The sequence below is a fragment of the Hyperolius riggenbachi genome, chromosome 3 (assembly GCF_040937935.1).
Source record: "Hyperolius riggenbachi isolate aHypRig1 chromosome 3, aHypRig1.pri, whole genome shotgun sequence".
NCBI lineage: Eukaryota > Metazoa > Chordata > Amphibia > Anura > Hyperoliidae > Hyperolius > Hyperolius riggenbachi.
The window spans coordinates 104,741,723-104,813,811 of NC_090648.1; positions in this window are offsets into that span (position 1 = coordinate 104,741,723).

Below are 72,089 nucleotides of genomic sequence, written 5' to 3' on the forward strand. Positions count from 1 at the left end.
GCACTGTGCAATATGTCGGTGCTATATAAATACTTAAAAATAATAATAATAATAATAATTAGCACATCTTATGTGTCACATTTGGCCTCAAGAGGTTTTCATTTAAAACGGATTGCGCCTTTTTATGTAGAGCTTAGCAATTTTTTAAGGTATTCTTATATTATGTGCTATGTATGAATTTTGCACCAGTATTTATACATGGTGTTGCATGGAAAAACTGGCCCATCTGCCTGCCAAGAGTGTGAGATGCCGGCCCATCTCGTGAGCCTGATAGTCGCTCTGTGCGGCATGTGTCTGCTTTTCCTGACTTTACTGAAGGAAGGCATTTTGGTGTGCGCTCCAACCCACGCTGCGCCTGACCTGGGCACCACCATAGACATAATAATATTATGGCCGTGCAGCAGTGTAATTCGGGTGGTGACATCTTTAGTTCTGCCCTGTGATCTGTACAGAATGTTTGTTACTGAGTTCTATGCACAGTGGGAGATACTGCTTGCTTGGCAGTTGGAAAAACACAGTTATTTGCCACAATGCAACAAGGTTCACAAACAGCAAACTATCAGGACATCACACTGTTGGAGGGGTTTCACCACAATGGCCTCAATTCACTAAGATTGGCCTCAATTCACTAATCTTATCTCCTGTCTTTAATAACGTTTCTAAAGTTATCACCATGGTGATGAGGCATGTTGTATTCAGGGTACATTTTACCTCAGGCAAACCTAAAGTTAACTCTTCTGTCTTTAAGTTAAGGTGAGATCTCTAAAGTTAATGCTTCAGACTGTTAACAGGATGTTAATTAACTGCGTGTGAAAATAACTACAGAGGAGGTAACATAACTACAGAGACGGTCACTTAACTACAGAGGAGGTAACTTAAGGAATGAAGAGATAAAATAACTCTCTCACTGTGTGGAGGTAAGTTTTCTCTTGCCTTATTATCTCCAGCATGATCTTAGTGAATTGAGGCCCTTATCTCCTGTCTTAAATAACGTTTCTAGAGTTATCACCACGGTGATGAGGCATGTAGTATTCAGAAAACATTTTACCTCAGGCAAACCTAAAGTTAATCTTCTGTCTTTAAGTTAACTTTTCAATCCTTAAAATAACTTCAGAATTCTGCCCTGAGTGTCCTCAGCGACGCTATCACGCAGTAAGAGACAGCCCTCCCAGACTCTCTGTTTATCATCTTGAGTGATTTTAACAAAGCCAACCTCCGCCGAGAGCTCCCACGCTTCCACCAACACATCACCTGCCCCACTAGGAACGCCAACACTCTAGATCACTGTTACACGGTCATGAGGGACGCATACTAGGCTGTCCCGTGGGCAGCTCTAGGCTCATCCGATCACTGCCTCATCCACCTAATACCCACCTATAGGAGGCGCCTGGAAACCGCAAAACCGGTCCTAAAATCCAGCAAAGTATGGTCAGATGATGCCAAACTACAACTCCAAGCTTGCTTTGACTGTACGGACTGGAAAGCCCTGGAAGTGCCTGATTTAGACGAGTGGGCGGACAACATATCCTCGTACATCAGCTTCTGTGAGGACCACTGTATACCAACGAAGACTCGCAAGCACTTCCCGAATGACAAACCGTGGCTCTCTAACAAACTACGGCACCTGAGGAGGAACAAGGAAATGGCATACAAGTCTGGCAACCAGGAAGACTATAGGAGGGCAAAAAACCTCCTAAACAGAGAACTGAGAGCCGCAAAAAAGAACTATGCAGCAAAACTAGAACAGGACCTCTCCTAGAGAGAGACTCACGTGCCGTCTGGAAGGGGCTTAAAGCCGCTACGAACTATAAACCCCCCCATCAACACACAACTCCCAGCACCGAGCTTGCAGAGACCCTCAGTGAATTCTATTGCAGATTTGAGAACCAGGCAGCACCTACTGGGCCTCCCACCACCTCCCCCGAATTGCTCCCAAGCCTACCTCCCCTGGCTGTAAATGAGGACGACATCCTGAAGCACCTGTCAAAGATCAATGCGAGGAAAGCCTCAGGGCCGGATGGAGTGTCACCAGCCTGTGTGAAAACCTGTGCACGGCAGCTAGCCCTGATTCTCTCCTCCATCTTCAACAAGTCCATCCAGGAAGGCAAAGTTCCAGCGTGCTTCAAGAGGTCCACCATCATCCCTGTCCCCAAAAAGCAGGGTGTCTCTGACCTCAACAACTTCAGGCCGGTGGCTCTCATTTCTGTCATCATGAAATCCAGCAAAGGACCGGCACCACTCCAGTATGTTATAGCTCAAATACTTTAATGATACATCAAAAGCAATGACAGACTGCTGTTTCGGCCTTCCATAGGCCTTTGTCAAGTTGCACAAGAAGATACAACCCTAAAACACATAACATCACACTTATATACACACATGCATCACCCATTGGGTGCCATGAGACCAAAACCGACCAATCCTGACCAGACAGTCAAGGCAGACCTGGTGGAAAACACCCAATGCACAAAAACCACCAATCGGGTGGACAATATTCAAAAAGTACCCACCTGTGGCGTAATAGCGGAAAAAAACGCCGCTCAGATGACCCCAGACGCGCCGCCGATGCACTCAATACCGCCAGGTACGCATCCGGCGGAGGCGGAAACGACGTCATGATCACATGACACGCCAGCGCCCAATCATCGTAGCCGACAAACGTCCAATGGGGACACTGAGCGGCTCCATCGTCATGGCAGTGGGCGGTGCGGCAACCTAGCGTAGCCATGGCTACACAAAAATGTAAACATACACACGCATAATCCGCACTATACTCACAACCCACTGTCTGCAATGAAACACTGCCACATAGACTGTCAGGTCAGAACGATCTGAAAGATAAAAACATGTAAAAACAACATTAAGTATAAGAACAATAACACACACATATTAGATACAGCAAACAGTGGAAAAAGTGCCATAAAGATATACTCAAATACAAAAAGAGAAATCAATCTCTCTATTTAAGCCTGCTCTATTCATAGCACCTAGTCTCTTGATCCACCCCGCTTCCCTGCGAAGTAGCTCCTTAACCCGATCTCCTCCCCTCCAATCTCTGGGTACCCCGTCAATTGCCATAACCTTAAATTGTGCTACACTATGCTGGCACATAGTAAAATGGTCAGATACTGCTTGTCCTGCCGTGTAATTCCTGATGGCAGATTTATGTGATGAAACACGGCTTTTAAGAGTTTGTGTAGTCATACCTACATAAATGTAGCTACAAGGACATTTGATGAGATACACTACATAAGTAGAATCACATGTGAATCTGTCACAGATATGAAAAGTAGCCCCTGAAGTGGGGTGATGGAATGTACTACCACGCATGACATTACCACACATGTGGCATGCCATGCAAGGGAACATACCATTCCTGCCCCTTGGAGCCTGTGGTCTGCGAGCAGCACGCATGCGCAACTTATCCCTGACAGTTGGAGCCCGACGAAAGGACATTAGGGGCGGATAACGAAACTCAGGTACTCTCGGTACACCGTCGCGTAAAATATACCAATGGCGACGTAAAGATCTCGCTATTAAATCGCTGCAGGTATTGTAAGTAGACACAAACGGTATACGATTCATCTGCCTGGGCCTGGACCGCCGAGGTGGCGCATCCACTTCCAGACTAGCAACTGGATATCCTCGTGAACGAAATTTGCAAGCTAGTTCCGCCTTACGCCTCTCACAGACCCCAGGCTCACTGACAATCCTGTCCACTCTCATGAACTGACTGCGGGGGATACTGTTTCTGACACGCTCAGGGTGGAAGCTATGATAATGTAATGTGGAGTTCCTATCTGTCGATTTAGTGAACAGATCAGTAGATATAACATTTCCACTCCGAATCACCCTTACATCAAGAAAAGAGACAGACTCCCTATCACAAGTTGCAGTCAATTTAATGGATGGGCACTGGCAATGGACTTGTTGGATAAAATCGTCCAAAGTCGAACGCGGCCTCCTCCAGATGCAAAATATGTCGTCAATAAATCTCCACCAGCAAACTGAGTGCTGGCGGAATAGGGGGTTGAGGTAGACAAATGTCTCCTCATACTACCCCATAAAAAGATTTGCATAGGAGGGGGCCACGTTCGAATCCATAGCAGTGCCCCGTAGTTGTCCGTAAAATTGCCCCTTGTATTCAAAGTAATTAAACTTAAGAACCACTTCCAGCAAAGCAATCAGAAATTTCAGTTGATCAACCGTACAATCAGAGTGTGTCATGAGAAACCAATCAGTAGCCTCCACACCCCCATCATGAGGGGATAAGTTGCGCATGCGTGCTGCTCGCAGACCACAGGCTCCAAGAGGCAGGAATGGTATGTTCCCTTGCATGGCATGCCACATGTGTGGTAATGTCATGCGTGGTAGTACATTCCATTACCCCACTTCAGGGGCTACTCTTCATATCCGTGACAGATTCACATGTGATTCTACTTATGTAGTGTATCTCATCAAATGTTGTTTTTACATGTTTTTATCTTTCAGATCGTTCTGACCTGACAGTCTATGTGGCAGTGTTTCATTGCAGACAGTGGGTTGTGAGTATAGTGCGGATTATGCGTGTGTATGTTTACATTTTTGCGTAGCCATGGCTACGCTAGGTTGCCGCACCGCCCACTGCCATGACGATGGAGCCGCTCAGTGTCCCCATTGGACGTTTGTCGGCTACGATGATTGGGCGCTGGCGTGTCATGTGATCATGACGTCGTTTCCGCCCTCGCCGGATGCGTACCTGGTGGTATTGAGTGCATCGGTGGCGCGTCTGGGGTCATCTGAGCGGCGTTTTTTTCCGCTATTACGCCACAGGTGGGTACTTTTTGAATATTGTCCACCCGATTGGTGGTTTTTGTGCATTGGGTGTTTTCCACCAGGTCCGCCTTGACTGTCTGGTCAGGATTGGTTGGTTTTGATCTCATGGCACCCAATGGGTGGTGCATGTGTGTATATAAGTGTGATGTTATGTGTTTTAGGGTTGTATCTTCTTGTGCAACTTGACAAAGGCCTATGGAAGGCCAAAACAGCAGTCTGTCGTTGCTTTTGATGCATCATTAAAGTATTTGAGCTATAACATACTGGAGTGGTGCCGGTCCTTTGCTGGATTTCATGATTACGACCCCCTGGTACTGGGGTGGGACCGTGGCACACATTTTTCATCCTTGAATTTCATCGGTGCTCCTGGATTTATCTTTGTACTTCTGTCATCATGAAAACTTTTGAAAGCATGGTTCTGCCCCTCCTAAAACATTCCACTGAGGCACAACTGGACCCGTTCCAGTTTGCATACAGAGCGAACAGGTCCACTGATGACGCCATAAACATCTGCCTGGAGCTCGTCAATGAACACCTTGACAAACCAAACTCCTACGCCAGGATCCTCTTACTCGACTTCAGCTCAGCGTTTAATACCATCAGCCCCCAAATACTCCAGGAGAACCTGGCTGGCCTCGGGGTCCACCCCACCCTACGCCATTGGATCACAGACTTCTTGAGCAACAGATCCCAGGTTGTCAAGCTAGACACTATCATCTAGCAACCAAGGTCCACCAATACAGGTGCCCCTCAAGGATGTGTTCTGTCCCCATTCTTATTCTCCCTATACACCAACAATTGCAGGTCCACAGAGAACTCTGTCAAAGTCATCAAATTTGCTGATGATACAACAATAGTTGGCCTCATCTCCGGAAATGACGAGCAACAATACTGCAAGCAGGTGGACAGAATCTGCCTCTGGTGCAGGGAGAATGGCCTAGTCCTTAATACCGCAAAAACAGTAGAGATGATTGTTGACTTTAGAAAACATGCTGTCACCCCACCTCCAATCCGCATCAATGGTACAGAAGTGGAAAGGGTTCCCTGCACGCGCCTTCTAGGCACTACAATCTCCAAGGACCTAACTTGGAAAACCAACACGTCCTCCACTCAGAGGAAAGCCCAGCAGAGGCTATTCTTGCTACGTCAACTGAAGAAGTTCGGGATGGCCCGGGAGCTCCTGACGAGCTTCTACACTGCCACAATTGAATCTGTCCTCTGCTTCTCCATCCTCGTCTGGTACGCCGGCTCCTCCGCCAGCGATATGCACAAACTACAGAGGGTCATAAGATCAGCAGAGAGAATCATCGGGAAATCACTCCCCTCTCTAGACCAACTCTACAACTCCAGACTTTGCTCCAGAGCTCTAAATGACCCACCTCACCCATGCTTCTGCTTCTTCCAGCGGCTCCCCTTGGGCCGGAGATTCCGGTCCATCTACACCAAGACTGCAAGACACAGGAATAGCTTCTTTCCCTCAGCTGTAAACTCTTTAAACTCTATGAAACTCTCTAACCTGCCCCATTCAAGTAGCATTCGGTAGCACATGACTGCACTGCCGCACATCGTACACTTTACATACTTGAGCTCAAACTTGTGTCAGCATTTATGGTTATGGTTAAATTGCTGTATCTGTACTGTTTCACTGTATTGTTTTTGTACTGTATTGTATTGTATATCTTATTCCACAACTAGCCCTGTACATGCCAAAACCAATTCCGGGTATGACCTAGTCGTGCTTGGCGAAATAAATGATTCTGATTCTGAATTCCAAAGTTAAAGACAGGCTGTTAATTAACTGCGTGTGAAAATAACTACAGAGGAGGGAACTTAACTACAGAGACGGTAACGTAACTACAGAGGAGGCAACTTAAGTAATGAAGAGATAAGATAACTCTCTCACTGTGTGGAGGTAAGTTTACTCTTGCCTTATTATCTCCAGCATGATCTTAGTGAATTGAGGCCAATATCAGCTACTGATTAGGATGAAATGTGGGAGCCATTATCCATGTGAAAGAGGACTTAAATTAACTGTAATTTACCATAGTGGTAGAATACATTTACAGTATACAGACCTGACAGAACTATAGTCATAGTCCAAGGTCCCCACCAGAAGCTTTGGCCAGTTGGTGAGGGAGCCAGTCAACCTAGGCATATTCAATAAGATGCAAATAATTCTGAGTTTATGCAGAACTATGCAAAATATATATGCAAATGTCTGCAGTTTGAAAAAAATTCCCAATCAAATTCCACCATGGCAGGATTCAATTGGTCCATTTTCAAGCTGCATACATTTGCATACAAGATTTGCATAACCCTGCAGCAACTCAGAATTATATAGACCGTCTCTAATTGCTACGGAACCAAATATATAACACACATGAATAGGCATACTTTAAAAAGGTCAGTGTTCAGGATCACACAGGTCTCATGATCCTTATTTATATTAAAAATGCTTTATTGTCAGTGTACTGCTCACCCAGTTCATGCTGACTGTAACATTGTATACTTAGCCTTAACCACCATTCTGTGAGCTATAACTTGTAGAAGTAATTAGGGTTTTTTAAAAGTCGAAGTGTTCCAAAGGTAATTGGGTGGCATTCAGTGGTAGGCACTGGGCTGGAACTAACCGTTATTGCTAATTGCAGGGTATCAGGTCACTGTGACAGATTGGGTCTGTCTGCGGGAATTTATTAATACTGACTGCATTTATCACAGTGACCTGATGCCATCTGTCAATCTGCGTGTGCTAGAGAGCCCCCAGCAGTGACTGGGTTAACAAGTTTACCACCACTGAAATAATAACAGGGCCTGCAGTGCTGCTCAATGAGGGAGAGGCATGCCTGAGATTCCACTGTCTGCAGTTCAGGTCATTAATTGTGCTAAAATGAATGGCTGGCAGGTCAGCTGTGAATACACTCACTTCCTCCACTAGTGCAAGTGAAATATGGATGAAAGGTGCCTGGGACACAGGCTCTGAACTACTGTGACATCTCAGCACCAAATAAATAGGTATTCCTTGTGGTGCCTTCTACACGCTGCATATATATCAGTTTAACAACCTTTAGGTCAAGCCGTGATGAAAATACAATGGAAGCTACCATTACTGACATTTTTTTATTTTGTTGGCTGTCAGGCTTACGCCAAGGGTCTGCTGACCCAGAACAAGCGTTCAGGTCAGCGTCAGACATTGGCTGCACGCCAGGACTGGACAGTAAAGACCAGCTTAAAATTCAGCTTTAGGGCTGGTTCAGACGGATGTTTGGAGGCGTCGCGTTCGTTGACGTCGCGGTGGTGATGCGTTCGAGCTTTCAGCAGCGTTTGCATTGCGTTCGGATGCGGTCGCGTTTTTTCTTCCCTCAGGGGGACATTATCCGTCGCGGTTAACCGCCCCTGGAAGCAACATGTAGCTTCCAGGGGCTCCTTGAACGCCAGGGAAAATCGGGACCCGAACGCCGCGTTCGTGCAAACGCACGTAAAAGCTTGGTACAAACGCTCCCATTCACTTGAATGGGAGCGTTTAACGCCAAGCCCCGAACGCTGGCAGTAAACGCTCTGCCGTCTGAACCAGCCCTTAATGTGTTGGATTTTTTTTCTACAGGAACCAAATTAGCAAGACTGAACCCATAACGTCCAACTTGCTCTTTTTTGGAGGCAGTCCGTCTTTGGGAACAATAAGCCTGATGCAAAAAACTGTGGTAATATTACTATACACAGACACTGGATGACAATATTACCCTTACTTTTGGCAACATGTACAGCGGGTTACCAGGGCCAGATTTACCACACACCGAATAATTGTAAACTTTAACAGTCGTTACTGGTCTTTTCGGCCAATGTTTATCGCATGTGTGTGGGCACCCATAGGCCTCCTTTACATCATAAGCGCTTCCGTGTGCATTTGGAAGCACGTATGATGTGCGACACGCAAGAATTGCCGAAGGGCATAGACAGACCTTCTGCCATACACATCACCAGTACAATGCGCTATGATGCGCTTGCGTACTGCTGCCTGCCTTCTGCCCACAAGCACAGAACTGACCCATTCACTGTAGTGAATGGGATCAGCAGCGCAGCGGGTAGCGGCGCCGATGGCGTGTGATCGTACACGTTGCATTCCGATCGCATGGCCATCTGCGCTAGCTAGATGTGAACGAGGTCTCAGAGTAATTTATTTGACATCAGCCAATCACAGCGCTTCTAAAAAAGACAAAAACAAGTTCTGCCACTGCGTACCTACACAGACAGGGCCGGATTTCTGGAAAGGTTACAAAGGTTACAAAGGCCTGGGCCTTGGGCGGCTGCACGCCAAGGGGCACCTGAACATGAAGGAGGGGTTACTACATATTATTATTATTTTATATAGAGCCAACATCTTCCGTGGTTGAAAGAGGAGGGTGAGAATGGGAAGCAACACATAAAAAAGGAAACTGATGCTCAAGGGAGCTGTTCATGAAAGCGAGGGGCTGCAGTACATGGATGATACACATGGAAGAGGGAGCTGCACATGGAATGGGAGGGGCTGCTGTACATGGATGATACACATGGAAGAGGGGGCTGCACATGGAATGGGAGGGGCTGCTGTACATGGATGATACACATGGAAGAGGGGGCTGCACATGGAACGGGAGAGGCTGCAGTACACGGAGGATACACATGGAAGAGGGGACTGCACATGAAATGGGAGGAGCAATATGCACAAGAAGGAGGGGTCACAACATAGGCCAAGGGGCACACAAAGTATAAATCAAGCCTTGTACACAGATCTAGGAAAACATTTGTGCCTCGTTTGCATTAGCCAGTTTATGAAAACTAGCAAATATAGTCATGTCAGCCGTTTACGACATACATTCCCCTGAGTTTCTGTAGCTAATGAAGACAAAGCGCAAGATGGATACATTTTGGGCAGATTGATGTGTATTTGGCCAAGTTATTTGTGCTGTGTGTATCCCCAGATTCCCATCCAGGAATGTTGCCATCCATGGTAGAGAGAGAACAGGCCTGCCAAATCAAGGTATGAATCTTGTCACTCGGCAGTCTGCTGAGCAGCAGGCTTGGCGTGTCTTTGGCTGCCTCAAGGCAAACAAATTTAGCCTCTGTCACCCCTGCTGAGTAGCTAATTCAAAGCCAAGAGATTATGTATATAGGTGTGAATGTCTTTTGATCTTTTGTTGTGTTGTTTTGCACTGTTTATAGCAATTTGGGTGATTGTGCCTCCTGCAATCTGCATCTCCCACTGAATACAGGAGAATGGATGGGTGAAGCAAGAGGAATAGAGACAGATTGGGACCCCACAAGCCTTCTCTGATGCTGCTTGTTCTGCAAACAGATCTTCAGCCCAATCTATCAACACAGGGTTCCATTCTAGTGCCCAGATCCCTCCGAGGAGCATGCCTGTCAATTTAGCACTGAACATTTAGGCATGTGTTCCAAATTTTAGCTACATGGATCACTTTTGTGTAAAGCTGAATACTGACCTAATGACGCAGGAAGATGGATCACATCGACAACGGGTGTTCCCTCTTCATGCAGGCGGGTACACGGGATGTCAAGTGAAGGCACAGCAGGAGCGCGAACAATAGATCAAATGCTCAGGGAACTTTGGGTGGGAGTCATCAGGGAATTTAAAGATCCTATCCTCCATGATTATTATTATTTTCTTATATGGCGCCAACATATTCCACAGCGCTTTACAAAGCACAATAAGACGACAAGGAGAACATAGGTACAACCAAAAATGTACAGCAGAGTCTCAAGCAACACAAATATTGCAACAAAAACAGTAAACATTAGGAGGATGACCCTGCCCTTGCGAGCTTACAATCTAAAGGGTAGTGGGGGACACACTAAGTAAGGGGTGGGGGGAGAGGATGGATGAAGCAGTGAGCCTTTGCCTCTGATGACCTGTGCATGAATGCCCAGTGCATCTCCCACTCCCATGCAAGACTGCAGGAGTTCTCAAGAGCTGTTCTCACTCTCTGGAATTCCATTTCTCTATCCATCAGGCTCACTTCAACACCTTCAAACAAGACCTCAAAACACACCTCTTCAAGATCGCCTACCCCCCTCCCACCCACTGCATCAATGCAATAACCCGCCTCTGGCAGGGTCCTCCCCTTAGTGTGTCCAACTTGGTCACACACCCCCTTCATTGGGTATTCTTCCTGCAGACTGATTTGGACTTGATCTATGTGGCCTCTAAGAATTAAACTCTGTTGCATGATTTTGTATCTTGTACCTTGTCTGTCTCCCTATTCATCTATTGGTCAACCCTGCATAATATGTTGATGTGTAATACATACAATAAATAATAATAGTAATGATGTGTAACCCTAACCTCCCACTTTTAAGTGATGGCTAACCCTAGCCCGCTACCTTCAGATGATGCTAACTGTAACCTTCCACTTTCAAATGATATCTAACTCTAATCCCTCACCTTCAAAACATAACCAATTCATATAGACATTTCTTAATAATTTGTAAGACTAACCTCCACTTCCTCTTCTGCCACAATCCTAACGGGGTTCACTGATGTCTACCACTAACCTTCCAATGCTCAAAATTCACTGAAATTTGGTGTACAACAGAGATTCACAGAGAGATGTTCTCTATAGATTCACTGAGATTTGGGAGACTGTGAGTGACATTTATCAAGAGTGTCTGAGACAAAATATTGGTAGGTTTGTAGAAATCCATGCAGAACTGTTTTAGACATCTTAAGAAATCACTAAGTAGTACAGTTTCCTTCTATTTGCTGTTGCTGAGGTAACCAATACATCTGCTGTATTGCATCAATGCCCAGCACTGGAAGGGTTAAAAATAGCTTCACAGGACACCTGGCAGCAGTGGGGAGGAGCCCTTCACAAATCACACCTAGCCTGCACTGCTGCACAATCTGAAGAACTGCTATTAAGCACTTTTTAATCTGCAGCAGTTTAGGAATGGACTTGCACTTTTCTTAACTGTAGTGCAGTTCTAGAAATTCACACTGAACTGTCACTATTGAGTAGGATTTGAAAAGTTTCTTATTATCATGAAAAACAGTTCCCCTGCTGGTTGGAACAGTTTAAGAAGGAAAAATTGTCAGTAATGCTTTGATAAATCTGGCCCTGAGAGTACATCTGAGAGTCTGTACAGAAATCCACTGAGATTTGGTGCTCCAGGGAGAGATGTGGTACTAAGCAAAGAGCAAGCAGCTTTGTTCTTCACTCCTTAGTATGCCGCTCAATCATTTGCTGCTTGTCATCTCTCCTTCCTTCAGTTATGTAGAAGCACAAGCTCCTTGGCCACAGTGCTTGTTACCAAACTTCTAGAAGCAGGTGGTTTCTGCAATCAGCCGCTGAGCGCCGAAGCTGGACGCCGCCGCGCCGCTATAGCAGTAATGCTACAATGCGGAGTGCGTATAGGTAATTAAGGGTTCCGGCAATTGCCAGACCCCAAATTACTTGTCCCTCCGAGTTGCAGCAACTTGGAGGGGAATAGTATTTAATGCCGTTGGGAATTTGAGCAGCAGCAGGTTGAGCCGTCATTCGACTCACCCTGTGCCCAGCTCACCGGCGGCGTACCTATATGTATGCAAAATTGTTGCCTTAATGATCAATTAAGAACATTAGAGCACCAGAAATGTTGCATGTGCACAATGGACTTGCATGCACTTGGTTGCAGGCTATGGAGTGCTGTATAGATTGAATAAAGATCAAATCACTTCTATTTGTGCCATAAGAAGCATGTTTAGGGGCAAAAAAATCATTAAAATATTTCTAGAAAACAAAGGGTTACTCGTGACACCCGGACATTCACCTACTATCGGCGCACTCTTTTATGTGTTGGCTTTATGCTTGTTTAATTAGAGCCTGCCAGATGTCTGAGGTCCAAAGGGACCCATGACCCAGATTCTGTAATTAGTAAACACTTTGTACACAGTTTTTTGATCCTCTAACGAGTTCCTTGTCCTTGGTGTTTGTAAGATGATTACCTGGGTGTCACAAAGCCGAAATAAAACACCCCGGGACTGCTCCCAGTGCATTCTGGGACCTGTAGTCGAATAATTTCTGTGGCTCATTCCGTTGGAGAAAAAAACTGCCATCATGTCATCATAAGTTAAGCAAGATTCAGCCAGAGGGACCACTTTGGTCACAGTTTGGCTCTGGCAAGCCAGTGGTCACTGGGCCTGTACTGGATTGATTTCAGTCCAAAACCTGCTATTTGCAAGGGGGTGGTTTCCGTGGTTCCCATCTGACTTAGCAAGACAAGTTTTGCTTGCAGCTCAGGAAGTGACATCACCAATCACGTGGTATCCACAGGGCATGCATAACACATGGGAAATTACTGATTCGGATATGTATCCTGTTTCCACAAAATTAAGACATCCCCTGAAATTAAGCCCTAGCAGGAATTTCGAGCATGCTCAAAATATAAGTCCTACCGTGAAAGTAAGCCCTAGCGGCAGTAAGGGGAAAAAGTATGGCAACTTGTGTTATTACTGGGGACACCAGGAGGACATGGGACAAAGCGGAGGACATGGATGACATAGGGGGACACGTGACACAGGGGATAGAGGAGGACACGGGGACAGAGGGGGACACCAGGAAGACACTAAAGGTACAAGGGGGCACAGGGGCACAGAAGAGGTGGATCCAGCAGAGGAAGAGGCGACACAGTGGGGAAGGCAGGAGGAGGACACACAGCACAGGAACTTGTGTATTCATAGAAATATAAGACATCCCCTAAACATATTTTGGTGCAAAAAATTAATATAAGCCACTGTATTATTTTCGGGGGAAACACAGGTTAGTTGCATGGTGGCTGGATGGTGTAATGGTTAAGGGCTCTGCCTCTGACATGGGAGACCAGGGTTCGAATCTTGGCTCTGCCTGTTCAGTAAGCCAGCACCTATTCAGCAGGAGACCTTAGGCAAGTCTCCCTAAAACACTGCTACTGCCTACAGAGTGCGTCCTTGTGGCTTCAGCTCTGGCACTTTGAGTCCGCCAGGAGAAAAGCACAATATAAGACTTTGTCTTTGAAAGAGGAAATTAAAACCTGCCTGGCGTTCTGATTGCCGCGGGAACGTTTTTTTGCACATTTTTTTTATCATGTAGCTAGCCTAGTGCTAGCTACATGATTCCCCCCCTCCCTGCGGCGTCCCTCCCTGCCCTCCGATCGCCGCCGGCGCAATCACCCGTCCGGAAATCCCGTTCTGAATGGGATTTCCTGGAGGGCTTCCCCCATCGCCATGGCGGCGATTGTCGTGGCGTCATCGACGTCGTGACGTCACAGGGAGACCCGATCCACCCCTCAGCGTTGCCTGGCACTGATTGGCCAGGCAGCGCACGGGGTCTCGGCTGGGGGGGCCCTGTATTGCGGTGGGTAGCGGCAGATCGGCGGCAATCGGCGGAGATCGGGTTTGCTTACTGCGTGTTTAAAAAAAAATTATTCAAATCGGCCCAGTGGGGCCTGTGCTCCTCCGGCGTCTCTGGACGAGCCTAGCTCATCCAGAACGCTAGGGAGGTTAAAAAAGAGCTTTGAACACACTGCACCTACAGCTTTATAATTAGAAACATTTTGATAAGTGAGTTTCTGCGTCAAATTCAGGCTACCTTAATCTTGCAAAATACAAATGCATGCGATTTTCTTTGTTTTTGTGATTCTTCTGGGATCTTATGCAGTGGTAATTTCGGCATGCAACACAATCCTTGTCTCTGAAGAATGGTATGGGGGGCGGGTGGGGAGGCTTCAGCTTGCAAGTAGATAAATGTAGCTATCCTTAAAAAAAAAAAATCCAGATTTCATATTAAAATGTAATGTCCGTTATTATGCAAGGCATGCTCATGTTTAGTGTGGATTCCCTTTAAAAATGTAGTTTGTATTGTCCTATGACTGAATGCTGTTCTCTGCCAGATCTAAGAGAGGGGTTGGAGGCACCCCAAAAAGTTAAAATGATTTGAAACTGCTAAAAAGGCAAAGGTACTGAAAGGTTTACGTTTCCTGATAGACCATCAGCCATATTTATTGAGCTGAAAAAAAGTTTATTGGACATAGAAAAATTGACAACGCATTTCGTGGGCTTTACCTGTTTCGTCATGTCAATGTCAGCAACAATGTGCCAAAAGTGACTGAGGAACAGGTACAAGTGACTACTACTAGATCTGCCACATCTAGCCTTATGATCTATTTGTAAGGTCACATTATCTGTTGATACCGATCGACATTCTCCTATGAGTCAATAGAGATGCTGTACTTACAATGACTGATGAAGGATGCAGAACGAGTGATGAACTCTGACAGAATTAGCCATTTTATTTTGCTGAGTCCTACACTGGGTGCATTTTTTCTTTGGCTTATGGTCTTAGATTATAGGGTAATAATAATAATATGTCCATTGAAATGCCAAATTGTTTTTGCAATCTTTCCTAAACATCCCCTACCTAGGGGGATGGGGGGTGGGGATATGGGGTACTTCTCCAATAGTAATGCCTCAGTCACTATCACAACTCCACCAACAATGTGGGGCTGTGCTGAACCATCGCGGGTGATCGGGGGCCGCTGTCAGCGCTGTCCCGCCCATGACACCAAGCGACACATTTGTGTCAGGCAGCATGGAAGCAGGAGCGGCAACAACTATACTAGTGGAGGCAACTATACTACCTATAGTGGGGGCAACTATACTAGCTACTTATACTGGCTACCTATACTGGCTACCTATACTGGGGGTAACTATACTGGCTACTATACGGAGGGGAAACTATACTGGCTACCTATACTGGGGGTAACTATACCTGGCTACCTACACTGGGGGTAACTATACTGGCTACCTATACTGGGGGTAACTATACTGGCTACCTATACTGGGGGTAACTATACCTGGCTACCTACACTGGGGGTAACTATACTGGCTACCTATACTGGGGGTAACTATACCTGGCTACCTACACTGGGGTAACTATACCGGCTACCTATACTGGCTACTTATACTGGCTACCTATACTGGCTACCTATACTGGGGGTAACTATACTGGCTACCTATACTGGGGGGTAACTATACCTGGCTACCTACACTGGGGGTAACTATACTGGCTACCTATACTGTGGGTAACTATACTAGCTACTTATACTGGCTACCTATACTGGCTACCTATACTGGAGGTAACTATACTGGCTACCTATACTGGGGGTAACCATACTGGCTACTTATACTAGCTACCTATACTGGCTACCTATACTGGGGGTAACTATACCGGCTACCTATACTGGGGGTAACTATACTGGCTACTTATACTGGGGGTAACTATACTGGGTACCTATACTGGGGGTAACTATACTGGCTACCTATACTGGGGGTAACTATACTGGCTACTTATACTGGGGGTAACTATACTGGCTACCTATACTGGGGGTAACTATACTGGCTACCTATACTGGGGGTAACTATACTGGGTACCTATACTGGGGTTAACTATACTGGCTACCTATACTGGGGGTAACTATACTTGCTACTATACGGGGGTAACTATACCTGGCTACCTACACTGGGGGTAACTATACTGGCTACCTATACTGGGGGTAACTATACTGGCTACCTATACTGGGGGTAACTATACTGGCTACCTATACTGAGGGTAACTATACTGGCTACCTATACTGAGGGTAACTATACTGGCAACCTATACTGGGGGTAACTATTCCTGTGAGACGGTCAGAAGCCGCTTTCATTGGCTCCTGACCCTGCCTATCAATGTAAGCCAATGGGAGTTGCTTACATTGATAGACAAAGCCAGGAGCCAATAAAATCGGCTTCTGACCTGCTCACAGGGCTCTGCCGTCATAGAGACGGCAGAGCAAGTGAGCTGCAGCGGGGAGACAGCGGCGAGATCAAAGCAGACGAAAATGCGCGGCGTCGGTTGATTGAAATCTACGCCCTGGCAGCCCGGTAGCCACCAAAACAGTAGTACAGATGAACACCGCTCACCACCCCACCTGATTAGCCAGGAGCAGGATCAGGGGCAGCCAAGCCCTATAAACACTGTGAACCAGAGCCGGCCTTTGGGGGTGGCAAGTGGGGCAATCGCCCCAGGCCCCACGCCTGAGGAGGCCCCGCACCCTCTGCAGTGCTGGGGAGAGCGGGCATAGTTGTTAAAACTCACGTGTCTTCACGGATGCTCACAGCCACCATCTATTTCCTCTCCAAGCATCTGTGTATTGGTAACAACGCCCCCTGGGATGACGTGACCGCATGTCACCACAGGAGGGCACTGTTACCAATACACAGATGCTGGGAGAGGAACTAGATGGTAGCTGTGAGCATCCGTGAAGACACGTGAGTTTTAACAACTATGCCCGCTCTCCCCAGCACTGCAGCCACATTATCTAACCTGTACTGCGGGGCACTTACCTATCTAATCTATACTGCAGGGCTTCTACCTATATAATCTATACTGCGGGGCACCTACCTATCTAACCTATACTGCAGGCTGGCACCTATCTAATCTACACTGCGGGGCACCTACCTATCTAACCTATACTGCAGGCTGGCACCTATCTAATCTATACTGCAGGCTGGCACCTATCTAACCTATACTGCGGGCTGGCACCTATCTAATCTATACTGCAGGCACCTATCTAACCTATACTGCAGGCAGGGCCGGCCTTTGACCTGAGCGACCTGTGCGATCGCTCAGGGCGCTGGCTTCCAGGGGGCGCTCCTGCCGCATGGAAGCTCCGCCCCCTGGTGCCGTGATAGGCGCAAGCATGATGCCCGTGCAGACAGCCACCGTGATGGAGGGGGAGCCGCGGGGAGGGCAGCCCGACCTCTCCCTCCCTTCCTCTCCGGGCACTCTCCCTGCTCCCCCTCCGATGTACACTGCAGCAGAGCAGAGCCAGACAGAACAACTCACCTCCCTGGTTCCGATCGCCGGCGCCTCTCACTTCCCGCTGGTCGCCTCTTCTACATTAGTTACTGATACACACTAAACTTCCTGTTAAGCAGGAAGTTTAGTGTGCATCAGTAACTAATGTAGAAGAGGCGACCAGCGGGAAGTGAGAGGCGCCGGCGATCGGAACCAGCGAGGGAGGTGAGTTGTTCTTCTCTGGCTCTGCTGCAGTGTACATCTGAGGGGGGAGCACGGAGGGCGGCCCGGAGAGGAAGGGAGGGAGAGGTCGGGCTGCCCTCCCCGCGGCTCCCCCTCCAGTATGAGGGGGCACCTACCTACCTACTCTATACTGGGGGCACCTACCTACCTACCTACTCTATACTGGGGGCACCTACCTATCTACCTACTCTATACTGGGGGCACCTACCTATTTAACCAATACTGGGGGGGGGGGGCAGCTACCTATCTAATCTATACTGGGGGCACCTACCTATCTAACCTATACTGGGGGGGCAGCTACCTATGTAATCTATACTGGGGTCACCTACCTATCTAACCTATACTGGGGGGCAGCTACCTATCTAACCTATACTGGGGGGCAGCTACCTATTTAATCTATACTGGGGGCACCTACCTATCTAACCTATACTGGGGGGGGGGGCAGCTACCTATCTAATCTATACTGGGGGCAGCTACCTATCTAACCTATACTGGGGGCAGCTACCTATCTAACCTATACCCGGGGCAGCTACCTATCTAACCTATACTGGGGTCACCTACCTATCTAACCTATACTGGGGGGCAGCTACCTATCTAATCTATACTGGGGGGCAGCTACCTATCTAATCTATACTGGGGGGCAGCTACCTATCTAATCTATACTGGGGGCAGCTACCTATCTAACCTATACTGGGGGCAGCTACCTAACCAACCTATACTGGGGGCAGCTACCTATCTAATTTATACTGCGGGCCACCTACCTATCTAATTTATACTGCGGGCCACCTACCTATCTAATCTATACTGTGGGCCACCTACCTATCTAATCTATACTGCGGGCCACCTACCTATCTAATTTATACTGGGGGCAGCAACCTATCTAATCTATACTGGAGGCAGTTACCTATCTAATCTATACTGGTGGCAGCTACCTATCTAACCTATATTGCAGGTACCTACCTATCTAACCTATACACTGGGGGCAGCTACCTATCTAACCTGTACTGTGGGCACCTACCTATCTAACCTATAGCTGGGACAAATGCCTATCTAGCCTATACTGGGGAAAGTATACTGGCTACCTATACTGGGGACACCTACCTGGCTAACCTATACTGGGAGGGATCTACAGCTGGCTACTTTTACTGGGTCACCTATGCCTGGCTACCTATACTGGGGGGGGACTTATAGCTATATGTCAGGATGGACGGATACGCCCCCCCCCCCTTAGTGTATGTGTGTGGTGCGCTGAAACACGAAGAGGATGAATTGGGGGGGGCACCAAAACCTGGTTACGCTCAGGGCGCTGTGAAACCTAAGGCCGGCCCTGACTGCAGGCACCTATCTAACCTATACTGCAGGCTGGCACCTATCTAATCTATACTGCAGGCACCTATCTAATCTATACTGCAGGCGCCTATCTAATCTATACTGCAGGCACCTATCTAACCTATACTGCAGGCTGGCACCTATCTAATCTATACTGCAGGCACCTATCTAATCTATACTGCAGGCTGGCACCTATCTAATCTATACTGCAGGCTGGCACCTATCTAACCTATACTGCGGGCTGGCACCTATCTAATCTATACTGCGGGGCACCTACCTAATCTATACTGCAGGCACCTATCTAACCTATACTGCAGGCTGGCACCTATCTAATCTATACTGCAGGCACCTATCTAATCTATACTGCAGGCTGGCACCTATCTAATCTATACTGCAGGGCACCTACCTAACCTATACTGCAGGCACCTATCTAACCTATACTGCAGGCTGGCACCTATCTAATCTATACTGCAGGCACCTATCTAATCTATACTGCAGGCTGGCACCTATCTAATCTATACTGCAGGGAACCTACCTAATCTATACTGCAGGCACCTATCTAATCTATACTGCAGGCTGGCACCTATCTAACCTATACTGCAGGGACCTATCTAACATATACTGCAGGCTGGCACCTATCTAACCTATACTGCAGGCACCTATCTAACCTATACTGCAGGCTGGCACCTATCTAATCTATACTGCAGGCACCTATCTAATCTATACTGCAGGCTGGCACCTATCTAACCTATACTGCAGGGACCTATCTAATCTATACTGCAGGCTGGCACCTATCTAACCTATACTGCAGGCACCTATCTAACCTATACTGCAGGCTGGCACCCATCTAATCTATACTGCGGGCACCCATCTAATCTATTCTGCAGGCACCTATCTAATCTATACTGCAGCCACCTTCCTATCTAATCTATACTGCAGCCACCTTCCTGTCTAATCTATACTGCAGGCTGGCACCTATCTAATCTATACTGCATGCTGGCACCTATCTAATCTATACTGCAGGCTGGCACCTATCTATTCTATACTGCAGGCTGGCACCTATCTAATCTATACTGCAGGCTGGCACCTATCTAATCTCTACTGCAGGGCACCACCCTACCTAATCAATACTGCAGGCTGGCACCTATCTAATATATACTGTGGGGTAGTGATGCTCAAATACCCCTTTTTAAAATTCGAGTTTGGTCGAATTCGAATAGTAAATTATTCGAGGTCAGTCGAATATTCGAGTCGAATAATTTTTACTATTCGATTCGACCTCGGACTTCGAGCTCACTATTCGAGTCGGTATTCGAGCTCACTATTCGAGCTGACTATTCGAATTGGCCTTAAATAGCTTCCAACACTTGTTTTGAGGGTGAATGATGCAAGAAACATCTTTTTTTCCAAGTAACAACAGCAAGTGATTATGTGGGGATGTTCCTTTAAAAAAAAATGTGGAAAGAGAAGTTGTGTCCTTAATTTTGTTCAGTAGTGTTACTGTATATACTTGTTCTTCTTCTTCTTTATCTTTCTTCTTCTTCTTCTAGATCTTCTTCTTCTATATCTTCTTCTTCTTCTTCTTCTTCTTCATCTACTTCTTCTTCTTCTTCATCATCTTCTTCTTCTTCTTCTTCATCATCTTCTTCTTCTTCTTCTTCATCATCTTCTTCTTCTTCTTCTTCATCATCTTCTTCTTCTTCTTCATCATCTTCTTCTTCTTCTTCATCATCTTCTTCTTCTTCTTCTTCATCATCTTCTTCTTCATCTTCTTCATCTTCTTCTTCATCTTCATCTTCATCTTCTTCTTCTTCTTCATCTTCATCTTCTTCATCTTCTTCTTCTTCATCTTCTTCTTCTTCTTCATCTTCTTCTTCTTCTTCTTCATCTTCTTCTTCTTCTTCTTCTTCATCTTCTTCTTCTTCATCTTCTTCTTCTTCATCTTCTTCATCTTCTTCATCATCTTCTTCTTCTTCATCTTCTTCTTCTTCATCTTCTTCATCTTCTTCTTCTTTTTCATCTTCTTCTTCATCATCTTCTTCATCTTCTTCTTCATCTTCTTCATCTTCTTCTTCTTTTTCATCTTCTTCTTCATCATCTTCTTCATCTTCTTCTTCATCTTCTTCTTCTTCATCTTCTTCATCTTCTTCTTCTTTATCTTCTTCTTCTTTTTCATCTTCTTCTTCATCATCTTCACGTATTTCTCTTTTCAATTTTTTTTTAAAGAAATGCAGCTATTTTTGAGCGTAACAAATAGCTGGTGGGCGCACGCATGTTGGAAGCGCCATTGTATGTGCTCCCTGGCAGTGGAAACACAAAGACAGCAGGAGGTAAATTCAGCAGCAGGAGGAGGAGGATGAGTGTGTGGCAGCAGGCAGTCAATGAGGCAGGCAGCTCGCCGTGACATAATAGCCCTGGTACCTAGCGGTGATACCAGGGCTGTAAATAAACACAACAGGAGGTCCCAGACAGCGGTCGTGCAGCCCACATTGTGTCCAATACACAACTGGGACAACACAGTTTTCAACCCGGGCACCTCAGAAAAATTAAACCTTTTTTTTTTTTTTAATGGTTTGTTTGGTTTTGGTTTTGCAACCAATATAGCTATTGTTTGACGTAATAGCTGGTGGCAGAGTGGCAGCAGAAGGTAATTCTGTGTACCCTGGCAGTGGGAAACACAGACAGACAGCAACAGCAGCAGGAGGAATGGAGGAGTAATGTGAGCAGCTATTGTTTGACGTAATAGCTGGTGGCAGAGTGGCAGCAGAAGGTAAATCATCTGTGTAGTGTACCCTGGCAGTGGGAAACACAGACAGACAGCAGCAGCAGCAGCAGGAGGAGGTGTGGAGGAGCAGTGTGAGTGTGGCAGCAGGTAGGCAGCGTGACATAATAGCCCTGGTACCTAGCGGTGATACCAGGTCTGTAAATAAACACAACAGGAGGTCCCAGACAGGGGTCGTGCAGCCCACATTGTGTCCAATACACAACTGGGACAACACAGTTTTCAACCCGGGCACCTCAGAAAAATTAAACCTTTTTTTTTTTTTTTAATGGTTTGTTTGGTTTTGGTTTTGCAACCAATATAGCTATTGTTTGACGTAATAGCTGGTGGCAGAGTGGCAGCAGAAGGTAATTCTGTGTACCCTGGCAGTGGGAAACACAGACAGACAGCAACAGCAGCAGGAGGAATGGAGGAGTAATGTGAGCAGCTATTGTTTGACGTAATAGCTGGTGGCAGAGTGGCAGCAGAAGGTAAATCATCTGTGTAGTGTACCCTGGCAGTGGGAAACACAGACAGACAGCAGCAGCAGCAGCAGGAGGAGGTGTGGAGGAGCAGTGTGAGTGTGGCAGCAGGTAGGCAGCGTGACATAATAGCCCTGGTACCTAGCGGTGATACCAGGGCTGTAAATAAACACAACAGGAGGTCCCAGACAGCGGTCGTGCAGCCCACATTGTGTCCAATACACAACTGGGACAACACAGTTTTCAACCCGGGCACCTCAGAAAAATTAAACCTTTTTTTTTTTTTAATGGTTTGTTTGGTTTTGCAACCAATATAGCTATTGTTTGACGTAATAGCTGGTGGCAGAGTGGCAGCAGAAGGTAATTCTGTGTACCCTGGCAGTGGGAAACACAGACAGACAGCAACAGCAGCAGGAGGAATGGAGGAGTAATGTGAGCAGCTATTGTTTGACGTAATAGCTGGTGGCAGAGTGGCAGCAGAAGGTAAATCATCTGTGTAGTGTACCCTGGCAGTGGGAAACACAGACAGACAGCAGCAGCAGCAGCAGGAGGAGGTATGGAGGAGCAGTGTGAGTGTGGCAGCAGGTAGGCAGCGTGACATAATAGCCCTGGTACCTAGCGGTGATACCAGGGCTGTAAATAAACACAACAGGAGGTCCCAGACAGCGGTCGTGCAGCCCACATTGTGTCCAATACACAACTGGGACAACACAGTTTTCAACCCGGGCACCTCAGAAAAATTAAACCTTTTTTTTTTTTTAATGGTTTGTTTGGTTTTGGTTTTGCAACCAATATAGCTATTGTTTGACGTAATAGCTGGTGGCAGAGTGGCAGCAGAAGAAGGTAATTCTGTGTACCCTGGCAGTGGGAAACACAGACAGACAGCAGCAGCAGGAGGAGGAATGGAGGAGTAGGCGAGCAGCTATTGTTTGACGTAATAGCTGGTGGCAGAGTGGCAGCAGAAGGTAAATCATCTGTGTAGTGTACCCTGGCAGTGGGAAACACAGACAGACAGCAGCAGCAGCAGCAGGAGGAGGTATGGAGGAGCAGTGTGAGTGTGGCAGCAGGTAGGCAGCGTGACATAATAGCCCTGGTACCTAGCGGTGATACCAGGGCTGTAAATAAACACAACAGGAGGTCCCAGACAGCGGTCGTGCAGCCCACATTGTGTCCAATACACAACTGGGACAACACAGTTTTCAACCCGGGCACCTCAGAAAAATTAAACCTTTTTTTTTTTTTAATGGTTTTTTGGTTTTTGGTTTTACAACCAATATAGCTATTGTTTGACGTAATAGCTGGTGGCAGAGTGGCAGCAGAAGAAGGTAATTCTGTGTACCCTGGCAGTGGGAAACACAGACAGACAGCAGAAGGGCAGTACACAGCAGCCCACTGTAGGTGTAAAATGTGTGGCTGCAGGCGACGTAATAGTCAAAGTGAACCAGGCTGGCTTAGTGAGCAGGAGCCAGGAGGTGGTAAAGGGTGGTAAGGCACATTAACGATGGTTCCGGCAGCCAGTTCATGTCCCCCTCTCGCCGACAACAGGGGCCAGGAACTCGCCTTCCACCCACGCCTGGTTCATCTTGAGAAACGTCAGTCTGTCCACAGACTTGTGAGACAGACGTGAGCGTTTCTCGGTGACCACGCCACCAGCTGCACTGAAGCAGCGCTCGGACAGCACGCTGGAAGGGGGGCAGGACAGCACTTCCAGGGCGTACTGCGCCAGCTCGCTCCAGATCTCCATGCGCTTGACCCAATACTCCATGGGATCAACAGGGGCATCGCTGTCAAGCCCGCTGTACGACCCCATGTAGTCAGCCACCATGCGGGTCAGGCGCTGGCTGTGACCGGAGGAGGATGCTGCTGCATGCATCTCCTCTCTAGTCACTGCTGCCGGAGCCTCTACAGTCCTGTAGAGCTCGTGGCTGAGAGACAGCAGGTCTGTGGGGCGCTTGCTGCTGCTGGATGCAGGCACCTGCTGCTGCCTCTGTGCTGGCTGCTGGACAGTGGGGGTGGAAGGCTGGGGGAAGGCTTCCTCCAAGCGCTCAACAAGGGCCTGCTGCAAGCTCCTTATTTGTTGCGCTGGGTCTCCTCCTGCAGGCGGCAGGAACTGGCTCAACTTCCCCTTGAGGCGTGGGTCCAACATCATGCTGATCCAGATGTCCTCCCTCTGCTTCATCTGGATCACCCTGGGGTCCCTGCGCAGGCACGTCAGCATGTGCGCTGCCATTGGGAAGAGGCGGGCCACGTCTGCTGGCACATCGACGTCAGTGCTGTCCTCATCCTCCTCCTCTGCCGCCTCATCCTCTCTCCACCCCCGCACCAACTCAGCTGCGCTGTGCTGATCCCCCTCATCAGCAGCCAGGTCAGGGACCTCCACCAAGTCCTCCTCCTCCTCCCCCTCAGAGGTGGACTGCGCAGCTGGTTGCCGCTCCTGCTGGTCCAAGGCTGCCGCTCCCTGTTCCAGCAAAGCATCGAGGGCCCTGTTCAGCAGAGAAACCAGGGGCACCCACTCGCAGACCATAGCATGGTCCCTGCTCACCATGTTTGTGGCCTGCAGGAAGGGAGCCAGCACAAAGCACACCTGCTGCATGTGCCTCCAGTCATCATCGGGGACGATGGACGGGATGTTGCTGGTCTTGTCCCTTCTCTGAGCTGCGGAAACAGTGGCCAGGGCAAGGTACTGTTTGACAGCGTGCCTCTGTTCAACCAGACGCTCCAACATCGCCAGGGTGAAGTTCCAGCGAGTCGGAACGTCAAGGATCAGCCGATGGCGTGGCAGATCCAGCTCCTTTTGCACGTCTTCCAGGCTCGCACAGGCTGCAGCCGAGCGCCGGAAGTGACGCACAACATTCCTTGCCGTTTCCAGCAGTTCGCCCATCCCCTGGTAGGTGCGCAGGAACTTCTGCACCACCAGGTTCAGCACGTGGGCAAGACAGGGGATGTGGGTCAGGTTTCCCCTGTCTATTGCGGCAACCAGATTGGCCCCATTGTCGGCCACCACCTCTCCGACTCTGAGGCCTCTGGGGGTCAGCCAAATCCTCTCCTGCTCCTGGAGTTTGGCCAACACATGGGTTGCCGTCAGCTTGGTCTTCCCAAGGCTGACCAAGTGCAGCAGCGCTTGGCAGTGGCGGGCCTTCACGCTGCTGCTGAGGCGGGGGGTTTGGCCAGGTGTGCCGGAGGATGGCAGAGGATCGGAGGAACCTGCTGCAGTTCCCCTGACCCTGCGGGGTGGCACCACCCACTGTGTTGCTGCTGCTGCTGTGCCCGCTGCTGCTCTCCCATCCTCACCCCCTTCCACCAAGCTGACCCAGTGGACAGTGAAGGACAGGTAGCGGCCTGTCCCGAAGCGGCTGCTCCAGGAGTCCATGGTGACGTGGACCCTTTCACCAACCGCGTGCTCCAGCCCTCGCTCCACATTGGCCATCACAAAGCGGTGCAGTGCAGGAATGGCCTTGCGGGAGAAAAAGTGTCTGCTGGGGAGCTGCCAGTCTGGGGCTGCGCAAGCAAGCAGCGCACGAATGTCGCTCCCCTCCTGCACGAGCGTGTACGGCAGGAGTTGGGAGCACATGGCCCGTGCCAGCAAGCCGTTCAGCTGCCGCACGCGACGGCTGCTGGGAGGCAGAGCCCTAACCACCCCCTGGAAGGACTCGCTCAAAAGGCTCTGGCGTGGCCTTTTGCTGGCACGGGAATCAGCAGACACAGCGGAGGAGGCCACTGAGGACTGGCTGCCAGAACAGGCCTCAGTGTCGGCGGCAGGAGTTGCAGAGGGGGGAGGAGCAGTGCGTTTCCGCACTCCTGCTGGTGCTGCTGGAGGAGCAGGAGGGCGGGTGGCTGCTGTTGCTGCTGCTGCTGAAGGCTGTGCAGTGATGGGTGTGGTGCCACTGCCAGCACCAGATGCCTTCAGCCTCTGGAACTCCTGATGCTGGTGGAAATGTTTCGCAGCAAGGTGGTTGATGAGCGAGCTGGTGCAGAACTTTAAGGGGTCTGCACCTCTGCTCAACTTCCGCTGACAGTGGTTGCAAGTGGCGTACTTGCTGTACACTGTGGGCATGGTGAAAAAGCGCCAGATTGGAGACAGAAACATCCCCCTACGGCATGGAAGCGCTGCTGCCTGTCTCCCTGTGGTGGTTGGAGGTGGGGCTTGGGGGGCTTGGGTGCGGCTGGTGGTGGTACTGGCAGATGCTGCTGCTGCTGCTGCTGAGCCTGAGACACCAGCAGGCTGTGGGACCTGCCTACTGCTGCTGCCAATGCTTGCAATGATGCGCCTCCTTGCAAGGCCCACAAGAGCATCCTCCTCCTCCTCCTCAGAGCTGCTGAGGACGACATCCCCTGGAGGTGGTGGCACCCAGTCTCTGTCTGTCACCGGGTCATCAACATCCTCCCCCTCCTGAAACATGTCCTGCTGGGATGAGGACACCCCAAACTCCTCTCCTGATGCATGGATGGGCTGCTTGACTGTCGCCACAGTCTTGCTGTCCAATCCCTCATCCCCCAAAGTGCCCATCAGCATCTCCTCCTCAAGATCGCCAACAACAGCAGACAATTTACTCATGATGCCTGGGGTCAAAAGACTGCTGAATGACAGGTCGGCGAGTGACGGTGAACTGGCCTCCTCCCCAGACCCTGCTGGGCGGCTGCTGCGAACAGGGGTGGTGGTGGTGGTGGTGAGGGTGGAGGCCTCAGATGCAGAGCTGATGGCGGGCTGCTCATCCTCCGTCATGAGTTGCACCACAGTGTCTGCATGCTTTTCCTCAATGGGACGTTTCCGACCCGGCTGGAGGAAAATGGGAGCAGGTGCTACACGCTGCTGCTGCTGTGTCTCTGCAGCGTGAGTTGCAGATGCTCCTGCTGGGCGGCGCCCAAGGCGTCCACAGCCAGTGGCTATGGGAGGAATGTTAGCCACTGACGCTGCTGCTGCTGCTGCGGAACTGTGCATGGTGGCGCGCCCGCGGCCGCGGCTTGCCACAATGCTGCTCCCTCTCCTCCTGATTCCCTTGCTGCCCTTCCCCTTGCCCAAACCGCGCTGGCTGCCACTTCCAGACATCTTCAATGTTTTGGGCGTATAGACAAAAGTTTTTTAAAAGGGCGGGTGAAAAGTGGTGTACTTTAATGGAGTGGGTTGGTTGGTGAGGTGACTGAGTGAGTGTCCCCTAGTACAGTAAGTAAGTAGTAACAGTCAGGAAGTACAACTAGCAGTTACAATAATCAGTAGTAATCACAAGTAAATTTAGTGTGTGCACACTCAGACAGTGAGTGCACGCACGCAGGAGCTAGTAGCCTATGAACACAGTGACTGAGTGTCCTAGACTCCTAGTACAGTAAGAGTAAGTAGTAACAGTAAGTAGAACTAACTAATTACAATAATCAATCAGCGATCAGAAGGAAATGGAGTGTGGGTGTGTGTACACTCAGACAGTGAGTGCACGCACGCAGGAGCTAGTAGCCTATGAACACAGTGACTGAGTGTCCTAGACTCCTAGTACAGTAAGAGTAAGTAGTAACAGTAAGTAGAACTAACTAATTACAATAATCAATCAGCGATCAGAAGGAAATGGAGTGTGGGTGTGTGTACACTCAGACAGTGAGTGCACGCACGCAGGAGCTAGTAGCCTATGAACACAGTGACTGAGTGTCCTAGACTCCTAGTACAGTAAGAGTAAGTAGTAACAGTAAGTAGAACTAACTAATTACAATAATCAATCAGCGATCAGAAGGAAATGGAGTGTGGGTGTGTGTACACTCAGACAGTGAGTGCACGCACGCAGGAGCTAGAAGCCTATGAACACAGTGACTGAGTGTCCTAGACTCCTAGTACAGTAAGAGTAAGTAGTAACAGTAAGTAGAACTAACTAATTACAATAATCAATCAGCGATCAGAAGGAAATAGAGTGTGGGTGGTGTGTGTACACTCAGACAGTGAGTGACCGCACGCAGGAGCTAGTAGCCTATGGACAGTGACTGAGTGTCCTAGACTCCTAGTACAGTAAGAGTAAGTAGTAACAGTAAGTAGAACTAACTAATTACAATAATCAATCAGCGATCAGAAGGAAATGGAGTGTGGGTGTGTGTACACTCAGACAGTGAGTGCACGCACGCAGGAGCTAGTAGCCTATGAACACAGTGACTGAGTGTCCTAGACTCCTAGTACAGTAAGAGTAAGTAGTAACAGTAAGTAGAACTAACTAATTACAATAATCAATCAGCGATCAGAAGGAAATGGAGTGTGGGTGTGTGTACACTCAGACAGTGAGTGCACGCACGCAGGAGCTAGAAGCCTATGAACACAGTGAATGAGTGTCCTAGACTCCTAGTACAGTAAGAGTAAGTAGTAACAGTAAGTAGAACTAACTAATTACAATAATCAATCAGCGATCAGAAGGAAATGGAGTGTGGGTGTGTGTACACTCAGACAGTGAGTGCACGCACGCAGGAGCTAGTAGCCTATGAACACAGTGACTGAGTGTCCTAGACTCCTAGTACAGTAAGAGTAAGTAGTAACAGTAAGTAGAACTAACTAATTACAATAATCAATCAGCGATCAGAAGGAAATGGAGTGTGGGTGTGTGTACACTCAGACAGTGAGTGCACGCACGCAGGAGCTAGAAGCCTATGAACACAGTGACTGAGTGTCCTAGACTCCTAGTACAGTAAGAGTAAGTAGTAACAGTAAGTAGAACTAACTAATTACAATAATCAATCAGCGATCAGAAGGAAATAGAGTGTGGGTGGTGTGTGTACACTCAGACAGTGAGTGACCGCACGCAGGAGCTAGTAGCCTATGGACAGTGACTGAGTGTCCTAGACTCCTAGTACAGTAAGAGTAAGTAGTAACAGTAAGTAGAACTAACTAATTACAATAATCAATCAGCGATCAGAAGGAAATAGAGTGTGGGTGGTGTGTGTACACTCAGACAGTGAGTGACCGCACGCAGGAGCTAGTAGCCTATGGACAGTGACTGAGTGTCCTAGACTCCTAGTACAGTAAGAGTAAGTAGTAACAGTAAGTACAACTAACTAATTACGATAATCAATCAGCGATCAGAAGGAAATGGAGTGTGGGTGTGTGTACACTCAGACAGTGAGTGCACGCACGCAGGAGCTAGTAGCCTATGAACACAGTGACTGAGTGTCCTAGACTCCTAGTACAGTAAGAGTAAGTAGTAACAGTAAGTAGAACTAACTAATTACGATAATCTATCAGCGATCAGAAGGAAATAGAGTGTGTGTTGTGTGTGTACACTCAGACAGTGAGTGCAGTGCGCACACGCAGGAGCTAGTAGCCTATATGAACAGTGACAGTGAGTGTCCCTACGGGTACAGTAAGAGTAAGTAGTAAGTAAGTACAACTAACTAACAATAATCTATCAGTAATCAGAAGGAATTAGAGTGTGTGTACACACAGACAGTGAGTGAGTGCACACACGCAGGAGCTAGCTAGTAGCCTATAAACAGTGACAGTCAGTGAGTGTCCTACTCCTAGTACAGTATAACTACAATACTATTAGTAAAGGACAGCAGAAATACTGGTATAGATGAGAGAAATAAACAGAGGACAGCTGCCCACAGAGGCAAGGCCCCCCTGAGGCCTAAACCTGTAAGCTTGCAGCAGCTGCCTGTCTCTAATGTAACACACAAGCTACTAACTAAAATACAATGTCTATCTAACTAACAACAATATAGGTGTATATGGCAGGTGTAGGTGAGCAAAAACGCTAGGTAAATGATCACAATAGAGCACTTGCTAAGCCAAAGCACAAAGGAGCAACTCTCTCTCTGTACAAGTCTCAGGCAAGCATGGAGAAACGGAACATGGCGGCCGCTATTTATAGGGTAGGGGCTGGCCAGGGTCCCCCTCTGTGATTGGCTGCCGTCAGAGGGCCTGGGAGCCCTCTTATTGGCTCTAAGGACATCAATCTGGGCTATGACGCTATTCGAGCTCGGTACCGAGCTCGAATAGCGCCGGGTTGCTCGAATAGCTCGAATAGTGAATGGGCTATTCGAGTGTACTCGGATAGCCCATTCGAATAGCTCCAGCTATTCGGAGCTCGAATACCGAGCTCGAATAGCTGAAAAAGAGCTCGAATATTCTAGCTACTCGAATATTCGAGCTCTGCTGAGCACCACTGCTGTGGGGTACCTACCTAACTAATCTATACTGCAGGCACCTTCCTATCTAATCTGTACTGCAGGGCACCTACCTACCTATCTAATCTGTATTACAGGGCACCTACCTGTCTAATCTAAACTGCAGTGCACCTATCTAATCTATACTGCAGTGCACCTATCTAATCTATACTGCAGGCACCTATCTAATCTATACTGCAGGCACCTATCTAATATATACTGCGGGGCACCTATCTAATATATACTGCGGGGCACCTACCTGACTAATCTATACTGCAGGCACCTATCTAATCTATACTGCAGGGTACCTACCTACCTATCTAATCTGTACTGCAGGGCACCTACCTGTCTAATCTATACTGCAGGCACCTATCTAATCTGTACTGCAGGGCACCACCCTATCTAATCTATACTGGAGGCACCTACCTATCTAACCTATACAGTGTGTGCTTCCACAACGTGTATCCACAGCATATATCTCTAGGCTCCGCATATGACACTCGCCCCAGGCCCCGCGTACTCTAAGGCCACCTCTGCTGTGAACAAAAGAGAGAGATCGGCTTCTTCTGGCATAATAAAAGTCCGATCTTTATTGAAGAATTGATGTGCTGGACATACAAATCAGCTATCCAAAGCCATCAAAACCGGGCGTAGATTTCAATCATTAAGGTCCTAAAGTAGTTAAACTTATGCTCTAAAATATTCGGTTTACAGTTCACAACTGAAGGGAACCAGTTGATCATCTAGGCGGATTCCACACATGTCCAGATATCCAGAAATCTGCCTGCTCTGGGTCTGATGTCAGATCGATGTGCTCATCTCTTTATGCTGTTGTTCCCATCGCATTCCACTGAATGTACTGCAGGTTTGAGTTTATAGGCGTTTTTCACAATGTCAGGCCTGAATTCCCTCTCCGCTAGTTTTCAGCAGATCGCAAAACTTTCACTGCTTATGTCAGCAATCACGTAGATGATGGCAGTGGAAAATTGGAGGCTGCATTTACAATGACTGCCTAAATCTAAAACGACAGAAACACTTAAAAGTGTGGAGCACTACGCTGCAGAAAGATGTAATATGACTGAATTCAGAAAATACTACTGCTATGTTGAGTCTTTTCAAACCTCCGATTTTAGGTTTGCGAGCCTTGAATGCGAACTTCTGCAAAAGTTTGCGAACCTGCGAACTTCGCGAACCGCAATAGACTTCAATGGGCAGGCGAACTTTCAAAACTACACTAATTCTGGCCACTAAAGTGATGGAAAAGATGTTTCAAGGGGTCTAACACTTATAGGGGGGCATGGCGGAGTGGGATACACGCCAAAAGTCCCGGGTAAAAATCCGGATTTGACGCACAGCAGGGTTTAAGGGCAGAAATCACATTGCATTGCTAAATTTTAGGCCTAAAGTGCTTTAAAACATCTTGCATGTGTATACATCAATCAGGTAGTATAATTAGTGTACTGCTTCACACTGACAGACTAAACTCACTGTGTAATGCACCGCAAACAGCTGTTTGTGTAGTGACAGCCGTGCTGGACTGGTGCGCACCATGGCCAGAGTGCAGGCGATGACGGTTTTCAAGCCCATATGGTTGGGCTGAGGTAGCTCAATGACAGAACAACAGTGACTGAGTGTCCACCTGACCGAATTTAGTCTGTCCACAATGAAGCAACGACCTTATTATCTTGGGGCAGGTGTGCCCCCCAACACACTCATATAGCCGGTCATTGCTTCATTGTGATACGCAAGCCCCTTCACCGCGGCAAGGTAATGATCACGAAGGGTTATTGACACATGTACATGCCTTTTGTTTTGTTGTTGCAGCCACAGTGCAGCCAGAAAAATTAGGCAGGCATGTACACGCACCAGAAAAATTATTATAGCGGCCGCTGCTAGCAAATTCAGGAATCCACCTGGAGTACTGGACCCTGTTGGTGGTGGCGGAGAAGGCAGTCAAGTGGCCTGCAGGAAGGGATGCTGTGTGGGGACCGACTTAGTCTTGGGGCAGGCAGTCACACTCACACGGTGTGCAGACAGAGATGTTGTGCGAGGGGACTGTCTTCGGGCAGGGCTGACCGTGCTTTGCAGACCAGGCATCCGTGGTCAGATGGACCCTTGGCTCAACGCTGTGTGCCGGAGATGACACCACTTGCCTTTCAACATCACGGTAGAATTTGTGTATCGCCTTTTTTAAGAAATAATTGCGTGATGGTATCTTACACTGCGGTGTGTGGCTTTGCTTTTGTGTGCTGCTTTTCATCAGGTGGTCATCCCATTGAAGTTTGTGCTTTGTAATCATGTGCCTTCGTACGGTAGTTGTCCCTACACAGGTCTTGGTCTTTCCACGGCACAATTTTCTTTGGCAGAGAGTACAGATGGCATTGCTCTCATCTGAGGCAGACACACAAAAAAATTTCCACACCGCTGAGCCCTGGGATGATGGCACTTTGGTGATGGCTGCCGACGGATTGTTAAGTGGGGTGCCAGAATCAGAGCAAGAAGAGAAAGATATGTCACGCTTCCGTGCGGAAGCTGAGGAAGATGAGGTGTTCTGTGTTAAATAGTCAACTACTTCCTGACAATATTGGGGGTTGATGGCACGTGCCTTCTTCTGAACACTGTACTTTGGTCGAGGCAGGGCCGCACAAAATCACGACAGCACGACCTCGAACAGACCTGCCGGGTGGCCTGCCTCTGCCTCTTGTTTTGTCCATATTTGGGGGGATGAAGTGAAAGGTATGCACTGACTTGACTAATACGATGTGCGGTTACACAGGTGCGGTGTAAAGGTTACAGTGACTGCTGGTACAACAATGTGCGGTTACACAGGTGCAGTGAAAGGTATGCACAGACTGGTATTACACAATACAATGTGCAGCTGTCACACACACAGGTCCAGTGAAAATGAATGCACTGACTGCTGGTATATAATACAATGTGCGGTCAGTCACAGGTGCAGTTACAGGTATGCACGGACTGGTATTACACAACACAATGTGCAGCTGTCACACACACAGGTGCAGTAAAAGGTATGCAGTGACTGCTGGTATATAATACAATGTGCGGTCAATCACAGGTGCAGTTACAGGTATGCACAGACTGGTATTACACAATACAATGTGCAGCTGTCACACACACAGGTCCAGTGCCAGGGAAAGGTATACTCTGAATGTGCTGGGCCTGGCACAGTATAGCAATTAGCAAGGGCCAGCTGCGACACACAGAGCTGTATAATGCAGTGTCAGTGGCACACATACAAAAAAACACTTCACAAGAACATTAGCTCTGAAAAGAGCTCTTTTTGTGGTGCTTTTCAACAACAAATATCAGCTAGGAGCAAGCTACAAGAGCCTAACTAAGCTTTCCCTATCTCTGCAGCAGGTTCCTCTCCCTTCTCTCACTAACAGCAGCAGACAGAGTGAGATCATGGCCAACGCTGCTGCCTTATATAAGGGGGGGGGGCTCCAGAAGGAAGTGCAGCCTGATTGGCTGCCATGTGTCTGTGACTGTGATGTAGAGGGTCAAAGTTTAGCCCAATGATGTAGTATAGGGGGCGGGTCGAACTCGCATAAAGTTTGCGTTTGATCGCGAACCAGCGATGTTCGTGCAAATAAGTTCACGTGCGAACCGTTTGGGACAACTCTGCTATACAGAATACTGGGTCATTGGTAACAGAAAGCAACTGCACCCTGGTACAAAAACGTGGGTTTCCCAATGTTAAAGTAAGGTAGAGCAGAGTAACCAAGCAGCTCAGGATGACCCAAACTACTAGTAATGTATAGGGGGATGAAAGGAACCAAAAAGCCCTCCTACTAAAAAAGCAAAGCTTGGTGTAATTGCCTTCTTAAAACAGAAGGAAATTTGCAATAATTCAGTTATAAGTGAACATTTGTGGTTACCCACAATGCCCTACTGAATATGCAAATTATCCCTTTTCGCCCTTGTTAAAGGGAAGGTTCACGCAGGAGCTGTAAAAAATAGAAATCAAAATCCACTTACCTGGGGCTTCCTCCAGCCCGTGGCAGGCAGGAGGAGAAGTTCTGCGCCTGCGCAGTACAGCCCGGAGGACGTCGGATGACGTCAGCGCGCACAAGTGACACGCAACTTGGAGCGCAGGAGCAGCCCGACCTGGCAGCCGGCCTGGCCAGGTCGGGATCACCACCGGAGACCACCGGGAGCCTGCGGTGCGGCGGCGAGGGCACCTCCTGCCTGCCACGGGCTGGAGGAAGCCCCAGGTAAGTGGATTTTGATTTCTATTTTTTACAGCTCCTGCGTGAACCTTCCCTTTAAGCCAAGCAAGCATCCAGAACCACTGGTATATAGCAAGCCTATAGCTTTAAGTTTTACACAGCCATATCAAACCCACATGTAGACAGCCTGTTTCAGACTTTTGGTCCTCATCAGTACATGGCAGGTGAGAGGGATATGGAGGCTGCCATATTTATTTCCTTTTAAGCAATACCATGAGGTAAATACATTACCCACGCGGTTTGAAAACCGCTTGGGTAATGTATTTCAATGGGCTGGTGCACACCAGAGTGGTTTGTTTTTTCCACAAACGCAAACTCGGGGGCTGCAGCATTTTTTAGATTTCTGAGGTGTTTCTGCCTCAATTTTTAAGTATAGGAAAGTGGAAAACCACTCTGAAAAACGCTAGATCAGAGCGGTTTTCCAGGCGTTTTTGTTACAGAAGCTGTTTAGTAACAGCTTTTACTGTAACAATATTTGTAATCTGCTACACAAAAACGCTCCAAAAAATGCTAGGCATGTTTAGAAAATGTCTCTAAACATGCCTAGAATCGCTCTGAAATCTGCTTCAAAAATCTCTAGCGCTTTGTGGATCTGCTAGAGGTTTTTAGTGTGCACTGGGCTATACTTTCAGCTATAGACCATGAGGGCTTGTTCACACCTGGGGCGTTTTCTCTCTTTTTTAAAGGGAACCTAAACTATGTGTCAGGAACCGGCCCGTGGCATGCCTGCGTATACGGTTCCCGACTGCGGGTTTGACCAGATCAAGCGGGGGACAGCCTTATTCAAGCTACAAACAAGGCTGTGACCCCTAAAAAGCTTCTTACTGCCACCACTAGCGGTTGCTAGACACGTCAACTCAGGTGTCGAGTGCTCAACACGCAATCTGCGTTTTCGTATTCGGGTCAGCTTTGCGCTTAGGCCGAATACGGGGAACGCCACGCACCCACACACACAGTACAGTTGTACAGTAACACAGCACAATCAGGCACTGACTTGTAATGCAAGTTACACTGTCGTGCAGCAAAACCACTAACAGTAGTTCCGAACGATACTGTTAGCCACTCCCACTCTGCTGTCGAGCGCAGAAGTGCCCCATACACACAATGCAATTACAATTTCATATGGTAGTGTTGCTCAAGCATACAATTAGGCATGGACTTATACACAGCTACACTGCAGTCTCCTCTAGGCAATGAGTGTTAGTTTAGTACAGCAGAAGTCAAGCTTATTAAATAATAATTTAATATTCCAGGAAAAAAGTGGAACAATGCAGAACAGAATATATACAAAAGATTACAAAAAACAAAATAAAAAAAAGTTACAAAATTAAGAGTTACAAAGATACACACGAGACAAGTTGCAAAAATAAAAATGGGATAAACGTAAAGTGAACTTTTACCATCGCACATGTCCAACCGTGGAGAGACGCGGATATACCGATTTCCTCGGGATCATCTCTAGCGATGAGCTACTCTCGGGAGAAGATACCTGTGACTGTTCTGGACCACCTTAAATAGTCTGAAGTGTCCCCTGGGGCATTTAATGTCCAGCCCCTAGGAACTAATGCAATTTCCCCGTTTGTGACATCACCGAACGCTTGTCATAATCTTCCTGTGATGTGCGAACTTCAAAGGGTTCCTGTTTCAGCTTTTTGAAGGTTGCCGATTTCACAGGTAAGATTGTATCCTGAGAACAACAAGTATCCTGTTTACACTTACAGATTTCAAAGCAATTCCACTTCCAGCCCACTATTCAGACTAAGAGGTAGCCGAACGCCAGTGTGGGCTTCAACCTGGTCGGGTAAATGTCTAAGTAAGTATTTCCTTCCTAGTGGCTAGGTAGACAGTTCCTAATTACTGTCCAGGTTCCTTTGCCTATTGAAGGTGACTGGTCTATTCAATGAAGACAATGGCAGTTCCCTTGATCTCTGCCCTGAATGACTGTTTTAATCTACATACCGACCTTATCCAGGTGACGCCTTCCAAAAGCCAGACTGGCTGACATACCTACACCTCTGACAAAATATATAGCAGACAGAAAAATGACAAAATATGTCCCTGTCTTACCCTTAACCTCATAACTAGCTGCTATATTCCTGACACTATGTATTTTTCCTTTTAAAATATTACCAGTTGCCTGACTCTCCTGCTGATCCTGTGTCTGTAATACTTTTAGCCACAGCCCCTGAACAAGCATGCAGATCAGGTGCTCTGACTGAAGTCAGACTGGATTAGCTGCATGCTTGTTTCGGGTGTGTGATTTGCCACTACTGCGGCTAAAGAGATCAGCAGGACTGCCAGGCAACTGGTATTGTTTAAAAGGAAACATCCAGATCCCTCTCAGTTAAGGTTCCCTTTAAGAGCCGGCAGTGGCGTAGCAATAGGGGATTCAGAGGTAGCGACCACATCGGGGCTCTTGGGCTAGAGGAGCCCTGAGAGGCCCACCCCTCAAACACAGTATTAGCTCTTTATTGGTCCTGTGCTGATAATATTCACTTCTATGGTTTATTTGATGCAGTGCGCGCGATGCGCCCATTAAACCCTATGGGCGCTGCGCGCGGAATTACGCGATTGAGCGCGTAAAACTTTGCGCGCGGGACTTTGCGCGCGATAAAGAGCACAAATCGGTGCTAACTCAGCGGTGCAAAGCTTATCACGCCTAAAGTCTTTTAGGCGTGATAACTGAGTTATCACTGCTTTGTGAATCAGGCCCAATATCTACGCTGCCTAAAAATGAAAATGAGCCACGTGAGCCCAAAATACCCCCTGGTGCCGCCATATACAAATTAACATTGCGGCCTATGTGGCGCCCATTTTTCCAAAGCGACACCCACGCCCAAATTACCTACTTCGCCTTTAGTATGCTGTAAATTGGCTATACTAGTACTCTTTTTATTTGTTTTATTCACTAAGTATTACTATTTTACTGTAACAAAATGTTAAAAAACCTTCTGCATCATATCTAAAAAGGAGGAAGTTCTTCCTTCACCCAAGAAACAAGGGGAAGGTGGGCAGGGAGCCCTGTCATTGATTGGACAGTGTCAATGGTGGGTTTGTACTTTTTCTGCCCCAAGGCAAGCCTTGCCCTTGCTCCCTATACATATCCCCCCCCCCCCCATGGAGCCACCGCTGGTTCGATGTGCAGCCCCTCTTAGGTGGGTAACATCCATGTACATCAGCCACTTCAAACATAGCTTGAGCTGCATCTCTCCTTTTCCATATGTTGTTCCTCATATGCAGCCTTCCTTTTCTGTGTGCAAACTTCTCTACTATATTCAGCTTCCTTAGGCAGCAGCTGCCCAAGATCTGGGCCTTTGTGGCCTTTCCAGATATCCGGCCTGAGCAGGGTGTCTTGTTATTGGTTGGGCAGAAATGGGAGGGAAAGCATTCGGGCTAAATTCCACCTTTTTAGATGGAGGGGAAGGTTGCATTACAGAAAAATTGTAACATCTTATGGGGATAAAACAGGCATTTTAACCACTTCAGGACCATGCATATTAAAATCTACATCCTGTCTTTGAAAGCTAGTTTGGAACAAATTGGGCTTGATTCACTAACCGGCGCTAAGTGTTAGTGCCGGAGTGAAAAGCCACTTAGTGCCTTATAAGTAGCTTTGCGCGCACTAACAGCCGCGCAAAGCTACATCGCGCACAGCACCGTGCATAGCGCATGCAGTGCGGTGCGCCGATAATAGTGCACGGTGCGATGATAACGTCGCACCCACTATTCTGTAAATGGTGTGCCGAATACGGCGCATCGGGTGCGCCCGAAGTGGCGCATTAATGTGCTGTTTCGAGCGCACCCAATGCGCCCTTTTCGCCGCACCATTTCCAGCATAGCGGATGCAACATTATCATCGCACCGCGCACTATTATCGGCTCACCGCACTGCGCGTGCTGTGCGTGATGTGTGGGCGCAAACCACCTATCGCCCTGGTTTGCGCCCACAAAGTGTTAAGGCTCAACGCCAGTTAGTGAATCAGGCTCATTGTAGATTTTTACTACATCATTCTTGTGTACTTTGACAGCTGGCACCTTTTGGAATGAATGAGGAACAATTTGATTGGCTCCTGATCACCTGATCACTAGGCTTGCATAATGATCTCTTTTTTTGTTTTAAAATCCTATTTTCCACCTTTATTTAGTACCCCTGCAGTGTACCTAAGAATAACTAATCTAAATAATTTTGACATCTCTGCATACAAAACATATGGATCAATCCATTTCTAAAGTTTTACTGCTGCAATTAGAGATATTTCAATTTTTTTTTATTTTTTAAGCATATTATCTCTTAAAAACACAAGCAAATTCCAGATTTACTATAAATTATATAAAAAGAAAGCCCTATTTGTCCTAAAAAAAACTAAATATGTGTGGGTAAAGTAAGAATTGCCCAAGATCTATCAACTTAAAGGGAAGGTCCAAGGAATTTAAAAATAAAAAATCCACTTACCTGGGGCTTCTTCCAGCCCCTGGCATCCGTCCTGTGCCCACGCCGCAGCTCCAGTGGCTCTTGGTCCCCTCCGGTGGAGAAGCCGACCTCGCCGGTTTGGCTTCCGCGTCAGCTTCCCCTGCGCTCCAGCGTGTGGTTCACTGATCGCGCTGACGTCATCTGGACTGTACAGAGCAGGCGCAGTACTTCTGCCCCTGCTCTGTACAGTCCAGATGACGTCAGCGCGGCTCTGAGAGCTGCTCGCACAAGCGCAGTAGGAATCCTGCGCCAGAGAGGACCCAGGACCACCAGCGGTTAGTGGAGCTGGGGTGAGGGGCTGGAGGAAGCCCCAGGTAAGTGGATTTTTTATTTTTAAACTGCTCGGATGTGTCCTTTAAGCAAAGGCATAGCAGAATTGTGAAAATTGGCTTGGTCTTCTGGAAATACAACTATGAAAGGAGTTGGGGGACATGCTTAGTTTTGCAGTTTGAGAACCACTTCAGGTACTCTTCAAGACCACAATGGCTTTTAGCAGGGGCGTAGAAATAGGGGTTGCAGAGGTTGCGACCGCATCAAGGCCCTTGGGCCAGCGGGGCACCAAAGGGCCCTGCCTCAACTACAATATTAGCTCTCTATTGGTCCTGTGCTCATAATATTGACTTCTATAGATACTTTGAATAGTGGTAATCATTAACAAACTGTTCCCCATCCCCTTTTTGTACCTCTGACACTGTAGTTGCCATTGGCAGGTTTTGGTGCGCCGTCTCAATTGTTATGTATAGAGTGCTTGGGGGCCCCATTGTAAAACTTGCATCGGGGCCCACAGCTCCTTAGCTACACCACTGGCTTTTAGAGTTGCAGTTTTGTTAAGGTTTGGCGCAGTACCGCAATTGTCTTGGTGTGAAATTCCCATATACTATAATGGGACAGTTCACCCTGGCATTCCTACTTAGTGTTTCCCTGGCTGTGCATTTAAAAAGCAACCCCTGTGGCTTTTTTTGTCACTTTTGGTTTACAGTGGGAGTCTGCAGGAACATCTGCCAAACCCTAAGAAAAATATCCTTGGCTGTGGAAAAAACACTCCACATCTATTACTGGCTTTCTGATAGTGTTCAACAAGCTGTGGCAAATGCTAGGAAAATCCAATAAAAACACTCGTTTCAATGCCAAGAAAATGCTGCTTAATATTTTACTGACATTTAAAATGAAAGCCAGTACGAAGAAAAGAGGGATCTGTTTTGTTCCCACTGCAGTTTCAAAATTTTAGACATTCCCAAGTGTTCTTTGTGATACAACTTTGCCTGTGAAGCAGAGAGGTCATCGGTCAAGCTGCCTACGTATTATCTGTGTGGCTTCATCTAATCCAATCAGTGCTCATCTATCCCACCATCAGGATTTGCAGTAGTGTTGGTCAAGACAAATATTAGCTTCTCGTGTGTGGTTCGTTCATCCCGATCCAAATGGTGCAAAGTGGAAGTAACAGAGAGAACGGCACTAGATAGATGATGATCAGGCGCTTGAGGGAGCAAAGCGAGTGGCTGTGCTTCCAGATTACGAGAACATTGGTACAACTACAATGGAACTTGAAAGATCCAGGCACCAGAGCACTTTAAGTTGCAAGAACACCTTTTTATCCTCAGCAAGACATAAAACACATTGTGGTGCATTCGGCCTGACAGCCGTTTCATGCCCTATACCCACTTCATTAGAGGCTACAAGTGCCGAAATCTGATGTCAAGTAGAGCAAGGGGGTGACCAATATTTTCTAATTAGTTTTCAGTCAGATAGTGATAGATGAGCTCATGTGGGTTTGGCATGGTAGAATCAGCATGGGCCTAAAGCATGGGGAGAGGGATTGCTAAAATATCCTCATGTTTCAGCTATTGCTTGAGTGTAATTGATCCCTACTTGGTGAGTAATCTTAACCTCTCCCAAACATGAACCCCTTTCTGATGACTAACCCTTGCCTCCCATTAATGATTAACCCCTTTCTGATGCCCATCCTAGCCTCCCACCCAGCATTAACCCCTTTCTGATGCCCATCCTAGCCTCCCACCCAGCATTAATCCCTTTCTGATGCCCATCCTAGACTTCCATCCAACATTAATCCCCTTCTGATGCCCAACTCTAGTCTCACACTCAACAATAACCCCTTCTTGATTCCCCCACCCAGCATTAGCCTATTCCTGATGCTCAACTCTAGCCTCCCACCCAGCATTAACCCCTTCTTTCTGCTAAACTCTAGCCTCCAACCCAGTATTAACCCCTTCTTTCTGCTAAACTCTAGCCTCCAACCCAGCATTAACCCCTTCTTTCTGCTAAACTCTAGCCTCCAACCCAGCATTAACCCCTTCTTTCTGCTAAACTCTAGCCTCCCACCCAGCATTAACCCCTTCTTTATGCTCAACTCTAGCCTCCCACCCAGCATTAGCCTATTCCTGATGCTCAACTCTAGCCTCCCACCCAGCATTAACCCCTTCTTTATGCTCAACTCTAGCCTCCCACCCAGCATTAACCCCTTCTTTATGCTCAACTCTAGCCTCCCACCCAGCATTAGCCTATTCCTGATGCTCAACTCTAGCCTCCCACCCAGCATTAACCCCTTCTTTATGCTCAACTCTAGCCTCCCACCCAGCATTAACCCCTTATTTATGCTCAACTCTAGCCTTCAACCCAGCATTAACCCCTTCTTTATGCTCAACTCTAGCCTCCCACCCAGCATTAACCCCTTCTTTCTGCTAAACTCTAGCCTCCAACCCAGCATTAACCCCTTCTTTCTGCTAAACTCTAGCCTCCCACCCAGCATTAACCCCTTCTTTCTGCTAAACTCTAGCCTCCAACCCAGCATTAACCCCTTCTTTCTGCTAAACTCTAGCCTCCCACCCAGCATTAACCCCTTCTTTATGCTCAACTCTAGCCTCCCACCCAGCATTAGCCTATTCCTGATGCTCAACTCTAGCCTCCCACCCAGCATTAACCCCTTCTTTATGCTCAACTCTAGCCTCCCACCCAGCATTAACCCCTTCTTTATGCTCAACTCTAGCCTCCCACCCAGCATTAGCCTATTCCTGATGCTCAACTCTAGCCTCCCACCCAGCATTAACCCCTTCTTTATGCTCAACTCTAGCCTCCCACCCAGCATTAACCCCTTATTTATGCTCAACTCTAGCCTTCAACCCAGCATTAACCCCTTCTTTATGCTCAACTCTAGCCTCCAACCCAGAATTAATCCCTTCTTTATGCTCAACTCTAGCCTCCCACCCAGCATTAACCCTTTCTTTATGCTCAACTCTAGCCTCCAACCCAGCATTAACCCCTTCTTTATGCTCAACTCTAGCCTCCCACCCAGCATTAACCCCTTCTTTATGCTCAACTCTAGCCTCCCACCCAGCATTAACCCCTTCTTTATGCTCAACTCTAGCCTCCCACCCAGCATTAACCCCTTCTTTATGCTCAACTCTAGCCTCCAACCCAGCATTAAACCCTTTTTTATGCTCAACTCTAGCCTCCCACCCAGCATTAACCCCTTCTTTATGCTCAACTCTAGCCTCCAACCCAGCATTAACCCCTTCTTTATGCTCAACTCTAGCCTCCCACCCAGCATTAACCCCTTCTTTATGCTCAACTCTAGCCTCCCACCCAGCATTAACCCCTTCTTTATGCTCAACTCTAGCCTCCCACCCAGCATTAACCCCTTCTTTATGCTCAACTCTAGCCTCCAACCCAGCATTAAACCCTTTTTTATGCTCAACTCTAGCCTCCCACCCAGCATTAACCCCTTCTTAATGCTCAACTCTAGCCTCCCACCCAGCATTAACCCCTTCTTTATGCTCAACTCTAGCCTCCCACCCAGCATTAACCCCTTCTTTATGCTCATCTCTAGCCTCCGACCCAGCATTAACCCCTTCCTGGACCTAACCATACCCTTTCCTCCCTAATTTTTACTGTGCCATAGCAATAACCATAGCAGTTGCAGGTACAGGGATTGGGGAGAGGCAGAGAAGCAGCGGGTCCTCAATGTGTTCACCGCCATTTTCAGTTGCCTGAACACAGTGAATTTATGCTATTGCTCATGTGTGTTCAGGTCTATATTCTGTGTTTTGCGCATCCCATACAATGTGGGAGAGGGGGAGGTGAGGTATGTACAGCAGATGTGAGCCGGGGGTCAGTGCAGCAGCACAACCCATCTGACAAGCCTGCTGATTTAGGGGTGAGGACACAGACTGTAACAGCATGAACACAGCCCAGACAAGCACATGGAAACGGGAAGCAGCTCTCACTCACAGACATGTGCTAGGAATCAGCGATCATAAATCTCATATCACCCCCAACTACAAGGTGCAACTTTGTGCTGCCTCCCTGTAGGATCTATCTGAGGACTGAGGGCCATGTGACACGTATTAACACATTCACTGCCAGTAACCGACTTACATTCATGCAAGGAAAAAAAATGAAATACATACAGGGAGAGTTGTCCGCAACTCACTAACGGACAACAATTCATCAGTATGGACAGTGGCATAGCAATAGTTGGTGCAGAGGTTGAGACCGCATTGGGGCCTTTGGGCTATAGGGGCCCCATGATTGTAGCTGAGCCCCGAGCCACTAGCACAGTGATGGCTAACCTTGGCACTCCAGCTGTGACAACACTACAAATCCCATCATGCCTCTGCCTCCGAGTTATGCTTAGAGCTGTCAGAGTATTGCAATGCCTCATGGGACTTGTAGTTCCATCACAGCTGGAGTGCCAAGGTTAGCCATCACTGCACTGGCACAACCAGTACACTCACACAAGTGTCTGCAGTGAGATCAGTGCACATCAATGACAAGACAAGACACAGAACATTTATACAATATTGCACTTTTCTCCTGGTGGACTCAAAGCGCCAGAGCCACTAGGTAGCGCTCTATAGGCCGTAGCAGTGTAGTGCAGGACCCTTTTCCACTGGCTGTGATCCTCTTCAGAAAGCGGATCACAGCCATTTTGCCAATCGCAAGAGCAAATCACGGTGCTTATTTTCCATTAGTGCGCGCCATGTTTTCTCGGAACACAGTAGTCGGTTTCTTCTTGTCGCGATAGTGCTTGGTTCCCGACGGTTATGCGGTGCAATCAAAGCGAGTGGAAAAGACAGCTTGCTTGTAGTACGCGCTTGTAGTGTAAAAGGGCCTTTAGAGAGTTTTGCCCAAGGTCTCCTCACTAAATAGCTGCAGGCTTATTGAACAGGAAGAGTCAATATTCAAACCCAGGGCCCATATGCAATTCACTTTTTTTTCTCTTGAGTTTTCTCCTAGGTGATATTTTCACACCCAGGCTTCCTCCAGTCCACTTCAGGCCGATGGCTCCCTAGCCATCCTCCCGGGCCGCCTTGATCCTCCGATACCCGACCCAGTAAGTCTTGTAGTCGCAATGTTAAGTGCATGTGCGCCGCGCTGCCCGGCTGTGTGAGTGCCGCTCACCGCGCTCCCATCGGCTTCAGTGTTCTGCGCCTGTGCAGTACTACTCTGCACCAGTGCAGAGCTCCTGTGTGCTCCTGCAGACTGAGCATGAGCTAACCCAGACTAGTAGATTTAATGGGCCAGCTAGCGGGAGGACGGTGGGGGAGCCATCGGCCTGAAGGAGGCCTCAGGTATGTATAGGTGTACACTTTAAAGAGACACTGAAGCAAAAAAAGAATTATGATATAATGAATTGGTTGTGTGGTACAGATAATTACTAGAACATTAATAGCAAAGAAAATAGTCTCATATTTTTATTTTCCGTTATATAGGGGTTTTTTTTTAATAACATTGCATCATTCTCTAATATTTGCAGTTTACACACTACTCAGCATTCAAAATGTTTTTACAGAGCAGGCCAGTGAACCTTTGAACTGTCCTCTGGAGAGAAAACAAAATTACAATGACAGTTGAGATAACAAACTTCAGAAGACAGAGCTCTCTGTGACTTTGAAAGTCATGGAGCTCAATGGCTCTTTTGCATAGATAACAACTAGAGTTTCTTAACTCTATCTGTACTGGAAACAGTATTAGACTTATGTCTCTGCTCCTAATGTTTTATTTCTTAGCTGTACTACACATACAAATCATTATATCATAATTTTTTTTTTCGCTTCAGTGTCTCTTTGAGTTTGACTATGTTTGCCGCATGCTTGTTTCAGGGTGTAATTAAGTAATTATTGATACATGAAAGACCAGCAGGATGCCAGAAACTGGTATTGTTTAAAGGGGAACTGAAGTAAGAGGTATACAGAGGCTGCCATATTTATTTCCTTTTAATCAATACCAGTTCCCTGGCAGCCCTGCTGGTCTATTACTCTGCAGTAGTATCTGAATAACACCAGAAACAAGCATGCAGCTAGTCTTGTCAGATCTGACTTCAAAGTCTGAACCACCTGATCTGCTGCATGCTTGTTCAGGGGCTATGGCTAATAGTATTAGAGGCAGAGGATCAGCAGGGCTGCCAGGCAACTGGTATTGCTTAAAAGAAAATAAACATGGCAGCCTCCATATACCTCTCTCTTAAGTTCCCCTTTAAAAGGAAATAAATATAGCAGCCTCCATATCCCTCTCACTTTAGTTGTCCTTTAAAGGGAACCTAAACTGAGAGGGATTTGAAGGTTTCCTTTTAAACAATACCAGTTGCCTGACAGTCCTGCTGATCTATTTGGCTGTTGTAGTCACTGAATCACACACCTCAAACAAGCATGCAGCTATTCCAGTCTGACTTCAGTCAGAGCAGCTGATCTGCATGCTTGTTCAGGGGCTGTGGCTAAAAGTATTAGAGACACATGATCAGCAGAAGAGTCAAGCAACTGGTATTATTTTAAAAAGGAAAAATCCATATCCTTCTCGGTTTAGGTTCCCTTTAAGCCAAGTTTACACATATTACACTTTCCGATTCAATCAACTTGATGAAATCAGGAAATCAGTTGGTCCCAACGTATCTAACTGATCAGTTTATCAATGGGGCATGCTTTTAGAATCTTCAGCATGAAGAGGAGGGGGTAGGGGCAGGGGGTTGATGACTGTATAGCATTGCTCTGCAGCGACAGGTACAGCACTAGTACAGGCGGTTCTATACTTAAGGTGGCCACACGCCATACAATTTTTTAAATATCTGTTCAATTCAAGAATTGCAATAAATTTTTCTGACTGATTGTAACATATTAAAAATATGACTAATGTACCACACACATATGTTCAATTTTTCCAGAATTATGATAAAAATGATTGGAAACTCTGAGAACATTGCTGTGTGTATATTAATAAATTGACAATCTAACACACCATACAATCGTTAGAAAAATTGAAGAAAAATTTCCAGCATTCCGGATCGATAAAAATCGGAAAAAAACAGGAAATCCGATCGGATTTTTCAGTTGAATGAAAAAAAAAAGCTTTTGTTTTTTTTCAGGAGATCCTATCATATTTATCGCATTGCCATAAAATCGGATCATTTTATTGTATCGGGTGTGGCCACCTTTACAAAGAGGTCGGGTTTCGGAATGGGCTCGATGACACATTGACCAGATCTCTGTGTCCAGGTATCCTAAGAAGTAATTCAATCGTGTCCCTGGGGTTCAGTTAGCGCTCACCTGATTAAGGTAGCTAGAGCCGGTGCTCTTTCCCAGCAGGTCCACCACTCCTGCAAACTGTAGACTCCAATAATTTGAGAAAGGCACTCCACTGGCTTCAAACTTCTATTTGTTTATTGAGCAAAAGACACATACATGTTACGGGTCACCTGACCCTTCCTCAAGTGTACCACCCACACAATCCACTTCCCCTTATATAGGACCGCCCTAAACAGGAAGTCCCACCCTAGTGCAACCATTTTCATTACAACATATACAATAAATTCTTATTTCCTATACAGGGCACTACTATACCTAAAGCTTTTTTTTTTTTTAAATTGAGCAAGAAATGCGATCAGATTTCCCATTTTTATTAATTAAAAGTTGATCTGGAAAATATGTGTAAACAGGGCCTTCTCTAGACTTTTCGCTGCCTGAGGCAAACTTGTGAGGATGCACCCTCCCGATTTGGAATGATCGCACAGCACTCGACAATTTACTCTGCTTTATTTAATGTTCTAAGGCAGCAAGGGAACATATGCAACAACTTGAGACATAACATGCTGCAGATCAACACAATAACACACTGGCTGGCTGTGAGTCTGTGACAAACAAACTGTTCACCCTCAGCCAGTCAGCCGTCCTCCATTCCTACTTTCCTCCTCAGTCAGGACAGCAGTGTCACCTCCTCCCTTCTGCTGTGCAAGTCAAATGAAACACTGCTGCTCTCCTGCCTCCCCCTCCTCACTCACTGCCAGACTCCTCACACAGCAAAACAAGCTGCTTTTCCCAAATGTTGACCTCTTCACCTCCTCCGATCCTTAGATGCAGGATTGAGTCATAACTAGCAGGATCCCTAAATGGAATATAGTGGTTATTGAATATGTGCTTAGACAGGTGGCATGCTGGTGTGGTAGACAGCATTCTCACTTTGCAGTACTAGGGTTCCTAGTTCAATTCTGTGCCAGGACACTATCTGCAGTGTTGGACTGGGAGGTGGGAAAGCTGAGGAAATCCACTTGCTGGCCAAGCAGCAGTAATCATATGTGGCTGCTCGCAGTGAAGACTGACTGCAGGTTTCTATTGGGAGTGATAACACAGGGAATCAGGGATCCCGCTGCTTGGCCAGCAGGTGGATTTCTTCAGTTTTTCCACCTCTCAGCCTGACACTGGTTCTATCTGCATGGAGTATGTATATAATGTTCTCCCTTTGTTTCTGGTCTGTTTCTGTTTTCTCCTAGGCACTCAGCTTTCCTTACTGCTCCCAAAAGCATACTGCTAAGTTAATTGGCTCCCCCTACAGTAGTGATTAGATTGCAAGCTCCTCTGAGGGACAGCCAGTGACATGTCTACAGACAGTGTAAAGTGCTGTAAATGAGGTCAATGCTATATAAAAACACAGTAGTAATAATCTTGCTGTATTTAAAGTCTGAGTGTACAATTTGTTGTGTGGAGCACATTATAACCCTGGTTTTGGTGACAACAGCACATTTGCACCAGATTCTTGCTTTTTTTAAAGTGAACCCGAAGCAAGTAAAATTATTTCAAATAAACAACATGATGTACCTTCAAATTAATATTACATACTTACCTCACCATCAGTTCCTCTCCGAAGCTCACCATTTTCTTCTAACAGAAATTTCTTATTGTCCTGACTAGTCGGACTTGTCTCTCGGGCAGATGAAAGCCTAAAGCTAAATACCCATGGCCAAATAGATTGGGGATCTCCGCAACCTCCCCGATCCATTGATACGCAATATCGAAGAAAGATCGTTGGTCGAGAAAAATCCTGCAAAAAATCATGACATGGATATGGAATTTTAGGGCCCTTTTTCACTACATCAGTTGCTGTGAGTTATAACTGAAAGGACAATGATGTTCAAAGTAATGTCCCTGTTTCCCTATGGCTCAAAGATATTACTGGTTAATGGAGTGAAAACCCGGAAGCTGTTACAGGGTTATTGCCATTTGTAAAATGGAGGTCAGAGAATACAAATGATCACAGTGGATAAACAGGACATGTGAGAGGAGAAAGAGATTGATGAGCAGGCTATGTATGTTTGGTTTGACTTTTATTTTTCAGTTCAGGTATGCTTTAAGAATCTCTCTCTCTCTCTCTCTCTCTCTCTCTCTCTCTCCCCCTCTCCCTCTCCCTCTCTCTCTCTCTCTCTCTCTCTCCCTCCCTCTCCCTCTCTCTCTCTCTCTCTCTCTCTCTCTCTCTCCCTTTCTCTCTCTCTCTGTCTGTCCGTCTGTATTTTCACTGCAGCTCACATAAATGAGGATTTGTAGAGAGTATAACTCATTTAGTACAATAAATGCATAACACGGGTTCTGATCTTCCAGGGTCACGATGGTTGGGATGTTGGATTCTTATCGCCTGGAGCTAAAGACAGACTCCCTCCAGACATTCTTTGAACAGTTCTACGCTGGGTACTCGGAGAGTTAAAATGCATCCCTCTTCGGTAATGCAGAGGGCCACATAATGAGTATTCTCCATTCACCGTCCAAGTACACCGCACAGAAACCTGCTCGCGCCTTTGACTAATTAGAGTGTCAGTTCTTCAGTGCAGTTATTTGTTCCTCTAATACATAAACAGATGTGGTTATAACACATACAATTTAGGCGCACACTCCTGCTCATAAATGCTCGGTTTTGGCCCAGCTCTATGCCAGAGTTCCCTGATTTTTTTCCACAGCTATTTATATTGCTGTCACAGAGTAAATTCTCGGTGGAATGGGCTCCATCTGCCTGGAATACAATGGGCCGCTGGGGACCGTGATACCGGGAATCTAGAGTATGTGCGACAGGAGCCAAGGTGACAGGAAGGGTGGGGAGGGGGGACACCACGAAAACCAAAACAAGAACAAGGACTTAAGCCATCAAATATCTGCCATGTTTATTCAGCGCTAATAATAATAATGATAATAGACATGTCCCTTTCCTTCTTACGGTTACCGTATGCAAAGGGGTTAACTAGGCACACTGGCGTTACGTCTATCGAGGTGGCGGGAGAACGCTGAGAGAATAGACTGGCAAGTCCTCTGCGTTGCTACTGGTGGGGCTGGGACATTGGATCTCATTACAGCCAGAGCACTGGTGAGGATTCTTTCAGTGACCAGTACTGACGATATGAATGAATAGTTGAAAGGGCATAAGTCTAATAAAGGGGCATGGACATTTGGGCGCCCAGTAATGTCCATAGTAAAATATCAGTATTAAATACCAATATTTTACTAGAAATGTTTTACTTTTAAATAGGGATATTTTAATATGGCCAAACCTAACCCTACTCTCACACAGAACACTCCCGCCGGTGCCTAACCCTTAACCACCCCCACCCCTCGCACAAACTATCTACCTAACGCCTAACCCTTAACAACAACCCAAACACACACTACCTGTCTAACCCGCCCCCTCCCCCCCCAACTCCCGCACACCAGCTACCTAAGGGCACATTTCCACTAGCAGTGCTGTGCGATGATCGCATAGCATTGCATCCACGGCTAGTAGAAATGGGCCCTTAACCTACGCCCCGCCCCTCCCCCCCCCCACACACACACACTATAGGCGACTAAAAATATCAGCATTTGGGCACCCATGTGGTGCCCGATGTATAATGTGTGCTGTGCCAGCGCCAGCTATTTACCGGGTGCCAGAATACCAATATTTTATATTGGTTCCTATGGTGGCGCCCAATTAGTCCACTTGCCGCATGCACCCTTTTTTACTGCTTCGGTTAAAGGACAAATGTAGTGAGAGGTATACAGAGGCTGCCATATTTATATCCTTTTAAGCAATACCAGTTGCCTGCCAGCCCTGCTGGTCTATTTGGCTGCAGTAGTAGTTATATAACACCAGAAACCAGCATGCAGCTAATCTTGTCAGATCTGACCACAATGTCAGAAACACCTGATCTGCTGCATGCTTGTTCCGGGTCTATGGCTAAAAGTATTAGAGGCAGAGGATCAGCAGGATAGCCAGGCAACTGATGTTGCTTAAAAGGAAATAAATATGCCAGCCTCCATATCACTCTCATTACAGTCGTCCTTTAAAAGGAACCTGAGGTGTGAGACCTATGGAAGCTGCCATATTTATTCCTTTTTAAAGTGTACCCGAGGTGACTTAAAAATGCCTCTGTTTGCCCTGCTTGCCACTCTTCATGCCCCCTGTGCCCCATTAGCCCCTCTCCCCTCGAATTTGCCAGCATGCAGATTTCGACAAACTAACGGGGAAGGGACGTTCTTTCTTATGCAGGATAGGAACTCCTGCATGATGCCCCTTCCCCGCCTATCAGAGCCTTCTAACAGGATCTCCTCTGCTTGCTCCCCGCTAGTGTTGGTCGAACATGCAGATATTCGGGTTCGGTTCGGCCGAACATGGTCCAGATATTCGGCATATTCCTGCCGAATCCCGAACATAATGAAAGTCAAAAACCACAAAAAATGAGGGAAACTTCTGCAAAATGGCTTGGAAATAGTGTGTGTATCGGGCGGGGGGAGGGGGGGTGGAAATGAGATTCTGAAAAGCTGTCGTAGTACCAATGGGACCGGCAACGCTAACCCCGCAGCACACAGGATGGAAGAGGAGGTACAGGAGGAGAAGGCCACGCTTTGAGACACAACCCAGGCCTGGCCTGAGGACAAGATGCATGCGTAAAGCAATGCATTTTGTCACCATGCAGTGATAAATGTAATAGAAATGAGATATTCCTGAAAATGGCACACTAACCTAGCAGAGATGTTCATGGTGCTTGGTCGGGGGGTGTTGCAAAGTCGTTTCCAATCCACGATTTAGCAATAAATTGTGTTTATTTTAGAGCCACAAGTGATCCCACCTGCCACTGAAATTACTGTTTTTGGTTCAACACTAAGACAAAATTAATTGCAATAAAGTGTGTTCATTTGGAGACAACTGATCCCACCTGCCACTGAAAGTACTGTCTTTTGGTGCAACACTGCTGCTGGCAGTGGTGAGTCAGAGGCCCTGTGGGTGCTGTTAGCGGTGAGGATAGGGCCCTGTGGCTGGCCTGGCTGGCAGTGGTGAGGCAGGGGCTCTGTGGGTGGCTGTGTGCTGCTGTGAGCGGTGAGGCAGAGGCTCTGTCCTTTGTGGCTGCAGCAGTGCTGTGTGAGGCAGAGGCCCTGTGGGTGCTACTGTCAGCGGTGAGGCTGGGGGCCAGGGACCTGTGGCTGGCCTGGCTGGAAGTGCGCTACACTGAAGCTCCCTCCTACCTACCCAAAGCTAAACCCCAAAGCAAATGGCGTTGATAACGCGCGTTCAGGTATTTATAGTCCTGAACCACGTGACCCGCTCGGCCAATCACAGCGAGAGCCGCGCATTCGGGTGACCGCTCGGCCAAGTTCGGTGCATGCTAGGCCAAGTTCGGTGCACGCTCGGCCAATCACAGTAGGGGGAGGAGTTCGAGCAGCGTGGCCGAGTATCGTCACGAACACCATGCGGTGTTCAGCTGTGTTTGACTCGAACCCGAACGGCCCATTATTCGGAGAATAACGAATAGTGTCGAGCACTGTTCGATCAACACTACTCCCCGCCTCTCCCCCACCCCCTCCATGTCAATCAGTGTTGTGCTCTCAGAGGAGAGCACTGACGCTGCTTCTTTAGCGTCGTGACCCCAAAGGTCACAAAACTGAAAGTAATTGATTGCAGCAGCTAGGAGCGGCGGGGAGAGGAGGTAATGGACGCTACCTGATATTTTTGACACTCGGCTTGGGTTCTCTTTAAAGGGAAGGTCCAAGCAAAAAAAAAAAATGAGTTTCACTTACCTGGGGCTTCTACCAGCCCCATGCAGCCATCCTGTGCCCTCGTAGTCACTCACTGCTGCTCCAGTCCCCCGCTGGCAGCTTTCTGACCTCGGAGGTCAGGGCCGAATTGCGTACATTTTTACACATTCCCGCTAGTGCAGAAACATTAACACATACATTTTTACGCGTTAGTGGTGCAACGCGTAAATTTTTGTTCCTGCACTAGCTGGAATGCGTAAAAATGTATGCAATGTGGCCCTGACCTCTGAGGTCAGAAAGCTGCCAGCGGGGGACTGGAGCAGCAGTGAGTGACCTCGAGGGCACAGGATGGCTACATGGGGCTGGTAGAAGCCCCAGGAAAGTGAAACTCATTTTTTTTTTTGCTTGGACCTTCCCTTTAAATAATACCAGGTGCCTGGCAGTCCTGCTGATATTTCTGGTCAGTAAGGTCTAAATCACACAACTGAAACAAGTATGCAGCTTATCTTGTCAGATTTGTCAGAATCTTCTGATCTGCATGCTTGTTCAGGGTCTATAGGCTCGTTTCCACTATTGCGGTGCAGAATCACCTGGATTCCACCGCTGATGAAATCGCATGCGGATGCGATTCCCCATGCGTTTTTCCCGCGAATTCGCATGCGATTTCGCATAGGTGAGGGTATATGCGATTTTAACCATGTCACTGTGAATTTACATTGGTACCTATGCAAATTCGCATGCGAATTCGCGGCAAAAAAAGCATGGGGAAAACGCATGCGATTTCCCTATTAAATACAGTGCATGCGATTCGCATGCATTCCACTCGCAGGCGAATTCTGCGGCTCTTTTGTGCGTTTTTTCACCGCTGAAAAAAACGCACCTCAACAACACTACAGTGGAAACAAGCCCATCCACTTGCATTACATGTGCGAATCCGCATGCGTTGGACGCATGCGGATTCGCGATAGTGGAAATGAGCCCTATGGCTTAAAGTATTAGAGGCAGTGGATAAACAGGACTGCCAGGCAATGTGCATTATTTAAAATAAAATTAAAAAAAAACATGTCTGCCTCCATATTCCTCTCACTTCGGGTTCCCTTTAAGTTGCCCACAACAACCAGAACGTACAGTACTGGAAGAAAAGGACATAGACAAACGGGAGCCCAAATAGTGCAGTATGTCACAAGTATTGAGTATCAAAAGTACTTCTGAAAAAAGGGTACTCACAAAGGTGGGTTGCGCTAGGGGCAACCGACCACTTCAGGCAGGTGGAGTGTATTACACCTGACTCCACTCAGGTCTGCCAGTGGTCCTGGACTCGGTCGCTCTCTTAGCAAAAAACTTTGCGCACCCAAAACAGGTGCACAAGGCCCCCTCCTGAATAGGTGGGGGGAGTAGGGTACAGCAAAGAAAAAGAGGCGCCCAATATATATAAAACACTTTAAAATCAATAAAATAAAGAAGGTTGAGGTGGCTTACCTCATAGACGACAAATTCACTTAATTAAGGAAGTTTAATGGATAATTAAGCACAGGCAACACGTTTCGTGGGACTATGCCCACCTCCTCAGGCCAATCAAAAATGCCAGAGCCGTCTATATGCCAGACTTGGAGCGCCAGCGTGCTGCCCTGAAGCTGCGCGGCCCATCCTGTCTCTTCGTTCACTGTCCCCCCGGTGGCTTCACATGCGTCGCATAATGACGCAATCAGGAAAAGCCCCTTAGTGGCGGCACCTCCTGATGTGTCATTATGCGATGCATGATAAGCCGCCAGGAGGACAGTAAACCAAGAGAGAGGACGGGCCGCGCAGCTTCCGGGCAGCATGCTGGGACCTTCTACCGCCGTGTAACAGGTGAGATGTCCCCTATCTGCCTTCTGCTGCACCTACTCTGCTTATAGAATGGGGCAAAGGTGGCTGTCCCGACTTAAGGACGGATTCAGGTTAAGAACGAACCGACAGTCCCTATCTTGTTCATTAACTGAGGACTACCTGTATACCGATATTTTATTATGATAACTTACACTACTCACATTTAAAAAATGAATAAATATTAACGATAATTTTATTAACGAAAACGGGTACCCACTTTTCTTTGCACCCTATTTCAAGCAGCCAGAAGCAACAGAGAAGCTGCAGCCAGAGTTCTAACATAAAAGACAGGTGCATGGGAGAACAGCAGGCCACTGAACTCTACTTGTAGCACATGTTTTCATTCTTGATTAGCCTTTAGTTGGCTTTCAAGCAGGTCCACCCTCACCTGAGCTACACACCAACCGGCACACATTTCCAATCAGCTATAATAAACTCAGCATCACCACGTTATACGGTACCATCCCAGTAATCTGCAATCCATCACCGGACATTAGACACAATCCCGGCATTGTATGATCAGGTCCTGGCGTTCTACAATCAGGGGATCACCGGACATTAGGAATAATCCCAGCACTGTACACGCCTGTCCTGGTAAATTGGATCCTTGACCCAGGTGAACACCGAGCCTCACACATCCTCCAGATAAATGTGGGGAAGGGGTCTGGAGATGCCAAGACACAGGAAATGAGTGAGGGGCTCTGTCAGCACCATCAGCTGCTATATTCATTGTTCTTGGCAAATTTGGACAGAGCCCGGAACACCTGGGTTGGCAAGTATCCCGGCATTGACTAATGGAGCGGGGATAGGAGGTCTCATCTGTCTTGTGCGGGGTTTCCTAAACCTCGCCTCGGAACATGTGTTTTCACTTTTCCCCTTTCTCTGCAGGAAATGGCAGGACAGTGGAGATGTGGAATAAATGAGTTCCCCTCTTCAGGGTCAGGTCCTCCGAGACTCCTCCAAAAATAACTGTCTTGTGAGAGCTTGTTAATAAGCTTCTCTTCTGCACAGTGTCTTCAGAGACCTGGAGATGTGACATGGAGAGGAGCAGCAGCTACATCCCTAACTCACAGCGAGACAGGAGGAGAGTGCTGCTGATAGTTCACTGGAGAGCAGGGCTACCGCATCTATTTACATACCAACACAGGACAGGAGCAATAGCGACACACACTCCCAGCATTCCACCGCCAGTTCCAGGGAGGCTGACTTATTAGCCAAGAGAAGGCATGAACGCTGCATAGCTGTGGTCAGCACACCTATACACTGAGACCACTGAACCAATGGACAAAACCGTTTTAGCATTTTTTTGCTTTAAATGGAGCCTGAAGCAAGAAACATATGGAGGATGCCATATTTATTTCCTTTTAAACAATACCAGTTCCCTGGCAGCTCTGCTGATCTATTTGACTGAAGTAGTATTTGAATCACACCAGAAACAAGCATGCAGCTAATCTTGTCAGATTTGACAATAATGTCAGAAACACCTGATCTGCTGCATGCTTGTTCAGGGTCTATGGCTAAAAGTACTAGAGGCAGAGGATCAGGAGCATAACCTAGCAACTTATTGCTGAAAAGGAAATAAATATGGCAGCCTCCATACCAGTGGCGTAACTATAACCCCTGTCGCCACTGCAGTGGCTGGGGTGCCCAGGAGCTAGGGGGGCCCAAAGGCAGTCCTGGGGGCAGTCCTGTATGTAATGCCATTATGCAGAATGCGCCTAATCATACATTACCTGCTTCCAGCAGTCGTGTCTCCTCCACTTCCTGGTTAGCTGGCAAGTGCTGTGCAGCCAGCCAATCACCATGTGGCTTCAGTCCCTGCATGGTGATTGGCTGATTGCTCGGCACTTGCTAACTAATAGAGATGGGAAGTTCGGATCTTTTCAATGATCCGGATGATTCGAATCGGATCATTGAAAAGATCCGGATCTTTGATCCGAATCTCGGATCATTTCACTACCGAAGCATTCGGGGTGAGATGACTAGCAGGACAGGTCTTTCCCTGCTGTGGATAGGAGAAGGGGAGGGGGGTGGATACACAGAGAGAAGGGGAGAAGATGGACAGAGGGCAGGGAGTGGACAGAGAAGGGAGGAGGGACGAGCAGAGAGCAGAAATGTTTGTGCACACAATACCCACATGCAGCAATCATATGCTTTACATGTATTTATTTCACCTATATGCTCATCTGTGTACTTTCCATGCAAACGTCACACAGTGAAGGAAAGCATTCCCAGAAGATAAGTGCAGCTGTTTAGTGCCGAGTGGAGGAGGATCATTTTGCGCTGCAATCACAGTGCCTGGCTGCAAAGTTACTGAGCTGAGCTGAGCCAAAAGCTTCAAATGTGTTCACTGTGCACAACTAGGAACAGACAGCCTATAATGAGAAGCACGTTTCAGCCAGTATGTGTGCTCTACACATATCTGGCAGTGGCACCCATGTCCCCTCTCTCTTATCTACCTGCTGTCCCTGCAAGGCTGCCTCCCATCCAACAGAGCGATCCATCTCTGCTTCCAGGACCCCGCTGCCCGCTGAGAGGGGGCGTGTCGCTCATGGCCCCGCCCCTTTTGCGATCCGAATCGTTCATTTTGATGATTCGGATGATCGACTCATTAAATAGATTCGGATCAAAGATCCGAATCGTTCATGATCCGGACAACACTACTAACTAACCAGGAAGTAAAGGAGAGCAGGTAATGTATATAAGAATTCCTTATATACATTCTGCATAATGACATTAGGTTCAAGACCCTTTCTTTTTCAACAATACATTTTTATTGAAGGAAAACAAGCTTGCAATGCACAAATAGCGAACACTGTACAAACATACAAGAAGCCAGTATGCTCCAATACAATTATAAGTTGCATAGCACAGTATACACCATCAAATACAAATGGTATCAATAAATTACATAAAACATTAAAGAAAAAAGAGAAAAGAAAGGAGAAAAGAAAAAAAAGCAAGCAATGGAAAACTTCATCAGAATCAGAATCGTTTTATTTCACCAAGCATGACTGGGTCATGCCCGGAATTGGGTTTGGCACAATACAGAGCGGTACATAGACAGAAAGGCAGGGAATAGAAGAAAAAACATAAGAATATGACAGTAATACAAAAAAGAGTCATATGTACATACACAATATACATTCAGCATCAAATCAAATATACGAATGTGCATTATTTTCCAGTCTGCTACTATGCAGGTGGTAGTAGGGCACTGATAGAGGGTGGGAGAATGCTAAGAGAGTTTAGGAGGCTAACGGCCATAGGGAAGAAAGAGTTCTTGTGTCTGGTGGTCTTGGTGGGGATGGCCCGGAGTCTTCGGTCCAATGGAAGTGGGGTGAAAAAGCAGTGGCCCGACACGCAGTCTTGTATTATGCAGGAGGTCAAGTGGAGGCAGAGGTCTCCCAATGATCCTCTCCGCCAACCTGATGGTCCTCTGTAGTTTGTGCCTGTCGCTGGCGGTGGCTCATGCGTACCAGACCAAGATGGCGGAGCAGAGGATCGATTCAATGGTGGCAGAGTAGAAACATGTTACAATCTCCTGCTCCATGCCGAACTTCCGCAGTTGATGGAGGAATAAGAGTCTCTGCTGGGCTTTCCGCTGGGTTGACGTGATGTTGGCACTACAACTGAGATCGCTGGAGTTGGTAGTACCCAGAAGACGAGCGCAGGGCACTCTGGCCACCTCGGTGCCATCAATGTAGATAGTAGGTGGGCTGGGAGCAGACTTCCTAAAGTCAATTATTAGCTTGATGGTTTTTGCCGTGTTGAGCACCAGTCTGTTATCCTAATCTCTCCACCTGCTGCTGATAATCCTGGATGTTATCCTTGGTGACGAGGCCGACAATGGTGGTGTCATCAGCAAATTTTATGACTTTGACATAGTCAACCGTGGATCTACAGTTATTTGTGTAGAGGGAGAACAGCAGCGGGGACAGGACGCAGCCCTGGGGTGCCCCTGTGTCACACCCAAATTTCAGTTACATGACATTCAATAAGTAACCATTTGGTAATACAAAGTCCAATCACTATATAAGAGAAACAAGGAATAAAATATCAGTAGCACAAAACCCAACTCCTTCTCATCCTCCCAGTATCTCCTCTATCAAAAATAGAAACCCTGACTGACCATAGACAAGCAGTAGAATGTTGTAACGTGTTAGCCATGAGTAAAAGCAAGAAGTTTTGAATCAGGATGATACCATTTATTGGCTAACTTAGAGATGGATAAACAGTGAGCTTTCGACTTATAAAAAGCTTTCGTCGGACTGCCATAGACAAGAAAGACCCCCCAGTCCTAACCTCCTGCCAAAGGAAGAGACAGCGAGATATAAACAGTAACCTGTCTGAGGTGGACAGTGGACCATATGACCCATGGGTCCCAAACATTAGAAAATGTATCAGGCTTTTCCTTAGCGAAGGACAGCATTTCAAGTCTCATGGATTTTAGATATTAATGAAGCTCTGGGTGGAGGGAGAGATTTCCATAAAAGTTTATCATTTTAGAAGTTAGTGGTTTATTAAATGTTTATAATAAAAAATGTGTTGTTATTATTGTTATTGCTGTTTTTGCAATTAAATACATTGCTGAGCTTCGTAATCCAGACTTTCAGCACTGTTTACATTTCTGGAGGCACACTTTGTATAGCAGATAAAGCCAGGCCTGTCTGGTTCACTCTGCTATGAAAAGTGTTGATGGACAGCACTCTTGTTATATAGCGTGGATGTGCCTCGGTCCAAGAGTCAGGCAGCACTTCCTGGCTCAATAATCCATAGTAAAAGTGTAGAGACCGGCACCATCAAAGTAGTAATGTTGCTCTTTTATTGAATAAAAAGACACATTTGACATGTCAGACTCAGAATACACAACGTTTCGGAGGTATTACCTCCTTTCTCAAGTAGATGTCAGTGTCTATCATAGCGTAACAAATAACAGCTTTATATAGCAAAACAGCATAGAGAATTAACCAATTACATTGCATAGCGCCTTTTGCGACCAATCCCCTGTCGGCAACAAAAGGCGGACTTGATGGGGGAACTAGACTGGTAATATGCAAATATGGGCTGACGTGGAAAAACCCCGGAATGCACCGCGAGACGCCGGGACAGGTGCCAGCAGTGCAGCTCTCAATGTATAAACGTCGACCAATCAACCGTGCATCTCAGATGACATCACTCTGGTAACGCCCCTAGATAGCGGCGGACCAGATGGGAGACTGTAACGGTGTAGAGAGCGGCGAAACCCCACCCCCTTAGGTCAAGACGTCAGTGTACCACATGGGCGGAATGTAAACACGCCGCCCACGTGGTCACAACACCGGCACTGTGCCGCAAGGCCCGCCCCAATGCCACCGTGCACATCAGAATACAAGTAAAGTACATAACAAAAAAAGTAATTAGCGATATTTCAACCGCACCAAAACACGAACTGCGACATAACATAACAAATCAAATCATATGAGGGGTTGCATGTCATACTCTCTATTCATACCGCGGGGCTCAAGTGTATCAAGTCTTTTAATCCACACTGCATCTCCCTATATAGTAACCTTTTGATCCTATTTGTTATGTTATGTTGCATTTTTGTTATATCACGTTTTTGTTTGCTCCAAAAAACGCTAGGCATGAGTAGAAAATCGCTCTGCACATGCCTAGAATCGCTTAGAAAAAAGACGCTTAAAAAAACGCGTTTTTTGGTGTGCCTTTGACTGACAAGAGCAGAGAGCCAATAGAAACAGCCCCTGTCTCCTGCAAGAACTGCTGATCGGATGCTGATAGGATGCGACAGCTTCTGGGAAGGAACACGCTTTTCTACCCCCATACCCCCTCCCCCCCCCCCCCCCCCCCCCCCGGCAGCGGAGGAGAGAGAATGGAACAAAAGAGGTTTCCCCTGCAGCCCTTCAGACATTTAACCCTTTAGGTTCCTGTTTGACGATGCTGAGGAGCAAGTGGGGAAATCACCTAAGCATGGCATGTTTAATGTTTCTTGAAGTTCATCTAAGCTGTGGCAATAAAATAAAAAGTTAAGGAAGACTAATAGATGGGAGTGGTTAAAATCTGGCATATCTTACCTTAGGAAGTAGTTATGGATAACTCTATACTTGCATTAAAAGAGGGCTTGGATGCTTTTCTTGCACGGAAGGGCATCCACGGCTATAATTACTAGGTAATTCCTGGGAGAGTTGATGACTTATCCGACTGCCACATGGAGTCGGGAATTCATTTTTCCCTTTAAAGGCTAATTGACCCAGGCCTAGCGAGGTTTTCTTTCGCCTTCCCCTGGATCAACTGGGATATGTGCAGGTTCAGGATGGTGCTCTTTCTGGTTGAACTTGATGTATGGTGTTTTTTCTGGCTAAACTTGATGTACGGATGTCTTTTTTTCAACCAAAACTATGTAACTATATTTAATAAATGATTTTCATGCAATTTTTAACCTGACTGCACCTGTCTGAAAAAGAAAATGTTTACAAAGAACATTTTGTGAATGCAAAACATAATAAATGCTGAACATATGTAAACCCTACACAATCCCTTTGAGCATAAGTTGAGGTTAGACAGGACAGTGAAATGATGAGCTTTGTAAATTATGTATTTGTCCATGGCTAGAGTCGGTTGAAACCACTGCGAGATCAGCTGATCTCCTAGGCAACCAGACAACTTGAACTGCACACAGACCTATTGCATGAGGCCTAAAGGGACCTATACACCATACAATATTCTTAATAGATAAAAACATTATATCTAATAAAAACCGGTGACACCATAAAGGTGCCAATTAATGGTTCAAATTTTAGCATACAATTGTATTTCCAATAATATTATTTAGATTGAAAAATAAAAAGATTGTATTTAATCAATCCACAGCATTAAAAACAACAACTTGCAATTGTATTTAAACCAGTTACAATCTTAGTTATAAAAAAATCCACCACGGCAATCAAACAATCGATAATGCAGTCATTCAGGATCAATCAGGCCCTTCTCTATTTTGTACAATACCATCTGAATAATCTAATTGAAAGTATAATCATTCATGAAAAATTGTACAGTTAATGGTGCCCATTAAGGTGCTCTTAAAGGAAACCTAAGACGACGCATACTTACCGTTTTATACATACCTAGGGCTTCCCCCAGCCCCATAGGCACGAATCGCTCCCACACCGCTGTCCTCAGCCTTCTCTGTTGCCAGTACCTGGTCCCATAACTTCCTCCAGTGCCGGCCAGTCTGCGCAAGAGGAAGGGCGCTCGTTACGTATCTCTCCAGCGGCCGTTGGAGAAATACGTAAAGAATGTACTTCCTCTTGCGCAAACTGGCAGCGACTGGCCAAACTAACGAGACCCAATCCCGGAGCTGCAGACAGCGGAGGGTGGTGGCGTGTGAGTGATCCATGTGGATGAGTTTGGAGGAAGCCCCAAGTATGTATAAAAACGGTAAGTATGCGTTGGCTCTGGTACACTTTAAATCAAAGCTGAACTGAAAATTAAAAGTCAAAATAAACATACACACGTCATACTTACCTGCCGTGTAGTCTACTCCTCACTCTCTTTTTCTTCTGCATCCTGTTTGTCCACTGTGATCATTATCCGTACTACACATACTATTCATTATATCATAAGCCTTTTTTTTTTGTTCAGGTTCACTTCAACAGTACAAGACAATGGTGAATTACAGCTTATGCAGTGAACAAATCAATTCAAGATTTTGACATAATGGTGGAAGATATGTAGGCACTGTGAGACAGAAGGGGAAGAGAGCCCTGGTCATTTGGCCTTACAGTCTAAAGGGCAGTGGCGTAGCTAAGGAGCTGTGGACCCCAGTGCAAGTTTTACAATGGGCCCCCCCCAAGCACTCTATACATAACAATTGATACAGCGCACCAAAATCTGCCAATGGCAACCACAGTGTCAGAGGTGCAAGAAGGGGATGGGGAACAGTTTGTTAATGATTACCACTATTCAAAATATCTATAGAAGTGATTATTATGAGCACCGGACCAATAGAGAGCTAATACTGTAGTTGAGGGAGGGCCCTTCGGGGCCCCAATGCGGTTGCAACTTCTGCAACCCCTATTGCTACGCCCCTGCTAAAGAGTTAAAGAATATCACATAGTGTAATGTCCATTCATACGGAGTTCATTTATTCCACTTCAAGTCTAGAAGTGAAGCAGAACCATACAAGTAGAATAGTTCTCTGTCAGGACTACTGTATCTGAATGCTTCAGTCATGTCGGACTCTTTGTGACCTCATGGACCACAGCAAACCAGGCTCCTCTATCTTCTTACTGCCTCTCAAAGCTTTTCCAAGCTCATGTTTGTTGCTTCCATGATACTATAATTTGAGGTACAGTTGTACTGTAATATTTATAGTATCCAGGGGCGTAACAATAGACCCTGCAAGGGATGCAGCTGCAGGGGGCCCAGTAGCCACAGGAGGCCCCATCCTGAGAGACTGAAAACCATGGGCAAAGAGAGAAGAAGCTTTCTGCTCTCTGCACAATTGTTCTAATGACTGCATCTGGTCAGCCACTGATAAGGAATCCTACAAAGTTTTGCAGACAAAGATTTGTAGACAGTCCCTATTCAGTGTGCATCAGGTTCTTGTGTACAGCGCCCAGCCCCCTTGGTGGGAGGGGGCCCCATCCAAAGTTTCACAGGGGGGCCCAGTGATTTCTAGTTATACGCCCCTGATAGTATTGATTAAGTAATGTGACTATTTTACAATCTCGTCTCTCCTTTCTGTTGATATCTGACTGAGATCAGACGGTACATCAGTTATGACTACCTGACTGATTTCCAAATGGGGAAAGATGGATCTGCTGGACTGGGCTGTTATCAACCCATATATAGCTAGCGTATAGGATATCTGCACTTGCAGTTATCAGCTCCCCGTTCAGAACTCATTACCTGCTGCTGTCTCATTCATAGCCATGGGTCCAATGGGCAGAGTGATCCTAACTTTGTTTTGTTTAGGTTTACTGCTTCCTGGTCACACTACTTTTCAGTGATAAGTTGACAGCCTCTCCACTGATATGAAAAGGTAGGCCATCTTTTTCTTACTCAACAGTGCCACCTAGCAGCCAGAGGGAGTGGTGGTGCTGTCAGTAAACAAACTAAAATCTCATATTTTCATATGCTACAGCTACACTGTTTGCTCCTGCTGGCCACATGTAATCTGTGCAAGTGGGTACCGAGCCTCAGGGTGTTCAAAAATGTCTGCGCCCCAAATGATAGCAATTGTTCTGTTTTCACTCATCACAATGTTTTATTATCTGGTGGCAGCTCTAAGCGGCACAACACTGAGAAATGGTTTAAGGACCCATTTCATTCGCAGTCCTGTGTGATATATTGATGCTTTATAAATACTGTCTAATCATAATTTAATTTTTTGTGGTACTGTTATTCAATACTAGTAGCAGCACAATATATCCCAGGATATATGAGGAATATAGAAAGTGATTATGTACATCTAGGCCTGTCGCACTAACACAACATTGTGAAGGGACCAATAGATTTAATCCAGATGACACCTGTAACCTTACACTTATATTTTTTTTCCTGCTTGCACACTTTGCTTTATCTGCATATAAAGCACAGTCAACAGAAAATGACAGGAATGTCAGGGCCGGACAATCAAGCAGGCCAAGTGTTTGATATGAGTAACATTGACTCCTGTTGTAGCTTTTTACTCCTGCTGCAAGGTGGGACTTTCTGGCTAGTCTGTTAGTAACAATACTCCAGATAGAGTGCTGTTGCAAAAGTTAAAAAAAAAACAGTATGGATCTAGGTTAATGACATTTTCTTTAGCAAAAGTGCAATTCCCCTCTACACACACACACACACACACGCACGCACGCGCGCGCACACACACACACACACACCAGTATGAGAGCTTACCTACACAATGTTGTCATAGTACTCAAAATCTGTTGGCCCTCATACTACATGGAGGTGGTAACATTGCTCAGTGATTGGCTAATTAAAATTGCATGTGTGTATGCACCCTAAGGCTAGTATTAGGTGGCCAGGATGAAAGGCTCCTTGTTGACTCTTGCTAACAATGAACACTAGGGGCATACAGCTTTAACCGATTACGGACGGCGCTGATTGAAATCTACGCCCTGTTTTGATCCCCTAATACCTGCCAGGGCGTAGATTTCGAATCACCGCCAGCCGTGCATTCCCACTGCTTTTGTCACTCCTGCTGGTCGCATCGCTGTCTGCCCACCGCAGCTCACTCGCCCTGCTGTCTCTATAACAGCAGAGCCCTGTGAGCAGGTCAGGAGCAGATTTCATTGGCTCCTGACCCTATCATCAATGTAAGCAACTCCCATTGGCTTACATTGATCATACGGTCAGGAGCCAATTAAAGCGGCTCCTGACCAGCTCACAGAGCTCTGCCGTCATAGAGATGGTGGAGTGGGTGGCCTGAGTTGACGGGTGGACGGCTGTTATAGCGGGTATATGTAGCAATTAGTCGGTATCTGGCGGTTTATGGTACCAGCGGTATCTGGTCCTTAAGTGGTCAGAAACCGCTGGTACTTAATTAATTTACTTAACTTAATTAAAAAAAATAGGGCAGGGTATAAAAGGTGTCCATCAACAGTAGAATATATTGGTCGATTGATCGTTTCCAATCACCGTGGTAATTGATAACCAGTCGAATTACCGGTACCCCTAACTAATCCGATCAGGTGAATTCCATTAACCATTCCTGCTGCCTGGACGTGATTGTCACATCCAGGCGGCTGCTGCTGTGCTGTTGCGCTCCCGCGTGTGATTGTGCACGTGCCGTACCGCCTCCTGTTATCCCGGAGATCAATGAATGGGAACATACAGTAGTTCGCATTCATTGATCTAAGTCCCCGGCAGAAAAACCGATGGCTTCTTATCAGAGACCGCGGTCTTCCTGGAAGCGAGCGCGTTCGCTTCCAGGACTAAAAAAATGGCTATCTTGTGGCCAAATAGTAAAACTACATCCACGTACATTTTGTATTAAATAAGCACATATAAATATATTTAAAAAAAAATAAAAATTACAATAAAAAAAAACAAAAAAAACATAAATAGTTACCTAAGGGTCTGAACATTTTAATATGCACGTGAAGAGGGTGTATTACTAATATTTTTTAATTCATAAGCTTGTAAATAGTGATGGACGCAAAACTGAAAAATGCACCTTTACTTCCAAATAAAATATTGGCGCCATACATTGTGATAGAGACATAATTTAAATGGTGTAATAACAGGGACAAATGTGCAAATAAAATACATAGGTTTTAATTATGGTAGCATGTATTATTTTAAAGCTATAATGGCAGAAAACTGAGAAATAATGATTTTTTTTCCATTTTTTTATTAATATTCCTGTTAAAATGCATTTAGAAAAAAATAATTGTTTGCAAAATGTACCACCCAAAGAATTGGTGGCGGAAAAAAACAAGATATAGATCAATTTATTGTGATAATTAGTGATAAAGTTATTGGCGAATGAATGGGAGATGAAAATTGCTCTGATGCATAAGGTAAAAAATATCTGCGGGCTGAATTGGTTAATCTAATCAAATTGGCTAGTGGTAATTCGTCCTTTAATGGGCATTATTGATTATTTGCAATCAATCATTGAAATCGGCCGCAAAACTTTAGTGGCCATAATAAACCATACTATTTTCTTTTATTATTTTTTTTAACATTTAGTCAGTTGGGATACTGTAGTCAATTGGACCGCATTGCAATGGGTGCACTCTGAACATTGCATAGATAGACTCAAGGGGCATAGCAATAGGGGTTGCAGAGGTTGCGACTGCATCGGGGGCCCCTGGGTCAGAGGGGCCCCGAAGGGCCCTTCCTCAACTACAGTATTAACTCTCTATTGGTCCTGTGCTCATAATAATCACTTCTATAGATACTTTGAATAGTAGTAATCAGCCTCGGACTGACCCATCGAACTGCCGATGATTCCATCGGTGGGCCCCGCCTCCTGGGGGCCCCAGGGGGCCCAAGAGCCGGCACAGCGCAGGAAGGGGGGAAATTGGGCACACAGAGTGAAGGGGAGGGGGGAAGCTTCCCCCCCTCCCTCACCTAGGGGCCCCCCCTTCCGCGCTCCTGCACTCCCCCTCCCTCCAAAATTTCAGCCAGCGGCAGCGAGCGGGGAATAGCTTACCGGCATGAAGATATCAGTCATCAGAGGAGATCCATCGCTCTGCGTGCCGCTGGCTGGTCTCCATCTCCTGCAATGCACTGACCAATCACGCTCTCACAGGAAGTACTGCAAGAGCGTGATTGGTCAGTGCATTGCAGGAGAGACGGAGACCAGCCAGCGGCACGCAGAGCGATGGATCTCCTCTGATGACTGATGTCTTCATGACGGTAAGCTATTCCCCGCTCGCTGCCGCTGGCTGAAATTTTGGAGGGAGGGGGAGTGTGGAAGGGGGAGCGCAGAAGGGGGGGGGCCCTAGATGAGGGAGGGGGGGAAGCTTCCCCCCTCCCCGCCGCTCTGTGTGCCCACTGCCCCCCTTCCTGCGCTGTGGGACACCTGTGACCTGCGCCTGTGGCCTGCCTACCTAAACGGGGGGGGCCTCCAGGTGAGGGAGGGGGGGAAGCTTCCCCGCCGCTCTGTGTGCCCACTGCCCCCCTACCAAGCTGGGGGGGGGGATATTAGACCTACCTAACTGGGGACACCTGTGACCTGCCTACTTAAACTGGGGGGGGGGGGGCTCCAGGTGAGGGAGGAGGGAGCTCCAGGTGAGGGAGGGGGGGGAAGCTTCCTCCCCTCCCTGCCGCTCTGTGCCCACTGCACCCCCTTCCAGCATGGGGGCCCTCACTAACAGGGGACCTGACTTTGTGGGGATATCTGCCGCCAATTTGATTGCATTTTGTGGGGATATCTGCCACCAATCTATTTGCTTTTTGTGGGGATATCTGCCGCCAATTTGATTGCATTTTGTGGGGATATCTGCCGCCAATCTGTTTGCATTGTGTGGGGATATCTGCCGCCAATTTGATTGCATTTTGTGGGGATATCTGCCGCCAAGCGGGGGGGGGGGGGCAGGCTGAAACTTCCTCAGTGGGCCCTTAGTGTCCCAGTCCGACCCTGGTAGTAATCATTAACAAACTGTTCCCCATCCCCTTCTTGCACCTCAGACACTGTAGTTGCCATTGGCAGGTTTTGGTGCGCCGTATCAATTGTTATGTATAGAGTGCTTGGGGGGCTCCATTGTAAAACTTGCATCTGGGCCCACAGCTCCTTAGCTATGCCACTGGATAGACTTACATTGCGGTGTAAGAGGCCTCAATATAATTGTTAGGATATTCTTAGTGTCTGTTGTTTCACAGGCTTGTGGCTTCCTCTGTACTGCAAGCGATTTGCAATCTAACAATGGTAGATTGAAAAGTGTATATAAACATAAAAAGTACAAGGCAAAATAACGCAGAATATTTATATGCCTCATAGGTTGTGCTTGTAGCATGCATCTATAGGAAGAAAGGGAGAGGAGCTGAAAAGTTGAGAATACGTGTGTTTAATAATTAAACAACAGTGAGGAAATATTGGAGAATCAAATTAACATTTTTCATAAATAAATAAACCTGTTCCAAAAGTAGTAATAATAATTATTTTTATCTTTTATTTATAAAACGGCAACACATTACACAATGCTATACAGTAACGAGGAGGTGCAGATGAGAAACCTGTGAAAATAGGAGATAAAAACCAATGTCCACTGTCCAGTAGAGCTTACAGTCTAGGAGAGGAACGTAATATACAATAGTTGGGTGAAACAGAACTGTGGCTAAATAGAGGTAGTTGAGGGAGAGGAAGATGGGTAAAGTGAGGATGAAGAGGTGGGGTTTGTGGGGTTTGTTTAAATGTGTTAAAGGTAAGAGAGGAGCAAGTCTAATGGTACAAGAGAGAGAGAGAAATATCCAGAGAGACTACCGGCTGGTGTTAGCGGTTCGGTGCGGGACTGCACCACACCGTCAAAAAAAGGCCCTTGTGGATTACCACGGTAGTATACGGTAATCCCCATCTGGCAGGCTGCCAAGCAGGGAGTGATGCTCACTTCCTGTGGCCAAAGCGATCGTGTGTACAGAAGTGTATTGCTGAAAATACACTTTTTAACACACGCATGTGTCGCAGAAGATGCTGACCTGACGAGGTCGGCAACTGCAAAAGAGGGGATCCTAGGACACCGGATCTGCGGCAAGGAACATATTGGCTGCCAGGGGCTGGAGGAAGCCCTGGGTAAGTAGATCTTGATTTTTTTTTTCTGTGACCTACCCTTTAAAGAAAATGGGTTTGATCCTTTAAGGTGGCCATACACTTGACGATTTTGCACAGATCGATGCATCGATCGATCTTAAAAATTTTCCCAAAATGGCGGAATCGGTCTGAAAGGAATCGATTACGTGGCCTTTTTGTTTCCGATTCATTTCCGATCAATCGCGTTTGACTCTATCGAAATTAGCCATCGACTTCTTCAGAATGCATCCGATTCATGTTTGAAAGAGTATGCAAAGCTAGAGGGGGGTTTCTACAAGGGTGGGGTTAACTACAGGGGCGTTTGTAGTTTAGGAATTTCTTTTGTTGTACTGTTCTAACACTGTGGTAAGAATGCAATTTGACGTCTGACTTCTTTTTGCTCCAGCGGAGGAACTACAAGTCCCATAAAGTCCCATCAAGGCAAATGTTACTGTGGGATTTGTAGTTCATTACCAGTTGGAGGGACAAGTTTTCCCAAGCCTGGTGTAAACAATGAGCTTGATTCACGTGGTATGCCAACCACGGCAGCTGCCGCGCAGTTACTGCGCGCGCACGGTAAGCGCTAACACGAAATTTACTGCGAGCAGTGCCCACTCATGGCAATGGGCTTGACTCGCGGTAAACTTCACACGCGCTACAAATAACGCGTGGGCCAGTGCACAAACGGCGTAAGCCGCCGTGGGACGCATACCTCGCTTTACTGAATCAAGGGCAATGACACCAAAATGTGCCCACATAGAATATGCAAAACTGTTGAAACGTGTATGCCCCATGCTAAACACACTTGCACACATGCAACGTTTAAAAACAACCGATGACTGCCAGGTGTCCTAACTTACACACTGGACTTGCTAACTACCATTTCACTCTCGCAGTGGATTTCCACGCCCCCAGGTCATTATACCCCCATACATACAGGTCATTATACCCCCCCATCTTTAGGTGCAAAGAGGATACGTACAAGAAGCATTCCCCTGAATTCCTTCATTCCTCAGTCACTCCTTATTCACGTTACAGGCTGAAATGAAAGTGCAATGGACGCTGTCAATCAAAGGTGAAAAGAAAATGACACTCGGAAAAATTTCAAGATAATAATTTCAAACAAATTTTCAATACCAAACAACAGATGACATCTGTCACCGAACTCCAATGCTGCATGGTACTGCATGGTACTTGTATCCGGATACGCATGTTTTGCTGGTCCATGACAACACTGTGTGAGATAAACCGCCCAAAATGAAACATTCCACATCCTTTGGCATACCTAGGACAGCTGCTTCAATTGTATATGACAACAGAACTCTGTAGCCACACATCTGACACCAGCTCAGCACTGAAAAAAAAACCCTACAGCCGCTTCCATCCCCTCTCCTCAGCAGATCCACGCCCCTCTGGACATATCAATCAAGGAATGATCCTAATGTTGGAACACACCCTCCAATCACACGCTCGTACACGGTTCGATCAAAATGTAAAAAAACTGCTACCGATGCCCCTCAGATCGATCCAAATTTTCCGCACGGTACGATCGACGGTTCGACCCTTATCAGTTCGCAATCGATCGAAAATAGCCCCAAAAGGTAACCGATTTTGTACCGATTCGATACCTATATCGGATCGATCGGTCGAATCGAGCACAAAATCGTCAAGTGTATGGCCACCTTTAGTCTGTGCGAGACAATACTACAAATGTGATGCAGTACCCAGGCCAGTCAGCTGAGGACAAGACAGAAGCGGGGTCTGGGAGAAAGACTTAAAGGACAACCGAGGTGACGTGTGACATGATGAGCTAGACATGTGTATGTACAGTGCCAAGCACACAACCAGGCTATTTTTTTCTTTCTCTGCCTGAAAGAGTTAAACATCAAGGGCTTGATTCACTAAAACTAGGGTGCTAAGTAGTTTGAACGGCAAAACTGTTACTGTTCGCGTGATATTTTAATGCGCGTAAAAGTTTGTTAAAGTTAAGGTTTTACACGCACTACTTCGCGTGCAAAACCAGCTGCTTCACGTGCAAAGTATGCCTATCACACTACTTAGCACGTGAAGCGGCTGATTTTGCACGCAAAGTAGTGCGCATAAAACTTTACGCGCGCAAAACTTTATGCGCACTAAACTTTGCACGCGCAATCTCTTATGAAAAGGCAGTTTGCACGTGATAAGCAGCTTTTCACTGGCGTGCTAACACTTAGCACGCTTTTGTGAATCAAGCCCCAAGTATGCAAGTGACAGGTTCTGTCTGGGTCGGTACCGGGTTGTACTGGGCCAGACTATAGCAAAACCCTCACTGATAAGTAATTAGAGCCATAAAACTTTCCTGTTAGTAAATGGGCTTGATTCACAAAGTGGTGCAAACTGTTAGCACGCTTGTGAAAAGTCAGTTAGGTCGTGATAATCAGCACTCGCGTGCAAAGTCCCGCGTGCAAAGCTTTGCGTGCGCATGGCACGGTTTGCGCGAAATGTTGCATCGCAATGTGATGAAAAAGGCGCACCCGATGCGCCTATAATACATCGCACCATGCGAAATTATGGTCGCACCCAGTGCGACCTTATAGGCACATCGGGTGCGCTGTTTTCATCGCACTGCGATGCAACATTCCGCGCGCAGTGCGCTGTGCGCGCGCAGAGTTTTGCGCGCGGGACTTTGCGCACGATCTAAATTTACAAAACGGTGCTAACCTAGTTATCGCCTAGTTAGCACGCCCAAAGTCTTTAGGCGTGCTAACTGGGTTAGCACCGCTTTGTGAATCAAGCCCCATGGCTTCTGACAGCAGGAAAGAGATAAAGAGGGTGTAACGATTGGTGTAGCACACAGACGTCTGATTATTGGGTGATCTGTAGAATCACCAATAATACAGACTCTATACCTGATTATGTGGTGATCTGCAGTATCACCAATAATGCAAGTATAGAAGGCAGAGAAACAGAGGTGTAAAGTGTTTGGTGCAACAGTAGATAAATGGATAGATCTCACCAGAGAAGCTGGTGAGTACTATCTGAAACAACAGTGCTAGACCTCACCAGGGGAGCTGGTGGGTACTAGCTGCAACAACAGTGCTAGCCCTCACCAGGGGAGCTGGTGGGTACTAGCTGCAACAACAGTAGTATAAATAATAGGTCTAACCAGAGGAGCTGGTAAAGTACTAACAGCAAGAGTAACAACAAAGTTTGGCTAAACCTTACCAGAGGAGCTGTTAAGGTACTAACAGCACAAGCGACTTGAATAGTTTAACTAGACCTTACCAGAGGAGCTGGTAAGGTACTATCAGTCACAGGAGCTGTATAACTTAAACTAACCTCACCAGAGGAGCTGGTGGGTATTTAGTCAAAAGAGCACCTCACCAGTGGCAAGGGCCCACTGGTG